The sequence below is a fragment of the Peromyscus leucopus genome, chromosome 13 (genome assembly GCF_004664715.2).
Source record: "Peromyscus leucopus breed LL Stock chromosome 13, UCI_PerLeu_2.1, whole genome shotgun sequence".
Taxonomy (NCBI): domain Eukaryota; kingdom Metazoa; phylum Chordata; class Mammalia; order Rodentia; family Cricetidae; genus Peromyscus; species Peromyscus leucopus.
The window spans coordinates 63,047,604-63,119,692 of NC_051074.1; the positions used below are offsets into that span (position 1 = coordinate 63,047,604).

Below are 72,089 nucleotides of genomic sequence, written 5' to 3' on the forward strand. Positions count from 1 at the left end.
CACTTATATTTGGCTCCAGAACAAACCATCGTTGTTTCCTCTATTGTGAGAGCTGTGTTTTGGGCTCAGCATCAGCAACGTCTCACCCTGTTGGAAATGCTGATCATCCACAAGGGCATAGGTGGTGATCTGCACCCCAAAGTGATATGTTGACGGAAGGGTTCCAAGGTAGCCAAGCAACAAAATCTAGCTACTGTGGCTTGTGGCACAAAGTGTGGGCTCCCTGTATGTAACAGCAGGACAGGCTGGGCTCCCAGCGTTAGTCCTGGCCTCTGGATCCCCAGGCTCTCTGTCGGGCTGCTGTCTCCTCGTCTAGGCGCCACTCGTCCCCTCTCTTCCCGGCAGTCAGTCAGAGTCACAGTCATATCCTCCTTTGTGTCCTTAGGACGTAAACTCTATGCTTGTTTCCTTCAAGGTCTTTCAACCTTACCATCCTTTAGTTCTCAAAAACCAAACAAGAACCAATCGACCAACCAACCAAAACCAGACAAAACCCACTGAGCTCAAACTTTGTTCCTAACAGCCAATGGCAAAGAGCCCGTTTTGTAAATCAAAACAAAAGACTGGGAGAAGCTTTGTTTTGGTCTTCGCATAAGGGCTGAAATGGATTGAATTTCCATTAGTCAATGTGGACTGCTCTCTGTGAGGAGGACGTGGAATACCACATACAAACAAACATGCACACACATAGTAACATACACAAATGATCACGGAAATACAAACAGTCACAAACATGCACACACAAACACAAATATATAAAAACATAAACACAAAACACAGAAACATACACAAAAAGACAAGCACACACAAATACCAACATGAATACACACAGAAATACTCAAACACACAAACACAATACAGAGAAACAAACATAAACACATTAACAAATATACAAAACCCACACAAACACATAAATGTACTAACACACATATAATAAGCACACACTTAAATATATAGATATCAGAAACATATAAATACAAACCTCAGTAATAACCTTCATACCCACATCAACACACACATACACATGCCAGCATACACAAGTACAGAGACACACACAAATACACATAAGCACAAGCACACATTTACACATACAAGGAGAAATACAAGCACACACAAGCAGACATGCATAAAACAGACACAACATTCACACATATAAACAGGCACAAAATCATACACTCCAACCACAAACATTAGCCTGCACACAAACACTATAAACATACACAAACACAATTATGCAAACACACACACACACTAATGTACAAACACAAGCACATAAACACACACTAACATACAAGAATGTATACAGACACAATTTTAGAGACACAATACACACAGAGGAGTACAACATACATGCCCTGTTCTCGTTGGCTTTCAGTAGGAAGGGGTTGATTTGATTACAGTCCACTGGGAACGGAAGCCAAGGCTGAACTCACAACAGCATGAACCCGAAAGGAGCATGGGTGTGTGTGGGGGGGGGCTGTCACTGGCTCCCAGGCTCATATTCTGCTGGCTTCCCTGCACATCGTAGGCTCACGTGCCCCAGGTTGGCACTGCCCACCGTCTCTGTATTCTAAATTTGAAATTTTCCTTAACTTGCTCAAGCCAGCTTCTATTTTTAGTAGCCAAGGCAGGGCTTATTAATAGTTTTATCGTCTCAAAGCCGCATTTCCCCAACTGTCTAAAAACCATAGAGATGAGCACTGTGGACACCCCACTGCCCAGTTGCTTTCATCATGAAAGTCTGAATTATTCACGGCCACCGCCATCATGTGTTCCCAGTCAGTGGTGGCAACGTCAGGTCTTCAGGGCTGGAGTCATCTGGGAAGGCAGGACCGAGGCATAGACTACCCTCCCGTGCTAAGTGCTCCAGAGGGGCATAGACTACCCTCCCGAGTGTGGTGCCCATGCAAGCCGGCCTCTGTGACTCCCGTGTGGTGATGTGCTTGTCTTGATTCCAGGTGTGCCCCTCAGTAGAGCTGTGTTCCTTCCTTATGATTTTCACTCTGACCGGAGACTGACCAGTGGGAAACCGGGTAAGGCCCTTTCTTGGAAATTTTGCTCCATATCTCTGTGTGTGCCAGCTTCTTGTAACTTGCGGGGTTGTGTTCATAGCTGTTGTGGAATATTATTTTCAGGTGTGTTACTTTTGTTTATGTTGCATTTGTTTAGCTCTGTGAAGCTGTGTTACGGTGCCTGTGTAAAACACCTGATGGTCTAATAATGAGCTGAACAGCCAATAGCAAGGCAGGAGAAAGGATAGGTGGGGCTGGCAGACAGAGAGGATGTATAGAAGGAGAAATCTGGGAGGTAAGAGAAGGAGCCAGCCATGGAGTAAGAGTAAGATTTACAGAAGTAAGAGAGACAAAAAAGCCCAAAGGCAAAAGGTAGATGGGATAATAAAAAGGTAAGAAAAGCTGGCAAGAAACTAAGCCAAGCTAAGGGCAGACATTTATAATTAAGAATAAGCCTCTGTGTGTGATTTATTTGGGAGCTGGATGGTGGACCCTGTAGCTAGAGTTTTCCTGCCTGGCCCACAGTCAGGACAAATCTCTGTCACCCGCCAGTCCCACAGCCGCTCAGACCCAACCAAGTAAACACAGAGACTTATATTGTTTAAACTGTTTGGCCTAATGGCTCAGGCTTCTAGCTATCCAGTTCTTACATCTTCAGTTAATCCATTTCTATAAATCTATACCTTGCCACATGGCTCGTGGCTTACTGGCGTCTTCACATGCTGTTTGTCATGGTAGCGGCTGGCACTGTCTCCCTCTGCCTTCCTGTTCCCTCAATTCTCCTCTCTGTTAGTCCTGCCTATACTTCCTGCCTGGCCACTGGCCAATCAGTGTTTTATTTATTGACCAATCAGAGCAATTTGACATACAGACCATCCCACAGCAGGAGCCCCTAAAAGAGCAAAAGCAGACAACACATGACCCTCGTGGTAGCAATCACTTTCTTCTATGGGAATTTGGAATCATTCTTAGAGACTTTGGTGAGTGTTGTTAGGGTCTGGACTGAGCAGGACATCCAGGTACCCCCTGACGCAGACACTCCTGCTCTGAGGTGAAGCAGCTGTGCAGAGGGAAGTGGGGAGGGGGGACCATGCACCCTCTCCGAGAGGGGGAGGCAAGAGTCGCGGCTTTGTGTCCCAGCTTCCTGGGTTCCAGATGCTCTTGAGGCTGGACTGCCTTCCTCTTCTGATTCCCTAGGCTCTCTGTGTATTCCTCCCCAAAATTTTCCTTTCTCGGATCTGAATGTACCATGGTGTATCCTATAGCTCTTTACAGGCAAGGTTTTAATTCATAGTGTGAGCTGGGTTGCCCCATCACCTGAGGCTCAAAATAAGTAAATCAAGAAAAATAGCACAACCCAAGATTTTGTCCTCCCTTCCCATGTATGGCACCAGGACAAGGAATAGCATTTCTGCTCCGTGGCATTACTATTTAGCATGTTCTGAGATTCCAGAATGTCCAAAGTAACATTGCATCTTTAGTTACAGGCCTAGATGTGACATCCAAAGAATGATCTAGCGTCCAAGACAGAGTGACAGTCTCAGTTCTTCTAAACTATCCCGAAGCCGTTCATCCATTTCCTCACAAATTCCGCTGCTTGTGGGTCGAACTCATGATTAGCTCAGCTCCCTACATCTGTAGGACTTCACTTGCACTTTTATGAATAAAAAAGCTAACTGAATACGTAATGCCACCCTTGTCCCAGTCAGAGGCAGCTCGGGTGTAGTATTTCTAGGTAAAGTGAGATGAGATCAACTAGGTCAGGGCTTACTAACCTGGAGCCCATGGTGTGAAGGCTAGAGGGTGATAAAGGGTATCTTTCTCCATCTCTTTCCACCTTATTGTTAGTGATAAGATCTCTCACAGAAGCTGAAGCTTGCTGGCTTGACTTGATTAGCTGGCCAGAGGGCTTCAGGACCCCTCCCCCATGTCTGCCTCAACCCCTAGTCACAGAAAGAAAATGAGATCTAGCAAAAATAATGATCTGGAGGCTGGGCATAGTGACTGGTGCCTGTAATCTCAGAGCTCAGAAGGGCAGAGGCCAGAAAATGTGAATTCGAGGCCAACCCGGGCTACATAGCACAATTTTGTCTCTAAAAAACCTAAATAAATAAGATGTGTTAAGTAACCCATGAAACAGTGGCAGGATCCAGGACTAGAATCCAGGTGATAGGAATTGCCCAGTTTTCTTCTACTGCACCATAGTCCTTCTGCATGTTTCCATGAAGCCCCTAAAGGGATGGTGCAACAGATAAGCAAATCCTGCTCTTGAATGGAAAGAGAAACATTGTAGACACCAAGAATTCCTTTTTCAGTACATGCTAGTGATTATAAACACTTAAGACAAACTTGGGGTGTGGGGAGATGGCAATGGCACAGTGCTTGCCATGCAAGCCTGAGGACCTGAATTTGACTCCCTAGCACTCAAGTAAAAAGCTTGGTATGGTAGGACACAGCTGTAACCACTCACAGGGGATTCCCGGAGCCCGCTGGCTGGCTAGTCTAGCTGAGTCAACAAGTTTCAGGTTCCATGAGAGATCTCGTCTCAAACCATAAGGTGGAGTGAGCTAGATAAACACACACACACACACACACACACACACACACACACACACACAAATTAATTAATTAATTAATTAAAAATAGGTGACTGTCATGGATTCTTGGTGCTATGCATGCACTCAGGTAGGGAAGTACATGCATATTGTAAAACGTGGCAGTCTTAGCGTGTCTCTGTCTTTGTACACCCTAGGACAGACAGTCTATTGGTTTGAAGAGCATTGCTTAATATTCACACATTACAAGTGAGAAAACCAAGCCAAAGACATTGGGAACCTGCAAAATGTGTATCTCCTGAAGATGAAGCCAGTCAGAAGGTGAAGGCATTATTTTCTCCCCAGTCTTTGGTCCATCATGCATGCATTTGAACTACCAAATGGTTTAAACACAGCTATGATTATGGAGATAAAATGGACTAGGTGACAAGGGTAGATGGATCAGGACTCAAACTCATGTTTTCTAACCATTTGTTGTAAAATGTCGTTGATATTTGTCATCCTCCCCTTTTATACCCACTGGGTCCAGTTTGTGTTAGCTGACTACCTCTAGTGTGAGTACTTGCCCTGCAGAGGGGTGTTGTGGAATAGTATAATTGTTAACAATGTAAAGATGTGTTGCATTTGTTTAACTATGTAAAGATGTGTTGCATTTGTTTCACCTTGCCTGTCTAAGGCACCTAATTGGTCTAAGAAAAAGCTGAATGGTTAATAACTAGGCAGAGGAGGGATAGGCAGGGCTGGTGAGCAGAGAGAAAGGGGGAACCTGACAGTCAGCCAGCCAGCCAGACATGGAGGAGGCAGGAAAGCAAGATGGACAGTACGTCAATGAGGTAAAGGAGCCTTGGGGCAGCACTTACATGAATAGAAATGGGTTAAGTTTAAAAAGCCAGCTAGAAACAAGCCAAAGCTAAAGCCAAGCATGTATAACTAATAATGTCTCTGTGTCATGATCTGGGGGCTGGTGTTCCAAGAAAGCCTGCTACAGTGGGGTCTATATACTAGGTGTCACACCATTGAAGAAAACCAACTTTTCCTCTCCCAACAGCAATTAAATATCAACAGTTCTCCAGTGAGGGGTAGGATTTCATGTCTGCCTTCCCTTTCCAACCTGTGGTTTGTCTGGCTTGAGTTTGGGCTGATCTGCACTTGCCGTCACAGTCCCTGTGGGTTTACACAGACATCTCCCTCATGTAGTTGGAAGTTTTCCTGTATCCTGTCTGGTCTGCAGTCATTCAGACCCAAGTAAGCACACAGAGGCTTATCTTAATTAAAACTGCTCGGCCATTAGCTCAGGCTTACCACGGACTAGCTCTTACACTTAAAATCAGCCCATTTCTGTTAATCTATATGTCGCCACATATTCTGTGGCTTTACCTGTGTGCCATTACATGCTGCTCCCTGGACGGCGGGCTGGCATCTCCTGACTCAGCCTTCCTCTTCTCAGAATTCCCCTCTTCTGCTGGCCCTGCCTATACTTCCTGTCTGGCTACTGGCCAACCAGCATTTTATTTATCAACCAATCAGAGCAACACATTCACAGCATACAGAGCAACATCATTCATCACCATTATTGTATTTGGAAAACACTGTTTTGAAGTAATTCACTGCCTCTGGCACTTGCATATGACACAGACATCCCATTTGGGGCTGGGCACTCCGAGCACTCTCATTTTCTGTGTGTTGTGGGACTCTGTGTGGTTTCCACCCTCTGCAGAAGCAGCTTGGCCAATGAGGGCTGAGTGATGTAGGCCTACAGGTACAGCAAGAAGCCAGGGGTTATTCTATTTCTGTATCCACTTATCAGAAACATAGTAGTAGATGCTCCCTAGTACTGTCAAACAGTGCTCCCCAAGGATCCATGACCTGTCAAACAGTGCTCCCCAAGGGTCCATGACCTGTCAAACAGTGCTCCCCAAGGGTCCATGACCTGTCGAACAGTGCTCCCAAGGGTCCATGACCTGTCGAACAGTAGGCAGAAAACAAGTACTGGGCAGGGGGAATCTCTCCAGCCTTTTACTTGGTGGCCATGAGGCCTTAGCTTGGGTTCCTTTATGGAATAGGCAAATGATCTCAGCATTTTATGCTCCTTCAAAAAGTTTCCTTGGGTTCTTTGGTCTGGGTATCAAGGCCCACATGATAACATTTGCCAGATTAGATTGCTGGTGCATTCCCTACTATAGAAATAAATCGATGTGTTGTAAGAGACTAGGAGAGAATGAAGAGAATTTTTTTGGTTTTAGTTTGTTTATGGTATGTGGTGATATTTCATTTGTGCTTTAATAAATAAAATTTGCCTGGAGATCTGAGGAAATAGCAAGCCATTTTAAATAAACAAAGAAGCCAGGCAGTGGTAGCACACGCCCTTAATCCTATCACTTGGCAGGCAGGGTCTCTGTGTGTTCAAGGCCACACTAGGGAACAGAGCCAAGTGTGGTGACACATGCCTTTAATCCCAGTACCAGCCATAGAGTTCTGGAGGCCTGTACAGACAGGAAGTGACAGAGCTGGCCAGGAAGAGGAAGTGATGTAGCTGGACAGAGAGCAAATCAGATGGCAGAACAGCAAGGCATATAAGCCTGGGTAGACAGGAAGTCACTCTCTGGAAGCTGTGGAGTTCATAAGGTAAGGTTGGCTAGTGGCTTTTCCTATTTCCCTGATCTCTAAGGCTTTCACCCCTTTGTTTGGCTCCATGTTTTTTACTTAAAAAGGCCATTTAGAAATCCGTCTGCAATGGTGTGTGTATATGATGCATGTGTGAATGTGAGCAAGCAAGGCAGACCAGATGATAACGTTTCAGAGTGAGTTCTTACCTCCCACCTTGCTTTGAGGCAGGGTCTTTTTTGTTGTAGCTTGTCCATGGGTGTCAGGTAGTTGATCCCTAAGCTTCTGGGAGATTCCCCTGTCCCTGCCTCCCATTCTCCTTGAGAGTGCTGGAATTACAGATGTACACTACTGCATCCAACCTTTTACAAGGGTTCCAGAGTCTGTGTGGGTACCAGGCTTATGTAGCTGGTGCTCTTATCCACTGGGGGCATCTCCCTGCCCCAAAGTGAATTTTAAAAGCCACTTTTGTTAAGTTAAAAATGCTTCTCTAATTCAGAATTACTTATAAAAGTTAATTATCTTATGTTTTGGCTCATGAATGAGTTGTAGGTTTGTACAATCTTGGAATGTTAGCGGTCTTATGATTCCAGGATCTCTTCTTCCCTAGCCTGTGGTTGGACACATTCCATCTAGGCTGATCATGTGAACAATGTGGTTGCATACACATTCCATCTCAGGTTGGTCATGTGCACACTTGTGGTTGGAACATTCCATCTAGTTTAGTCATGTGCACACTTGTGGTTGGATATACTGCATCTAGGCTGGTCATGTGCACACTGTGGTTGGACACACTCTCTAGGCTGGTCATGTGCACACTGTGGTTGGACACACTCTGTCTAGGCTGGTCATGTGCACACTGTGGTTGGACACACTCTGTCTAGGCTGGTCATGTGCACACTGTGGTTGGACACACTCTGTCTAGGCTGGTCATGAGCACACTGTGGTTGGACACACTCTGTCTAGGCTGGTCATGAGCACACTGTGGTTGGACACACACTGTCTAGGCTGGTCATGTTCACACTTGTGGTTGGACACTCTGTCTAGGCTGGTCATGTGCACACTTGTGGTTGGACACACACTGTCTAGGCTGGCCATGTGATGTGCACACTGTGGTTGAACACACTCTGTCTAGGCTGGTCATGTGCACACTTGTGGTTGGACACACACTGTCTAGGCTGGTCATGTGCACACTTGTGGTTGGACACACACTGTCTAAGCTGGCCATGTGCACACTGTGGTTGAACACACTCTGTCTAGGCTGGTCATGTGCACACCGTGGTTGGACACACACTGTCTAGGCTGGTCATGTGCACACTGTGGTTGGACACATTCTGTCTAGGCTGGCCATGTGCACACTGTGGTTGGACACACTCTGTCTAGGCTGGCCATGTGCACACTGTGGTTGGACACACTCTGTCTAGGCTGGCCATGTGCACACTGTGGTTGGACACACTGTCTAGGCTGGTCATGTGCACACTTACTCTTTAGTAGCAGAAGCTACAAGCAGAGGCAGCAAGTTTTTCTTTCATGGAATTAAATTCATCAAATTCATCATTGTTAGAGATTAGGATGAATATTTTGACTGGCTTTAAATTCACCATGTAGTAGAGGTTGGCTTTGAACTCTGATCCCCTTATCTCCACCTTCCAAGTGCTGGGATCACAAACACTGTGCTGGTCTACTCAGCCATGGCGTGGTTTTGAAACCATGACAGTTGCAGATACGAAGTAGTAGAAGTTTCAAGTAAAAGAAACAAGGTTCTTAGGAACATCCAGATGTCTACGAGGGTGGCCTGGGACTTGGGTTTTGCAGTTTAAAAGTCATTCTACTGAAGGAAAAAAAAAAGAACAAAAAACAAAACATGTTTTGTTTTACATGAATCTGCTCAGCTATGCAGTTTAGGAGTTGCCCAATCTGTCATTCTGTGGGTTTTCCTTCTACCCCTTGAGATACAGGTTGTGATAGGGACAGGGATGAGGGGGAATTAATGGTTCTAGGTGCCCTGAATTCTGGCATGCAGAGGATTTGTATATGCCAACTCATTCTAATATGACTTCAAGCCTGTGAATGGAGTCAAGATGAGGTGTATAATGGTTAGTTTTATTTTCATTTATTTAATTTTTATTTTATGTGTGTTTTGCCTGCATGTGTAAATTTGTGCCACATGCATGCCTGGTGCCCATGGAAGCTGGAAAAGGGTTGTCAGATTCTCTGTGTGGGATTGGAGTTACAGATGGTTGTGAGCCACTATGTGGGCGCTAAGAAGTGCACCTGAGTCTGCTGCAAGGGCAGATGAACCATCTCTCCACCTCCAACGGTTAGTTTTAAATTAGTATCAACTTGCACAGCTCAGAATCACCTGGGAAAAGAGTCTCAGCTGAGTAACTGTCTATCAGGTTGGCAGGTAGGCATGTTTGTGGAGGGGTTGTCTTGTCAATTCATATATGAACACCCAGTCCACTGTGGGTAGCACCATTCCCTGGGCAGGAGGTCCTGAATTAGAAAAGATAGGGGAGAGTGAGGTGAGAGCAGAGGGTAGCCAGCAGGCAGCAAGGGTGTCTTCGATTTTTCTTTGCTCTTGACTACATATGCGGTACGACCAACTGCTTGAGTTCTCACCCTGACTTACCCTCAAACATAAACTGCAACCCGGAATTGTGAGTCAAACAAATCTTTTCCTGCTTACATTGCTTCATGTTAGGGTGCTTTATTACACCAACAGATTTGAAACCAGGCAGGATATTTATCAGAGAATCAATAACTCTCAGACATGAGAAGATATTTTATATCAAGTCCATTACTAATGTTTATGCAGTTTACTTTTATCAGTTCTATTTTACCTGAGCATATTACACTAAACAATTCCAATATTTATTCTTCCCAATTATTCTGCTTGGTACCACTCTCCAAAATTTTACAAAGACCTCCTTAAGTCAACTCATCCTGACTCTTACTCCTGATGACCTTCATTCTGTGGCTTCTTCCCACCTGGCTTCCAGAATGCCCCTCTCCTGGGTGGTCGCCTCACCTTTCCGGCTGCTTAGTTCTTTGAAGACTCTTTTCATTCTACCCCCAAATGAGCTAGTTTTCCCAAGTTGTATCCATGGCCGCCTTCTTCATTGACCGTATTCTCATTAGATGCCCTGGCTTCAGCTGCTTTAATAAAACACTGATGGTTCACAAGGATAAGAGATTTTTGATCTGAGCTCCAGGCTTTTGTTTGTAAACAATCTTAAATAGCTCTAAGATAACTTGGTGATTCAATGTGTTCCAAACAGAGCTTATCTCCACTGCTCTGGAAGATGGCCAAGATGACTGCCAGTGTTTCTCATTTTCCAGGATCACATCCATGAACCAAAGCAAAGAATAGGCCTGTTGCATTGGGTATCGTTTGAAATTCTTGCTTATTCCCAGCATTTCCCACGATGCTCTCTGTATTCAATTATAAACGTTTCTGGTCCTAGAATCCCTCCTGCTCTTGTTCTCATTGGGTGTGTCGGGAAAAGCTTGGACAATGGTTTCTTGTCCTTAAGGAGCCTTTGAGGTTTTTACTTTTGTTGTTATTTTTCAAGACAGTCTCACTAGCTCTGGCTGTCCTGGAACTCACAACTCACTATGTAGACCAGACTGACCTTGATCTCACCAAGAATCTGCCTCCCTCTGCCTCCCACATACTGGGATTAAAGGTGTGGGCCACTATGTCTGGCATGCTTTTGAGTTTAAAATATATATAATTCATCTTAAAGGCCCTCAATGAGTGTAACCAGTAAGAAATGATATTTCTATTTGGGCTTGAAGTTATCTTAAGTTTTCTACACTGCTTCCTCTCAGCTCCTGAACAGCCAGGTCACAGGTGCCCTCACACTGGCCAGGGTGTGGGTGGGGGGGATTTTTTAAACAGTCTGTTTCCTTCCTTATTACACAATCAGGACAAAAGCAACACACAACATGAAAATTAATTCCATCTCTCGGTATCAATGGGTTCTGGGATTTCTTGGTAGATTTTCATTAGCATGAGGATGCCAGCACCAGATTCACTGGTTTGTAGACCAGATTATTTAGGTCACAACTGTAATGATAATGTTTTAACCTTGCAAGCTTTCAGTAAATGAGCTTCTAGAAATTTCTTACTGGGTGCAGGAAAGGAGAACAGAGTTCAGGACAGTAACATTAACTCCTCCCCACTGTAATTTACAGATGCAAATGAGGTTAAAATGAACCGCGGTCTGAAATACAGCTAATTGGCTGCCTCTTTGAACCTGTCTTCCCTCACATTCCATATAGAATACACACAAAACATACCTCAACCACTAACCACAGGGTTCTCTGAGGGTGTGTGTGTGGGGGGGGGGGCAGAACACACATCCTGTGTTGTTCCTTCCACACAGTCCCTTTGTTTTTTTTGGAGACAGGGTCTCTCACTGACCACCAAGTGGGCTATGACATGTGCCACCACACCTGGCTTTTTACACATGTTCTGGGGTCAAACTCAGATCTCCTTAACTCCAGCTGAGATCTTACTCTGTCTCTGGTCTTTCCTTTCCAATCTCCTACTGCCAGTGCTGGGAGTTAGATCTAGGGCCTCACCCATGCTAGGTGAACACTCCTAAGGCGCTGTATTCCCAGCTTACTCCGTTATTCCCTGATGTTTGCAGAGTAGCTCTTCCCACATACACTGACGACTCCAGAATTCTCCCAAATAAAATGTTGAGTACCAAACTCTCCTTCCTAAATTTCCCTTTGGAAAGCCTGTTTCCTAAGTTCATAACCATGGTTAATTTCTACCCAATGGTTACAAGCTAGACATTTAACCTATAAGATCACTTCTACTAGATGGAGGTGTCCCTGGAGGCAGGGACAGTTTGGGATCGTCTGTGTCTTACTTCCTAACCCTGTGTGTGCCTGGACATCTTTAGGGAAATGTCTTAACAAATGTCTGCTGAATGAATTATCAACTGACTGCGTATTCTTTACTCCTTACTCTGCACATTGTTTGAGCTGAGGTTGGACAATTCCAACAGAACCCTCACACCTCTTGCCACAGCCAGAGGCCTAGGCCAAACCCTGTGGAGCTTCTTGGAACACTCAAGCATCCAGTTTATATTACTTTGGGCTATTTCCAATTTTTTTTGCATGGTTTCACTTCTTTTCTTAAAATGCTTCTGATTGTTTCTGAAATAAACCTTGTCTGGAGTTTCTAGGGATTGGATTCAGCCGGTATTCTCCTTCTAAATCTTTACTCGGATTCTCTACCCCATCCCTAAAAGCATGTGCCGGGGCCTGTTTCACACCCCACCTTGGTGGTTTAGTCCCAAAGCAGTTGGTTCATTTTGCTCCTGGCACCAGCCTTGGCATTCAGTCTATTGGTTGCCTTCAGGGAGTCTCCGCTACCATCCTGCCTCTCTGTACCTGGTTCATACTGTTATCAACATCATCATGCCATGCACTTGTGGAGTTTCTTCATAAGCCAAATCTGTAGAACATGCTTACTGGGCAGTGTTCATGTTCCTGGGCTTAAGGGATGTCTGTTGACGGTGCGATGATCTAGCACAGGTGTGTAGTAACCATGGCTACATCTCAGGGGTGTGTCTTATCTGCAGAGTTGGGGTGACAACATTTACCTATAGAGATTGCAGATTAAATGTAAAGCTGCTGGCCGTGTGCCAGGAAACTGTGGATTTGCGACACCTCACTGTTGCAGTTATGACTAGTTTAGATTAACCTATTCTAGGCCATCTGCCTCACTGGGCAGAACTAGTCCTGTCTTTTAATATGGGACCAAAGAAAAAGTGACCTTTCCTGCTGTGGGATGGTCTGTATGTCAAATTGCTCTGATTGGTCAATAAATAAAACACTGATTGGCCAGTGGCCAGGCAGGAAGTATAGGCGGGACTAACAGAGAGGAGAAAAGAAAGAACAGGAAGGCGGGAGCCACCACCATGACAAGCAGCATGTGAAGACGCCAGTAAGCCATGAGCCACGTGGCAAGGTATAGATTTATGGAAATGGATTAATTTAAGCTATAAGAACAGTTAGCAAGAAGCCTGCCACGGCCATACAGTTTGTAAATAATATAAGCGTCTGTGTGTTTATATTATAAGTGGGCTGTCGGACTGCCGGGGCTTGGTGGGAGCTGGAGAGAAATTCTCCAGCCACACTTTCCCCTTGTAAACTATGTTACACAAGCTTTTTCACCATTGAAAACACTGCAGTATCAAGGATATTCTTGGAAAAATTAGGCGATCTCCATTTACTTGACCTTCAGTGTTAATTCTAAATGGAAAATGCCATTGACTACCCTGAGAACTGGAGTTAAGTACTTAGCTGTCGCTGTGACAGCATGATCTCATCCCATCACACAACCTGCCTTGTGCTTTATCAATCAAATCAAAGAACTTGAGTTAGCTGATGAACCTGTATACATACATACACACACACATACATATAAGATGAATCTATACAATGATTCAGGTTTTGACAACAGTTAGACTGACTGCAAGGGCAAGGATGGCCTTGTCAGCCTCAGATGTTGGTGGGAAATCACTCCATGTGAGTCAGGACCTGAGAGGAGCAGGCGTGCATGTAAGAGGGAAGTAAAACTAAAACGGTGAGATGCGGCCAACCTATGGGAAAGGACATCCTAACAAAGAAAGCCCTTTGTCTGGGAAGAACAAGAGCAGGTCCAGTGCTAGACCACAGATGACAGTTGACGTGAGTAGACAGCCTCAGAAAAATCACCAAATGCCTCTGCTGAGCCGGTTCCTGGCAGGACTCCACCTACACATGCACTACTTAGGCATCTTCCTACGTACTTAAGCCTAAGTGACCTGCCAAGATAGGGTGCTGAAGACAGTTAGAGGAGAATGGCCTAGCACTGTGTGTGGGTGCTAAACATAGCACTTCAGACAAATTTATGAGGTGAAAACTTTTAATACAAAGATGACTCATAATTCAGTTTCAGAATGTGTAAATACGAAGCGCAGGCTGATCTGTAATGCCACGGGCTCTCACCCACAGCGAGCCTCGTGGGCTGATGAGAAAACTGGACTGCTAGGAAACTTCAAAAGCTGACACTGACGCTGAGGGAGAAGACCTTGTTTAGCCTTTGCTGCAAACCTCCCATCTCGAGCTGATGGTACACACTTCCCTGCATTCTGAAGCACCAGGCCCCAATGGCAGCACCTAGTAAGAACATTTCTTTGGGCTTGTGAAGAAGTAAGCTGATTCTTTGGAGAATGCACCGTGAGAACTTAAATAGACAGTGGTTATAAGGATTAAAAAAAAACCAGGATGCTAAGAGCATAGCTTAGGGACAGTGTTGACCTTGGATTCAAGAGGCTCTGGGTTCAAATCTAGGACCATAAAAAAATGGATTAAGGTTCTGGAACCTAAAATTGTATTGATGTCTTTCTCAATTTTTATCAATGGAAAATTGTTCTGTGACGCCGTGTAGAATGAATAGTTCAGAAACACTCTACTGAAAGTTTAGCAAAGACAAGCAAACCGACCAAGAATGGAAATGCCAGTCACACCCAATCGGGGGCACCTTCCCACCGAGGTGTCTTAGTTGTGGTAATCAGTATGCGCTGTACACAGAAACTACACGAGCAGGCCACTGCGGTGGCTCGTGGTGAAGGTGTCACACAAGCCTAGCACGGGTGTTCAACCCCAGGCCAAGAGGAGAGCCAGCTCCACCAAGCTGCCCTCTGTCCCAGGTGTATGCCAGGGCACATGTGTCACTCACATACTGTGCACACACAATAGGCACATTTATAAAAAATCAGATGGTTGTTGTTTACCCTTGAATATATAGTTTTTATTTACCCATTTATGTTTTTCCTTTTGAGACAGTCTTCCTGTGTAGGCCGAACTCAAACTCACAGAGATCCCCCCCTCAACCTTCAAGGACCGACTAATGACTGGCATTGCATTGGCCCAACCAAGTATTTTCAAACAAGAAAAGGAAAAAACAATAGTAGCTAGAATTCACATGAGTGCTGAGAAAAACCCTAAGCTGAATGTTCTGTGATTTATTTCAAATGTTCTTTTTTGAAGGTCATATTGAATTACTATAGAAATATTAAACATTTTCTTTGGTTGAAGATGAACTGGCAGAAACCAGCCTTTAATGTCTTTATGGACACTATGGACTTTATGAGACTTGGACATAAGTGGAGCTCTCAGAAGAACAGTCATGGAAATTGTGACGAGAGACTCAGACTTCTGGGAGACTAGAATGCAAAGGACACTGTTGTAATGCCTAAGAATTATGTGCCCAACAGATGTGAGAATATGAAGGAAGGAGTTCTAACAAGCCAAATTTATAATGAAACCAGTTATTATTTATCATTCTTCTAAAAACCATGGTTAAAATGCGCTAAACAGACAAAGGACATGTGTAAAGCAAATTTAAAACTTGAAAAAATTAAGAACTTAAATCTCTGATTCATATTTTCTGCATAAGAAGCAGTGATTCTTTTTCTTCATTCTCATAAGTCAGTGGAACTAGAAGCCATGGAGGCTCTGAAGCTTTAACCATCGCACATTCAGAAATAAAAACGCTGCCCCCGGCGTGAGTTGGATCACCGAGGCGTCACCCTAGCCTGTAGCAGGCCACTACAGAAACAGCCATCATCACCGTTTCTGAAGTTAATCTGTGTTTTCAACAGCACTGTCAGGACACTTTGTCATGGTGGAGCCCGCTGCAGGATCTCATTTGTGAGGATGCCCGGAGTTCACAGCAAGTGAACAGGCTTGAGGTCCCTGAAACAATGCTTGCACACAGATGGATCAGAAGTGGCTTTTAATGAAATACTTGCTACCGTATTTCCTCACATCCTACAAGAGACAGAGATGGGCTCCTGCTCTTGGCGGTGACAACCTGCTTGGCTTTCTTTTGAAGATTCAGAGAAGTATCAGAGTCACACACAAAATGGTGCTGTGCCAATATTTAGCCATTTCAAGTGTGAAACGTGTGGACCACATACTAGGAAAGGCCTCCCAAGGTGACCATGACCTATCTGGTCTACAGTGTGAATTCAAGACCAGTTCGCGCCAAGTTAATAACCCTGTCTCAGGATAAAAAACATAAAATGAGTGCTGGGATTATCACTCAGCGGTGGAGCCCTGGTCCATGTGTGAGGCCTCTGTGTCCAGCCCTCGGTGTCACAGAAAGAAAAAGGATAATGTCACCCTGCCCCTGACATGCTGCTGTAAGGGAGGCGAGTGGACAAGCGTCACGGCTGTGGAAGGCTCTCAGCATCGGTCCATGAGGCACAGAAATTCTTTATTGCCACAGGAAGCAAGTGCACTCATCATCTTAAACAGAATTCACACAATGAAGGATAGATAACACACACTTGGGGAGACATGGTCCCTTGGATTATATTGGCTGTAATACTGAGGTAACCAATTGACCCTTTTCAGTGAAAATATCTTAAACAAAATGAAAAAAATTCACTAGTTATAACATCTAATTTATATACACCATTCAAATAAAAATATATATTATTTGCTTTAATGTATAGCAAGTTTAATACATTAGTGTTTACAAAATAAAAACTGTATTCTACTGAAATTTTTTTGTGCTTCTTTATCTCTAAGCTTGGAAGTCAGAAAAGTAGGTTACTTAAGGAAACTAACTTCTAGATTTAAAGATGCAGGTTCTAGGTCCAGGAAAGACAAACAAACACCAGTTGGAAGATCACTGCATCTTTTAAAACTTGCATGTTAAAATCTACAAACTTGAACTGTAAGACACCATTTTTTAAAAAAGGACCACAAAAATTTCTCAAAATAGATTACAGAATACAGGAAATGGTTCATGAAAGTACCGGGACACTGACCAGTGCTGTGGCTAATATTAAAAATGGAATGTTCTATTCAAATGGTATCACGCTAGCTCTACTTCACAGCACACTGTGAAACCACAATAGTCAACACCAAGGTAGCAACAGGGGTCAAGGTCCCTAAGATACTTCTTAACAGGCAAAAATGCCGTGTTCCAACAGAAACGTGTAGGAAGGGAAGAAAGCCTTTTGATGGTGTAAAAGTTGTCTACTGGTGTTTCTACTTTAACACTCCTCTACAAGTCGGAACGAGAGGTGACCATGTGACTGTGATTAGAGACTCTGGCGTGGACATCTCATCTAACCTTTGGTCAACAGAGTTCAGCAGAACAGATTAGGAACTAATATTTATTACAGCCGTGGTCTAAAGCAAAACTAAAAACAACACACACTCCATGTCAATTCACCCACAGCATCATCATCTTTATCACATTTAGGGTTAACTTACTGTGCCTTAATTTACTTAACATACTCTGAAACATCAATGCTTAAGTCAAGGCTTTTACACATTAGCCCATTTATTCCAAGGCTTCTGTCCCACTTTCTTACATCTTGAGCAGCTGTCAGGAATGTAGCCTACCTCATCTTGGAAATATTACTCCAATTTTTAATTTGTGCATTGATTAACCCAATGAAAGTGGCATTATTTAGTGAAGGCTACACATTTCCTAGTAACCAAAATCAATTTTAATCAAGTAATAAGTACATCGTCTTTTCCTTGGTGTGAACTGCGTATCTGTCCTCCATCTTTCTCCAGTCGCGGCCACCATGCCAATAACTACATCGCTTAATCTTTCTTCTTATGACTGCAAAAGTCCTAAATGTTGATGAGTAACATTTACCGTAAATACACTTAAAGTAGACAACAAAATTTCAAGTAAAAAGAATGGTATCCACATATATTAGACCAGAAGGTCTCAACACCTAGATTTGCTTCTATAAATTACACAGACACATTGAACATTCTTAAATAGTGAATGCCTACAATATTGAGCCTTTCCACACGAACAACGTACACAGGAAGGTAATGGTCAGTGTTTGTTACATTGCAACGCTCTCTTGATTCCCTCCTCTGGGGCTGCGGCTTTGTCCCGGTTTCCACAGACGGCTGTGTGAGTTCTTACGCTTTGGCTATGATCTGTTTGAGCTGAATGAGGCAACACTGGTTATTAAGGCTTATTCTATGATGGAGCATTATCCTCGAATCTGGTGCCATTTCCAGAGAATGGTGGGAGAATCTCAGCTATCTTGAGTCTTCAGGCTCTGTTTTAATAACTTTCTTTTCCAAGGTAAAAGCTGAGTGAGGGTAGTCTTTTAAGATCCCAAGGCTCTCTGCATAAAACAAAGCCAGAAGGAGTCAAGTTATTAACCCCCGCCTTCACAGCAAATATTATTAACTATGCATAACTGTGAAATTCCATATGGAATTGTATTTACAGACTCATAGTTAAAAACATGGGTTCTGGCTGAACACAGTAGTGATGTATTCCCAGGACTCAGGATGCTGAGACAGGGGGATTGCTTCAAGTTCCATGTCTGTCTGAGCTATGTGGAGAGTACCCAGCCAGTCAGAACCACACAGCAAGACCCTGCCTCATGAAAAACAAGACAAAACCAAAAACAAACCAGTTACATTTAATCCCAACTACATCAACCGCTAGCTCTAAGTTAATGTGAGTGAGCTGAACCTTTATGCCCTTACCTCTAAAATGAGGAAAATCTGTACACAGAGTTGGACAAGGGGTAAACATGAAATGTACATGAATAAACAGATCTTTTAAAATGCTTAGTGCACTGTGGTAAGTATAGAATCAAACAGATCATTCACATACAAATGTTAATAGATAAAATATTTACCACAAAACTGTGATTGAAATACATCCTCACTGTTAAAGATGAAACTATGTCTAAAAGTTCCATGGCACTGTAAACTGGGGTAAAGTGGGAATAAAGGATGAAAAGTTTATGTTCCTAAGTAAAGGTGCCATGGAGTTTTGAAAGTTATTTGAACAATGTGAAATGTAATCTTTACATAATGAACTAATACTTGGAGATATATACACATAAATACATTATATACATGAAAACATGTGGGCTAATACACATACATGAAACACACACACACAGGTGCGTGCGCGCACACACACAAACACACACACACACACACACACACACACCCTTTGAAAGGGCTATAGAAAGCGAACGAACATGTCTACCCTCTCTGAACACAGGTAGGTAGCCCGATGTATGTAGGCAGCCTCTCTATACAGAAAGAGATTTAAATTGCACTCCGGAGTAAGAAAAGCAGCCACAATGCTTTAATTTTTGCCAGCTACGCAGCTCACACTCTCTTGTTCACGGCTCACAATGACCTGTGAAGTATCCACTTTACAGAGGAATCCATGAGAAGCACGGAGAACGAATTCGAGGTCACTTGGTCTTACCACATGGAATCTGTGTCATTTCTACTCATGTTTTTTAAAAAGAAAACATTTTTCAATGGACTGACACTGGGCATATATCAACCACACTCCAGACAGGCCCCATGCTCAGGAGTCACTGGCCACCATGAATCAAACTCCATGGGGTTTTGTGCTGTGAGTGTGGGGTGGGGGTGGCTTTTGTTTTCTTCTTCTTTTTTTTTAAGAGAACGAACATCAAGTTGTGTGAGTAATGAAGAAGGGAAGATCTGGGAAAAACTGAGAAGGGAAGGGCATGATCAAAATATAGCGTATGAAACTCTCAAAAAATAAAAAGTTTAAAAACTAAAATTAAGTCTTAAAAAGAAAAGCAAAAACTCTTTTTTAGGTATTCCTTTGTTCTGTTCTATGTAAAATCCCAGCTTAACTATCTCCATGTAGCAGAGATACCCAGTGTGTCCCCACGGTGACACAAAATATAACCAATGCAACTGTAGTATTTCTTTTATGTAGGGTCTTTGAAGCAACATGAGTTTGTGGAAAGCATGTTAGTTTGTCAAGAACTTGAAAGAAGAGCTTGCTTTTTCATATTGGTGAAAATAGGAGACCAATTTGCTATCACTTGAGGACAGTTTCATTGGTCAACTTCTTTGACAGTCAGTGTGAAACAGTGGATTAAGGGTCACAAGGTAGAGGACAGTTTAGCACAGCAGCCTTTTCTGTCCCTGGAAACATGAATAGAAAGATGCAGGCTGTCTGGACAACTTCTTAGTTAATCCTCAATCCACCATCAGCGTAAAGTCCCGTTCCTACGACTTAACGTCCAAATCCAGCAAACTGCCCACCCTGGTCTCAGCTGCCCCATCTCTAAAACCAAAGACTGTGATCAAGTGATTCCTACAGCTACTTTTACTCAAAGGCTGAATGACACCAGACTCTCCTAAGTGGTGCTGACATCTACTAGCCAATGCTGTGCGATTCATTTTACGTGGGTAAATACCATAAAACTGCACCCTAAAAATGCACCTATATGCCTGCATAGTCAGGTTCTGGTACACAAGGCTTTCTCAGCAAGAGACCAGATGTGGAGCCCACCTGCGTCCTATCACAGCATTGTCAGAAAAGGAGAGCCAGTCCAAGTCATCATAACCATTTATTACTCAGCTTAAACTAGCTACAGGCTGCCATCCATACGATGGCTTGTCCAGTAGTCTGAACTCTATGACTCTTCCTTGTCATTCCTTACAATACTATAACTCTCAAAGAGGCTGGCTAATATTCTGGTAATCTATGATTTTCACTGTTCAGCAGAGCTAAGGGAACGTCACCCAGGTTTTTTCCGATCGCAGACACTGCATCCTCACCTGAGGAGTGGGACTTGGCCTCACTGGAGTAAAGTCTGCTCAGCTCCCCATCGACCACAAAATGATGGGGCTGTCTGTTCTGTACATCAGGCATTCGGAGATTCAGAGGTCGTTCTCCTAATGGGAAGGAGAGAAGGAAGGAAGGGAGGAGAGGAGAGAAAAAACAAAGTAACATTTAAAACATCCCCAGTGCTCTTTGTTGTTTATTTTGTTTGATTTCGTTAATAAATGTTCACAGATTGCCGGACACACCTTATGAAGAAGGAGACGTGTCAGGAGGCAACGAGGCACTATGCTAACTGGGGAAAGACATGTGAAACAGCTTGGGAGGGAAACGGCAAGTCTTTAATGCTGAAGGCTACAGAGCTAGGATGAACCAAACAAGAGACGGGCGTTCTAGAAGCTCTCCAGCACTATATTAACACGGCTCCTCTGTAAGACATTTTCCTTAACACCATACCCATGGACTAAGGCACGCTGTTACCTAACCACACATTTAAAAGGGAAGACAGAGCCAGGCAGTGGTAGTGCACGCCTTTAATCCCAGCACTCAGGAGGCAGAGGCAGGCGGATCTCTGTGAGTTCAAGGCCAGCCTGGGCTACAAAGCAAATTCCAGGACAGCCAGGGCTACACAGAGAAACCCTGTCTCAGGGGAAAAGGAAAAAAAAAAGAAGAGAGGCAGAGATGGCTTCAGGCCAATTACAGTTTTGTTTTTGTTTTTAAGCACAACCATGAAAAATTTACTAGTGCAGATACAGTAAAATGCTTTATACATTACTATATTATATTATCCACCACAGCAAGTTATAGTAGTGTCATAAATCAAGCTCCATCAAATCTTTCATAACTGTGATTGCCTGACTGTTAATTCCTAGAACAGAGAAATTAAGACCTCAACTAAGATGTTTTTGTCATGTTTCAGAGAGAAAGTCTTTCTTTCACTCTCATGTCGGGATCCAGGGCTTGCTAACATGCTATTCTTATTTGGATGGGAAAAAAACAAACCTCTGGCAATACACATCACACAAGGGATTACCATCCAGAGCAAATAAAGGAGTATAAGAATTAGTCACCCAAACCTCTAACGTTCCAAGTAGTAACTGTACTAATGAAATGATTAGATAATTCTGAAAAAAAAAAAAAGAAAAATACATACTCCCCATATGTTTAAAGATTGGCTCAACATTCTCAGCTATCATGTAAAAGCAAATGAAAATTAAAATTGCCTTGAGAGTCTGCCTCACCCCGGTTAGAATGGCTAATATTGAGAAAACAAATGCCAACCAATGCCAGAGAGGATGCAGGGCAGAAAGATCCCACTCACTGCTGGCGAGAGTGGGCACTGGTGTTTCCAAACTACTGGGAACCAAACCCAGAACCACCATCTAACCCAGCTCTACCGCTCCTGTGTGTATGTCTGCAGGGAGCCAGACCTCCTACCCAGAGACACACACACACTGGACTAGTGCTGCCCTGCTCACAAGGGCTGAGACATCAGCCGGGCCCCAGTGTCCACCGGCAGATGAACGGGAAGGAACACAAGGCACAGATGCATAGGCGAGTTTTATTCAGCCGCAAAGGAAAGTGAAATGATAACACTTGCAGGAAAGCAGATGGAATGGGAATCATTATATACTATGTTAAGTGAGATAAGCTAAATTCAGAGACAAACACCACATTTTCTTTTGTCTATTGGACCTAGGGGTGTGTATGTGTGTGATCAAACGAGAAAGGAGGCAATGAGCTGGGAAGAAGGGATTTTAGGCAAGGGTGGGGGCAAGAAGAAGGTAATCTGACATTGACATGAAAGGGGCCCTGGGAGAGAGGAAGGTCCTGGGCAGGAGGGTAAACAGAGGACAGTCTCCATGGAATGCAGGGGGGTAAACAGAGCCAAGTCTGCATGGAGTGCAGGAGGGTAAACAGAGGACAGTCTGCATGGAATGCAGGGGGGTAAACAGAGGACAGTCTGCATGGAGTGCAGGGGGGTAAACAGAGGACAGTCTGCATGGAATGCACCATCAAAGCATTACTTTGTGTGAACTTGAGGCATTTTTTAAAAGATGGATTCTTACTTGGAATGAGGAGATACCAAGAGTGGTAACTCCCACCTGCTAGAAAGTGAACAATACATAAAATAAAACAATATGAAATACTGTCACCCTTTGGCTGTTCAGCAGTATTTGGGACCGCAGGACCCATTTCCAGGTTTACACGGCATGCCTCTGAAGCTGAAGGTAGCACATGAGCAGGGATGTCTTCTGAACTGCTACGCCTTCTGGGCTTAGAGGCATGCCTGGCATATAGAAAATAATTCAAAAAAAATCCTCTGAACGAGTGGATAACAATGACTTGGGATTTTCTTCATGCTGAAGACATGAGAAAAGAAAAAAACTTTTCATAGTAAAAACACTCATGAAGGAGCTCTCTAGCATGGACTGTGTTCTGTGGTTTAGAGATAACTACCACGTCCTCTTAGGAAACAAACGTTACACCATTTAAAGAAAGATGCTATGGTCGCTTTGAAAAGGTGGGGGTGTGCCTCAGTGGAGGGTCCTAGGTTCAATGCCCGGCAAAACAAGGAAACAGATTCCATCTAAGAACTGTCTTTGATGAACCTGTTAATTTGGGAAATGGCCCAGATGCTCACATCCCCATCCTGACCAACCTCAGCAAGACCCATGTGCAAACCTAGTACAGGAATGATAAAATTTAAGGATTTCAGAAACGAAAATGTGCAGGATGAATACTTCCCTTTGAAAAGGAACTAGTTAAAAAAAAAATGGATTTTCGCAGGGATAAAATAACCCCTCCAAAACACTGACTTAAATCTAACCCGTTCTTCCCACTTCTCCGTGAAAGGCGCACGGTGCTGGCTCTGAAGGCCAGGTCGCTGCAGGGGCGCACCTTGTCCGTCGGAGCCGTCGGAGGGCAGGCCGTCCGGGCTGTGCTCTCCGGAGCTCTGTCTGTAGAGCCCGGCTGTCAGCCTCCTCTCCTGCTGCAGCCTCTCGTAGCTGGCCTGGGCACACAGCAGCTCCATCTGCTTCGCCATCCCCTTCTCGGCCTGCTAGAAAGTAAAGCCAAAAATAAAACCACCAACCACAGCATCTTAGATGTCTTAATAGCTTAAAGTTGCCAATTTCAGACTCCGGCAAATGTATTTAGTATTTATTAAAATGAGCTCACGCTTCCTGTGGTATGCTTGCCTCCATAAATATGAATAAATGTCTGCGTCACGTGAGATACTGAGTTTGTTCAAAAGGTGTCTTTTCAGTCCCATAAAGAGAATCCCGTGTGAGCTCAAAAACAACATGACCTTCACTTTGTTTTCCAAGGTCGTGGGTCTTTTAAAGGATTTCCCTTCTTTCTTAAAAAAAGAAAGAAAAAAGAACTCTTGAGAGCACCGGCAACATCTGCTGTCAACTACACTGAACACGGGGTGAAATCCTGGCATTTTATTTTAGGATTTGGCACTATCCAGACTCTGCTGATGACAGCCTGCTTGGAGGAGAAAAGGTGTAAAACGGCTGTCTAGAGGAACAAGACAAACACACCTCCCACCAAAATTAAACAATGCAAATTATGCAGAGAAGCATCCATGCCAGCAAGGATCTCTGCCTCCGCCCCAGAGAGAAGCGGCATTTCCCCACCAGGCATAAACGGACATGTTTAAAATACAAGGCTGGTGTGTGACATATAAAGTCATCTCCGCATGTATTCCAGAAGCTCCTTTCGTATGCACTGTTCTAAATTACTTGCCTGTGGTATTCAAAGTAGCGTATCTATGACATTTGCCAAGGAAGTAATAGTCAAAATGCAGATATGATTCATTAACATGTTATGTAAAAGTACTATAAGGATCCTGCTATATAAAATTGGTTACAAAAGATATGATTCACAATTTTAAAAATCAATAGATGGAACACAGAATGAATTAAATAACTACAAAGAATGCCCATCCTCCTTTTCTAAATGTGCACAAACCAAATCAAAGGTAACAATAACTGCATTTCACTTGAAATTTCAACCCATTCACCAATGGCATTTCAGCGGGAAGTTCCGAGAGGGAGACAGCCTTTACTCTCTTCTCCCCGGTGAGCAGGACTGGCGATCGATACTCCCTGTGAATGCAAACAGCTCTGTGGTGCTCTAGAAGGGGCGTCACCCACGGACTTGGGAAATGTCCACTTCTGAGCACAGACGTAGTTAAAAATTTACTATCATTTGGGGGTGGGGGGGTGGCTGATGCAGCACAGCACGGGCTGTACAAGCCTGAGAAGCCACGTTCAAACCCCAGCACCCACATGAAGAGCTGAGCAGGGTGGATGCACTGTGACCCCAGCACTGGGGAGGCAGAGCTGGGCGGATCCCGGGGATCCTGGGATCCAGCAGCATAAACATGATGGAGCCCAACAACAAACCCCAGGTGCATGGCTCCTGAGGGATGACACCCACGGCTTTCCTCCCGCCTCTGCAGACAGGTGCACACGCGTACACACACCTGCACCCTGGTGCACCCACACAAACATGCCCCCTCACATATATACAGAAACTAATAAAGTTATCCAAAGCCACACACTAATGTAACAATTCCTCAGCTAGGCCTTAAATGAGGTGAGCGTTACAATGTCGACAATATGCTACTGAGATCTTGTGCGACTTTACCTCAGAATTGTGCTGTACACAGCCATGCTGAGAAAAAAAAAGAGAATGTCCCATTTCCTACAAGCAAGTAATGTTTTATCAGATTCTGTTCATGAACCAAATGAAACCAAGTCGTTCCTGCCACCGGACAGACACCGCTGTGGAGAAGACATTTTAACAATAACCGGAGGCGGACCCAGTCCTCAGAACCCTCAATCTGAAGCAGCCCCTGTCTTCAAGCCTACAGCTGTCTGCACGAGGCGGCTGTCTGCACGAGGCGGGCTGCTTACCTGGGAACCGAGTGCTGCAAGCTCCTCGCCCTTGGCCCTGGCCTGCTGGAAGAGCGTGTGCACGGACTCCTGGAAGTCTGGGAAGCCGTCCTGTGGGCAGATCACAGGGCCTCCTCAGTATTTGGACTCTGTTACCACATAAAGCAGAGACAACACTTCATCTTCGGCAGTGGTCGGCTGAGGCCGCGGAGCACGTCAGTCTCAGGCCACCATGCCCTGTGTTCTGCAGCCAACCACAATGAGGATGGGGAAATGCAGTCGTCACCGCCACCAGCAGCTCTGGGACCACGGGGACGACAACCAACATCTCAGCCAGCATCCGACTCCCCATCTGCTCACACTGGACACTTCAGAGTGTCCTAACTTTTCCTAATTTCTGGTTTTGTGAGAAGCGCTGTGAAACATTTCCATGGAAACAGCATTTTCCTACAGTTTCAGCAATCCAGTAGAAAAAAACATGAAGCGGCAGAACCCTCCACCAGGACATGACCTCTACCTCTGTCTGCAGTGGGTCTCAGCCTTCCTGATACTGCAAACCTAATACAGTTTCCTCACGTTGTGGTGACCCCCAACCATAAGATTATTTCACTGCTACTTCATAACTGAAGTTTATTACTGTTATGACTCATAATGTAAGTATCTGTTTTCTTCTGGTCTGAGGAGACCTCTGTGAAGAGGGGCTGTGACCCCCAGGTTGAGAACTACCCGTTAAAGCCCTCCCTCCCTCGGTTCATCTGACCTGGCTAGCACTGGGGACTGCTGGGCTTTTAAGAATATTTCAGCCGGGCGGTGGTGGCGCACGCCTTTAATCCCAGCACTCGGGAGGCAGAGCCAGGCGGGTCTCTGTGAGTTCGAGGCCAGCCTGGGCTACCAAGTGAGTTCCAGGAAAGGCGCAAAGCTACACAGAGAAACCCTGTCTCGAAAAACCAAAAAAAAAAAAAAAAATATTTTTGTTTTGACATCCCAAAAATAAACTGTATACATTACAGCTGCACAGGCTTCTGTGTTACCGGGACTCCTACTGCAGTACAGTTCAAGGGGCGGCTTTAGAAATTCAGTAAATAGTCCCACCGCCAGGTGTGCCCAAGTGTTTTTTGGTTGCTTGTCTGTAATCCATCTAGAACTACCTTTGCTACGTATCACGTGGTAAAGACCTAAAGTAAAAGAAACGACTATTAAATCGCCCACTTGAATTTCCTGGTACTGTCCAGTGACGGGCCGGCCGTGGGGACCGGCCAGACCTCCAGTCCCTGCCCTCCCGTCGGTCTCCGTGCGGGGAAGACAAGAGACTATCAGAGAAGGTGAGAGGACCATGCGGGAAGGGGCGATGCCTTTAGCGCGTGACAGCTGTAAGCAAAGACAGCAGCAGATTCCACGCTTCCTGGACTGGGGTCTTTTTGGAGGGCATTCTATGCCCGAGGAACCCTTCAGCTGCGTAGATCCAGGTCGTGTGTATCTGGGTGAACCCTACCCACCGTTCCCCTCCAGTTCCTTTGAGCTGCGGTTTGCTGCTCCGCATGAATGCAAGAGCTACGGGCGCAACCGCGATGACTTTGGTGACGCTGAGGAAGGCCGCCGAGGCTCTCCAGGGCAGCTTCCCCTGTGCTGGACAAGCTACAGACTTCTAACATGGGGTTAACAATTAAAAACCGAATCTGTTACGACAGCCGGGGAGAAAAAGATGCTGCAATATAAAACAATTTTTTACTTTGAGATATAAGGTATTGGCTCAGAACGTTCCCCCATATGGTCTTTATGTGCCATGCTTTCAAATGTTTAATCTACCCAATTAATTTACTAAATAACACCTAATTACCTATTTTTAATTTTAAAATGATTTTTTTTAATTTAATTTTATTTATTTATTTTTTGATTTTTCAAGACTGGGTTTCTCTGTGTGGTTTTGGTGCCTATCCTGGATCTCACTTGGTAGCCCAGGTTGGCCTCAAACTCACAGAGATCCGCCTGTCTCTGCCTCCCGAGGGCTGGGATTAAAGGCGTGCACCACCACTGCCCAGCTGATTTTATTGTTTTGAGACGGTCTCATCCTACTGCCCAGGCTGGCCCCAGCGCACAATGCTCACGATGTAGCACAGGCTGACCTTGAACTTACAACCTTTCTGCCTTGGCTCCTGAGGGCTGGGATCAAAGGCACCACCACCACAATGAGCGAATTATCTGTTTGAAGTCAGACATGAAATAATTGATTGGTGGTAAAGAGTGAGTAACTTTGACACTGAGATGGCCTTGCGAACCTTCCCATCCAACAGTACTTCTTGAGTACTGAAGACGCTGCCTCTCTAGCTCCCAGCCTGATGTGGAGGAATGTATAGACGACGATCAGAGGAATGTACAGACTACAGCCAACTTTATAGAAGAGCGTGAACATATACTGTTTTCTTAGTTATTCCATTTTTCTTCTAAGAATTTTTTTTACTCCTAAAACTCCAGCCTCGACTTGAACGAACCTTCCCTTAAGCTCAAGGTAGTGGACTTGGAACAACATCAAGGAAGAGTCTCCAGGAAGAGCTCTGCTGGCTTGCAGGAGCCGGACTGTACTGGTGCCCACTGCACGGGCATTTTCTACTCGGCCCTCACAAACGATGCTCGGTTTCCTGGAGTCCATGGCGACAGACACTAGGCTCAACCCATGCATCCCTAACATGAGGCTCGACGTGAACAAGCATCTGTCACAGCTGTTGCTCATGAGAACTGACTTCAGCTCTAGGATCCGTGCTGGGTTTGAGATCTAATCCCGTTGTTGTTTCTGGTCTGCAGAGCAGACTGTTTTGCCACTGGGCACATCATCCCATTTGTAGGAGGGACACTGTAGCAGCCGTGAGGCTGATTTATACAGTCGTTTTTAGAGGAACAAACAAAGCATAGAACATACTTAGCTTGGTGCTCGGCACATGGGAATTACACTCATGAAGAGTGTTTCTGCCATTGAGACAGTTCAGCCAGAGGGCCTCCAGGCTCAAACTACAACAGCCCCATGCAGCTGCCTTACCATTCCTGCTATATAGAGGGGCAACGATGTGTCTTAGGGATACTCACACAGTACAGTTATCTGAGGATGAGCAGGGACTACATACTTAACACTACAGCCAGCAAGCACAGCCTGGGGATATTGGTAGAGGGTTATACTGGTGAAAAAACGGTGGAACGGAAATCCAGAGCACCCGTCGGACAGGGACCTGGAACACGGAGGAGGCTCCCCAGACGGCATGGAAGCTTCGAGGGTGAGAATTTGTCAGGAAGAGACAGCAGCTTATAGAGAGGCTGCACAGCACCATTTTTTATAGTTACTGTAAGAGACGCTCCAAGGAAGAGAGTGGCAGCAAAGCCAGAGATGCACGGCCAGATTCTGTGGCCCCGCACACCACCACAATACCTGGATCTTAAAGAGACGACACAAACATTCTCCTCAGTATAGAGAGGCCACTGACACTCTCAGAAGACCCGATTTTAGCAAGGCCACACTAAACGGAGCCAAGACTAGTAAATGCCTGTGGTGAAGACGGAACAGAGGTCTGGGGGTGTGGAGGGATGCTCACTTCAATAAAGGCTGCAAAGCCAGGCATAGGTTGGTAGGGGAACTAGAAAATGGATGGATTCGGCCAGAGGTACAACTTCCCTGCACTGAAACCAGATACATAGGTGTAGTGAGCCGGGACAAAGGGATGAGGTCAGGGCTGGAGACTCAAGTGCAGTCACCCGCTCAGCTCAGCGCTCAGCAGCAGGCTGTGGGTGGAGCTGCTGATGCCCCAGATGCCCCAACACCTCAAACACTGTTTGAAGAGGCTCGGGAAGGAGGAAGAGGCTCGCCAGTCTTCTCCGGTTAGGACCAGATGTGCGGTCTCAGCAAGTCAACCTCATTATTCACAGCGTTCCCAATTTTTCCACAGAGATTACATCACCTGCTTTGTGGGCCCCGTGGGGGAGGGGAGATCTGTGGGCATTAAATGAACTCATGCAGATGGCACATCTTGTCACAGAGTGCCTTCATGGTCAGGGCTATATTCCGCCATGAGAATAGTTCCAAGCTGGGAAGGGACCTCCAAACTCTGCACGAGAAAAGCTTTCTGGGAAGTGGGTGGTGCTCCATTGTTAAGGATGAGAGAAACAAGCTCTCTGGAATGGATGACGGAGAAACCAAAGAGGGAACATCCCCAAGACACTGGTAGAGGAACAGCTTGGTCTCCCTCACTGTGTTTGGTACGGGACTTATCCTGGGTCTCCGTGGCTTTCTTTATAGGCACCAGCTGTACCAAGCGATGAGCAATTTATCTCCATGTCACACTGATGGCCGCTGCCATTAATCACGGCGTTCCCTTGGTGATGAGATTCTGGGTCTCAGCACTGAGAAAATAAGATGTGTGTTTGGAGGCTGTTCATGACCTAATTAGTCTCACCCCTTTGGTCTCCACCCTCGCTGCTCTCTCTCTCTCTCCCCCGCCAGGCACCGGCGAGCTGTTTTAAACACCGCCCAGCTGTCTCGGAGTGATGGGTCGCGGCAGATGTTCTTAACCCCGCAAGTGCATTTCCCCTTCTCTCTGTTCACGCTCTCCGTATGAACAGCAGATTGTGCTGCTTCCGCCTTTCGGATCCAGGGAGGAGAGCCCACTGCAGGCTCACCCGCTTTCGTTTCACAAGCTTAGTCACCGTGTAGGTGGATACGCTGACCCCGCCCCGCCCCGCTCCCCTGGAGCGGCCGGCAGATGTTTCCTCTCTTGTTCAAACCCAGCTCTCGGGGCTCCCTGGGCTCCACGAACAAATTTACTTCCTCCTCTCAGTTGTTTCTGTACTCCGCAGGGACGGGAGAGCCGTCGCCCCCCACTCCTGTCCTGCCTCTGGCAATTCCGGTGAAGGAAAATTAGGGAGGAAACGATACAGAGCAGACAGTCCATCCACGCAGAGTTCCACCTCCCTCCCTGAGAAGCTCTTGTGACACTGTCATTACGAGAGATAATGACAGTCTGTTCAAAGAACCTCGTGTGTTCCTAAATCAAAAAGAAACGTCACCCACTGACTCTACTTTTAACCAGTATTTTAGATTTTTAAGCAAAGACCAGATAACCAGGGATTCTGGCTCCTAACTCGTCATGTTCTATGATTAGTTGCAACGCCATCTTGCCCTGGCGTAGGCAGAGTATGAATAAATCAGACTCACTTTTACAGGTACACTCTATCTTCCCCACACACCTTCTACACCCATTCTAACCAGCAAGTGTATCACACAGTACTCTCTTTCATATAAATATATTTTGTAGTTACCACTGTTACAACTTCTTTACTAAGAACTTACAGTAGTTTACCAGGCCGCCGGCCTTGGATTAGAAAATAGCAATTACCATTCCTCTTCTTCAGAGACCACCGGTCCCACACACCCATTTCCCTTTGCAACCACAGAGCGGAATGTTCTGAGCCCGACAGTGCTGTTCTGTGCTGGCGGGGTGTCTTGTGGACGCTCATTAGCACCCAGAAAGGTACTGTTTGGAGCTCACGTGTAAGACATAGGCTGGAAACCCTGACTCTGGCACGCATCAGCAACATGGCAGCTCTGGGTCTGCCCTGGCTGTCAACTGGACATCGTAAAGCACACACAGGAGGTTTGTGATAAATGTCCGGCAGGGACTGGCATGTAAATAGCCTGAACTGGAAAACCATCATTGTTATGTCTGTCCCACAGCTGGACGCTCTGGGGTCCCCAGTGACAAATAAGAATGAGAGCACGCAGTTCATTCTCGGTTAGGCTGAAGGTGGGTTCACTACAGTTGTTCTCTGCTGCCGAGTGCTACCAAGCCTGACTTTCTAACAGTCGGGGCTTGGAGAGGGGTTCTCCCTGGAGGTCCACTTCACTGGGGCCTCCCCCAAGGCTCGCCCAAGCGGGAAGGGTTTCTCTCTGTGACTATCTCATTTAATCTCAAAACTGAAGAAACAATGCTCAAAATCTCCACATATTTTAAAGTCTAACACACCTTGTAAGGTGGTACACCATTTAAGGGCAAATGATAGATACTTCTATACTGTGTATGTTGACACTTGAGAAAATCTAATTATAGCTATTGCTATGGGAGAAAAGTCAGGGGAGTACTTAAGATTTATTCCCTCCAACCCTTCAAGTGCAGCAGAGGACACAGCATTCGGGGACCAGAAAAGCTCTGACCACTCCCGGACACAGCATCCCTCACGTACAGCCTAAGACGCTGGTAACAGCAGGCAAAACTGTTTCATTCCTTAACACGTCCAAGTGTTCTGATGTCACCTCGATCTACTGGACATCACACTTTGTTGCTGTTTATTGCAGAAATATTCTATTAAACGTGGAAACAAGTGAACAACTTGTTTGTGTGCTTCCTGGCGGCTGAAAGAGATTTTGGAACAAAGGGAGAAAAGTAGTCGTCGCATTAATTTTGGCCTTAAGCAACTGGGAATCTGTCCCACATCTATTTTTATGTTACTATCTTCAAATATGGAATAAATCAAGAAGCACAAAAAAGTTTACTAAAGAGAGAGTAAAAGCAGGCTCAAAGAGTTCTGAAATCTTTCTGGTTTCGGGTTTCATTATGAGGTCCTTCATATCAGTCTCATCTCCAGACAATCTTTCTACCTATTGTTTTTCTCAATGATTAGTATTTTGTTGTCTTCTCTCTTCCCCTCATACCAGCGGACCTTTACGGTGCCACCCTGAATGCCCACTGGCATCCCTACCTTCTTTAAGACCCAGCTCAAACACCTCCTCAGTGGAGTCCCCACTCACACCTCCTGCTGGTCTCCCTCTCAGAGCTGCCTCATGGAAGACAGGATTACAGGAAACAGATCCCACGACAGCCAATACTACCACCCCAGGGTCAGCTTCCAGAAGCACATGAGCAGTTCCAACACCCAAACCTGACTCAGAACAGAGCCAGGCTAGGCCTATGCCAGATCACAGACTGCGAAACGTTTCATGACACACATTTTATGCACAGGACACACTCTGAAAAGACTGAGGGCAATTCCTCGGTGCCTTTACAAAACTAAGCAAAACAACCAACCAAACAACCACAGCAACAAAAACACCAGTAAGTGAATCATTGTCCTAAACTCAAGCTAAGGTTTCCAGTTGTTTCTAGGAACAAAGCAGGAGTCTAGTGTGCATGAGAGCTCTGAGAGACTTGGGCTAACTAGTCACTGGCCTTGTTAGGAAGGATGAGAACTTTTATAGGAAAAGGCAACACTGATCCTTTTAATTCTGAATCGAAAACTATTCAAGTGGCTTTGAGACCCTAATAAAATGATGAGCCAACCACACAGAACCATTTGAATTATCTCCAGGGAGATGTATCTCAAGGAATTGAAAATTCACAGATAACGTAATAACCCAACACTTGAGTTTCCAAATACTGCAGAAAGAAGTGGCTTACGTTTCAGCTCAGAGCCACTGAGAGGGTCAAGAAACAGTATCAGCCACGACCACACATTTCAGTGTGGAACAGTCGGGCTTCAGGAAGAGCAGACCGAGTTATGACCACATGGAGGTCCAGGGCTGAAAAGAGACCTGGGTAGGCATCTCTGCTAGCAGCAGCCATCGATCCAGGGCTGAGTGCTCCAACAGCACAGGCTGGACAGGGTCTGCTTTCCCCTGTTTTCTCCAGCAGCAGCAGCAGCAAACCAAATCTACAAGGATCTTCTCCTTGCCATTATCTTGGGGTGCAGTATGGTTAAATTGTCTCACCATCTTCCAACACAGCCAAACCTCCTGAGTGATACCTGGGCTAACCCAGCTCCAGCAGGACGCTAAAGCAAACATCAGGACAGGCTGACAAACAGGAGCACAACTTCAAAGAGAACTGTCCCTTGGGAACAAAACGCTGATCTGAGAACTTTTACTCGAGGATGACGTTTTTAGAAAGCACAGACTTATTCACAACCAATCACTGTTTTACCCCAGAGCCGTTACTCACGCCTGTTCAGAGCGAGCCAACGGTGTGAACTCGACGTGGGTCGATGGCACACGGGCAAGAGCCCCATCCTTCTCTAGCAGACCGACCCTACATTAAACACAAGCACTGGAGAATCCCAAGTAATCCTAAGTGCCATGAAACAATCTGACAGCAGCCAGAGGTGACCTGGGGTACACAAGCCCCATCCCCCAAGTTGGAGGCGAGGAAGTCTGAAGGCTCAGGCATAACCCAGGGATGGACGGTAAATGCTGCGCACACGGCTCGGCCAGTCTCTGCAGGCAGAGCCGTGGGAACAGCAATGTGAGGCAGCAAGCTGGAGCCCAACTCTGAGGTTTCCTCACAGGGACAGAAAGCCACTGGGAGGGTGTAGGCAAGAAAGACTTATGTCTTCACAAGATACTTCTGGCTTGACACCGATACAGGACTCTGCCACACAGACACGGGGCGAGGATAACCTGGTGATGGAAGTCAGCATTGTGAGCCACGGCTTACCTGCTAGAACTTGAATTTAAATTATGGAGTAGACCATATCCCCACCCAAAAGGGGAGGAGGAGAGGGCTGCCCAGTTACAGCCTCCATCCTGCTGTGGACTAGCCTCAGAAGGGGTGTGTAACCCAAACTGGGGAACAGCCGTTCTGAAACCAGTCTCTGCGTTCAAGAACCCTGAGAGAAGCAAGTTCTTCTTACTCAGTTTTCACCTTACCACCTACAAGTTAAAATTACAGTAACAGTCTCAACCAGGGTCCCCTGAGAAACTATTTAAGTACAGTGGTGTTTCCACAACTGCCAGTTCCCTTGGGGAACTCCTGAGTGGCTAGTGACGTAAGAGGGTGAAGAAGGACCATTGACCAGTGAAGGCGTTCACGTCCGTAAGACACTGACCTGTAAGTCAACCTTTGATACACTATCAATCTAATCCATACAGTTTCCTTTTGAGAATCTCCTGGGGGAGAGGGGAGAGACGGGACAGACAGCTCAGTGGTTAAGCACACAGGCTGCTCTTCCAAAGGACCCGGGCTCAGTTTCCAGCTGCCACATAGTAGCTCACAATTGGACGTATCTCCAGCTCTAGGGGATCCAAAGCCCTTTTTCAGCTTGCATGGGCGCTGCACACACGTGATGCACAGACATACATGTAGACAAAACACCCACACACATAAAATAAAAATAATAAAATCTAAAGAACTTTTTTTTTTAAAACAATCTCCTTGGTTTGCTCACTGAGACTATTATAGGTACTTCAGAGTAACAAAATGCTGTATTGCTTTTAAGATTGTGTAATTTTTTTTTTTAAACTAAACTGGGGGAGCCATTCTTTTTTGTCTGAACTAAGATTTTAGATTAGTTTTGGTGATCTTATAAATGAAGCAAAACTTATGAGCATACAGATATATTACAGGCATCCATACCTCCACTTTAATTCTCTTTGGAGACAATTCATCTCTTTCACCACATTTTAACCTAAAAGGAAGGGAGGAAGAAAAAGCTTGAGAAGATAACAAATTTCATTACTGAATGATCTCAGTCTGAGATGTTTCCTTGGAATACATAATTCTGAAACCACAACATGAGAAATGACATGCAGTAGCCATTTACATAATGGAAGAGATTGTCTCATCATTTCTAAGTTAATATTAGGGGACACGTAGACAACATTACACACTTTAAAAAGCTTCTCACTTAAGAACTCTACCAGAGAAAGCAGTATTTCATGACAATGTAACAAAAAAAAAAAATCAAGGAATGTGTCTCTTTACGGGTTCAGCAGGAACCGTTTAAGATAAAATGATAAAAATGGTCATTTGAAATGAATGCGTAAGGCTGTATGGAATAAGATGTGTTGTGCCTGTCTCCCCACACTCCAGACATTCTTACCTGACCGAGTCTCCCTTCTGGGGCTATCCCAGAGTCACACTAACATATCTACTACATGGCACCCATCAGTACTAGGACACCCCATTCTTTAAGCCACCACCTTGACACAGTCTTGCTAACCAGATTATGAGAAGTCAATCTAAATTATACGTCACTGTAAAAAGACACTAAGGTGTAAAAAGTGCATCCTGGAATAGGCAAGACACAATTTCACTTACTGTGGCATTATTTCCAAAAACAAAAGACACCCAAAAAGGCACAGTGCCAGTGAAGTCACGTCTTCTTACACAACCAGCAAAGGAAGCAGCTTCCTCACAGCCACCACCAAGTCCGGCTGTGAGTGAGTGTGTGCATGTGTCTGAGAAGCTACAGGGACCACAGCATCACACTCAGAGCCGAGGTCTATGTGAGAGAATGTCTGCATCTTTCAACAGTGGGGGCATAGTAGGACCACTCAAAACCAAAAACTGCTGTGAGGGTCAGGAGTCCCAGTGGTCACCATGTAGTGGGCTGCATGGACAGACTGCATACAGCTTATTTATTTCAAATCCCAGAGAAAGGCTTTGGGATGTCTCCACCAAGAACACATGATAAATGTTTGAACAGGTAGGTTTAACAACAGATTTCAGTATCATACAACGCATACATGATACATGTATTCAAATACCAAATGGTACTCATCGATACAAACATTTTTATGTGTTTAAGAGCCAGTTAAAAATAATTTTAAAAAAATCTCTGAACAATGTTTTGAAAAGTGACTACACTGTTTAATTCTGTATTGCTCATATCCTGCCTTCCCCGACACACTCACATTCTATCCGTGAGCGATGCTGCAGACTCTGGCCCTCCTACCCAGCGCACAGAGGCACCATTCTCCACTTACCTGGTGGTCCTGTAAGTGTACTTGTAGGTGACTTCTCGAGAGACCTGCCTGGCCAGGGCAAACAGTTCATCTCTCCTCGTCAGCAGGGCATTGTCCTTCACACAGAGCTGGGCGGCCGCTTCGTTAACGGTCAGCTAAGCATCCAAAAAAAAAAAAAAATTTCACAAGAATAAGCATTTCTACTCCATTAGATAATAGAATGTTTCACTTAATGTGAGAAGCTCACGTCGTTATAGGAAGAAGAAACCCCCATCCTCCCCATGTAAGTCAGCACAAAGGATAGGTGACTTACTGTTTTCTGGAGCAAAGACAATTCCAAACAGCTATCTTGCTTTTACCTACTTGTATTCATTTATTCTGTATTTTTGACTAGGCAAGGGAGTTTATGAATGACAAAGAATGATTCTGCATCTCATTTGTCTTATGGAAAAAAAAAACAACCCAAAATTTGATTTTTGAAATGGTGACAATCTTCGTTAAACATGATTATATACAGCTGGTGGCATTTCTTGCCCGAACTGACATGAAAATCTCCGATGGCAACACTAATCAGATCACTTACACAGCAAAGTAGTGACAAGTCAGGGTGGCACTGGAAGGTGACATCTCCGAGACTCACTTTTTATATTTACTTGATTCAATAATTCTTAAAATACTGTCAGTAACATTGCTGGCTGATCAGACACCTGTACTAAAACTTAAAATAGCAAATAGCACAGTAACTCTTAATAAATCCGCATGTTCCCCACAGTTCTGTCAGGTAGACGCGGGGAACTGCTGGTGGATAAACCAGACTTCTTCTAGAAAGCAAGAAATGTCCTTCTTCACAGTGCGGACTGTGGCGGGAAGAAGAGCTTGGTGCTGGCCAGACCTGGGGTTAATTCTGTTCCATTGCTCACTGATGTGTGAGTCTGGACAAAGGCTGTCTGCAAGCTTCATTCTGTCAGTGGGAAGACAGACCCCTCACAGGTTCTCACAGGAGGGAAGTGAGGAGCCACACTGGGCGTGAAGTTGCTGCTGCTATCTAGGTCTTGTTTTGCTTTAATCAGAAAGTTCAGGATTTACCTTTTTCCCTCTACCCAGGCATCTCACCTTTACGGCCAATAACTTCTCTATTCCTCTACACTGAGACCTTTCAAGTCCTTTTTCATTTATATAATCCTGCACCTTTTATTTTTTTTTACATTGGTTTATGGCAGAAACTTGGCATATTTACATCAGCACCTGATATGGGGCTCAATGCACAGTGAATATTGTTGACTGACTAGTGAATTTTTTTTTTTGACTAGTGAATTTTAAAATCCTTTATAACATCGTTTTTGCTATACATATAAAATGCCATTCCAGGAAAGAGCAATGCATTATTTAACCCAATCTCACCCCAGCCCTTCGAACATTACAAGCAGAAAAGGACATTTATAAATACGCACCTTTGCATGCATATCTAATTATTGATTTGGCATAAGCTCCAACAAATGGACTTGTGAGACATAGAACACACTAAGATTTAATAAGATTTTTTTAAAAGACTGATTTTTATTCATGTGTGTCTGTCTTGAGTGTATGTCACATGTGTGCAGAGGCCTGAGGAGGCCAGAAGAGGGTGTAAGGTCCCCTGAAGTTGTACACACAGGCTGCAGAGAGCCACCTGACCGGTGTGGGGAACTGAACTCAGGGTTCTAAGAGCCGCAAGCCTCTCTCAGACACTGAGCCACACAGCCAGCCCTTACTTTTTCATGTCCTACCACAATTTCCTCTAGACAAACTTCTCCAGATCACACCACGTGGGGACACTCACGGGAGACTCTTCTAGAATCCCGCCCCTTGAGGCTTCCCATCTTTTAAAAACTTTACCTACTTCATATATGTAAATGGCACTTGGTTTGGGTTTTCATTTACTTGACTAGAAATCAATCCCTTCCTATGTCTGAGTTATTTCTAAAATCTGTTGCTCGTGGCATGCCGGCTTCTTCTGTTGTGGTGTTATGGACTCTAGGAATTACATTAACTTTGTGTCATATGTGGTGTGGGTCTCTTTTCTGACATTTCTCATTAGCCTTACAGCTTTTCCTTTGGATGCTGTCTTAGTTACTGTTCTGGTGCTGTGAGGAAACACCATGCTCCAGGCAACTCTTAGAAAAGAAAGCATTTAACAGCTTACAGTTTCAGGGGTGTCTTAGTCAGGGTTATTACTGCTGTGCCGAAACACCATGACCAAAGCAACTTAGGGCGGAAAGGGTCGATTTCACTTACATTTCCAGGGAACAGTTCATCACTGATGGGAGTCAGGACAGGAACTCACACAGGGCAGAAACCCTGCGGCAGGGGCTGATGCAGAGGCCATGGAGGGGTGCGGCCATGGAGGGGTGCGGCTTACTGGCTTGCTCCCCATGGCTTGCTCAGCCTGATTTCTTATAGAACACAAGACCAGCAACCCAAGGATGGCCCCACACACGGTAGGCTGAGCCCTCACACATCAATCACTAAGAAAAGGCTCTACAATCTTGCCTACAGCCCCATCTTATGGAGGTATTTTCTCAATGGGGGTTCCCTCCTCTCAGATGACTCTAGGCAGTGTCAAGTTGACATAAAATTGGCCAGCACAGAGGTTTAGTCCATTATCCTCATGGCGGGGAGCATATGGTATTCATGGCACTGGAGCAGTAGCTGAGAGCTATATCCTGACCAAAGGGCAGACAGAGAGAGAGAGAGAGAGAGAGAGAGAGAGAGAGAGAGAGAGAGAGAGAGAGAGAGAGAGAGGCACAAGCACCTGGGCCTGGCTTGGGCTTCTGAAACCTGAAAGCCCACCCCCAGTGACACACTTCCCCCAACAAGGCCACACCTGTCTGAGCCTACCGGAGCCATTCTTATTCAAACCACCACAGATGCCATGCATGGAAACTCGTCCTTCTCTAGAAACACTTACAGGCTCCTCTATTCAAGCCTTCCTTACCTTCCCCATGTTAGTATTTAATGCACCCAGGATGTGTCATGGAATGTAGTAGGACACAAGTGTCTGACATCATGTGTTTTGGTATGTAGTATGACACAAACATCTCACATCATGTGTCATGGAATGTAGTATGACACAAACATCTCCCATCATGTGTTTTGGTAGGTCTACCATTGTCCTCCCTGATGTAGTACATGCCCTAAGGGTTGGTTTTAGTACGGACACAAGGCCGTCAGCGTGGGCTTCCACGGTAAGCTCACGGCTGAGCTAGGTGCCGCGGCAGGAAGGTGAGCAGCCTTCTTCTTCTCCCCTAAAGCATCAGCAAGGGCCAGATGCTTCCTCCGGGGTTTTCTTTTTCTTTGTCATTGTCTTGGTTTTGAGGCAGGGTTTCATGTAGCCCAGGCTGGCCTCAAACTCTCTCTGTAGCAGAGGACGGCCTTGAACTCCCGATCCCCCTCCTCCACTTCCCAGCACTGGGATTACAGGCATATGCCACCACATCTGGTCCCTACTTTCTAAGGGCTCCATGTGACTGAAGTTAAAAGGGAAACACACTTTACAAAATGATACCAAGTGACCCGCAGGCTCAGCGTGTCCACTACAGACAGTGACCAGGAGGACCCGTCCCAAACGGCTTTCTAAGTGGCCATTTTTATACTTGCAAATCTAAATTGCTGTGGAAAGCCCTTGATTACCAGTGAGATACCTGGATTACCCACACTTCAGAACTACCAGTTTAGGTACTGCCACAGAAAATCATTTTAACATAAATTGAAAACTGTTTTCTATGTCTTCTTAAAACTCACTGACGAGCAGAAAAAAAAAGCAACACAACACACCCTCTGTCATGGAATTTCAACTCCAATAGCCTGGAAAAGTAGGCAGAAGTTTCCCTGCTCCAGAGGACCCTCCTGGCCGAAAACAAGGTGGAGCGGGAACCCTGGCTCACTCCCAAGAGTAGTAAGAAGCTAAATCACAGTGTCTCCTCCCTTCAGTCCATCTGCCAGCGTTCCCCAGGTTCCATGGCCTCTACCCGGCAATCATTAGCAAATCGGTGACTAAGACACTTGAAGAGAAACAGAGCTGCTGTCTCTGACACGGCTGGCTTCTGCTGAATGCGACCACTGCAAATTTGTCAAAGTAGAGTAAGACGCTGTCCTCTAACTGCCTTAGGTACTGCTCCCATGCCCTGTTTCCACAGCCCCAAATACTAAGATTCCATCCTTATCTTCATGTTGAAGATTAGCTTTCAGTCATTTATGCCTGAACTTAAAACTTAACTCAGTTGTCTTGTCTTCAGAAACAGGTGGTTAACCGATTCTGTGACCGTTTCTTTCCCTGTAACATGCTCATCTTTAGTGACCTAATTAATGCAACTGTCCAGGAAGTATTGTTGACACGAAAACACTTTGGCAAATGCTGGATGACAGAGAGGTTCAAAAGGCAACCGGACTTTGTCTTTGGACATTCAAGAGGGCAAAGGCCATGGCTGCCCCTCCCCCCAGACAAAACAAAACAAACTGTGATGGTTAATTTCAATCGCCACCGTGATGAGACCTGGTAAATGGGCTCGGGGTGTGCCTATCGGGGATTCTTCCACTAGGCCAGTTGGGGTAGGAAAGCACGTTCACTGTGGCGGCACCATGCCCTGGGCTGAGATCCTAGATCAGGAGTTCTCAACCCTCTGCCAAACCTCATCTCCAAAAATATTTACACTACGATTCATAACAGCAGCAAAATTACAGTTCTGAAGTGGCAATGAAATAATTTTATGGTTGGGGGTCGCTGCCACATGAGGGGATGTATTAAGGGATTTGGCATTAGGGAGGTTGAGAACCACTGTCCCAGACCGTAGGAAAGGAGAAAGAGAGCTGGTCGTGAGCGTTCACTGCTCTGTTCTTCCTGATTGTAAATGCAACCTGAGCAGCTGCTTGGGCATCTGCTGCCTTGACTTCCCACCACGATGGACCATGAGCCAAATTCAGCTCTTCCCTGAGTTGCTTCTGTCAGAGTGTTTTAAAAGAGAGAACAACTGAGATACAAGCCAAACCCCCAAAAACAAACAAACAAAAACCCCAAAATTAGGAGTAAGACAAGCAGAGAGGGGAGGCGGGATGGCAGAGACAGTACCTGAAATGCCTGATGGGCCAGAGAGAGAGCAAGGCATGTGAGCATGAAACAAAGGTGTTAGTACCTCCAAGAGCAAGTGCGTTAAGGATGCAGTGTCCAACTGGATGAAAAGTTTCCACCTTCACAAGGATGGGAAGTGTGGGAAAGGACCAAGGGGTGAGGCGAATGCTGTGGGATGTCGTTCTGTACGCTGTGAATGTGTAGGTCTGATTGGCTGATAAATAAAGCTGTTTGGCCAATGGTGAGGCAGAATAAGGTTAGGTGGGACATTCCAACTAGAGAGAGAGGAAGGAGAGAGGCAGGGCAGAGGAGACGCTGCCAGCCGCCACCAGGAGAAGCAAGACGTAAAGTACTGGTAAGCCACGAGCCATGTGGCAGAGTATAGATTTATAGAAACGGGTTAATTTAAGATGTAAGAGCTAGCTAGCGAGAAGCCTGAGCCATTAGGCCAGATAGTTTAAAAATAATGTAAGCCTCTGTGTGTTTATTTGGGTCTGAGCAGCTGTGGACTGGGCGGGACATGGGAAAACTTCCAACTACAGGCAAAGCTTAGTGCTCCCCAGAGTGAAGAGTCCTAAGATGTGCTCTTCCATAAAGCTCCAAGCATTAGCGTTAGAAAATCAGCTGTCACCCAGGGACATGCAGGGAAAATGACCTGCCTTGAAGATCAGAGCTCTGTGGGAGACAGCGGACAACAAGCCTCACACACAGGTCCTCACACAGGCCTTCACCCATAATTCACTCACACTAAACGGGCTGGGAACTCGTCCCCAGGTTCTTATATTCCCTGTTAACTCATAGAAGCAAAACCGAATGACTGCTACAGAAAGCCACTTCCTCCCAGGGGCTTCCAGACATTCCTAAAAGCATGGGTTCAGTCAAAGAAATTAGATATCAAAACCAGGGCCAGTGAGATGGCCAGTGAGTAAAGGAGTTTGCCAGCAAGCTGTTTGCCTAACTCAATCTCCAGGACTTTCATGGTGGAGAGAACCAACCACCATGGAATTCAGACAGAAATAATCAGAAAAAAAAAAAAAAAATGACTGTCGTGGGGGGAACAACAAAAAATTCAAATAACTCATGAGTCAGAAATCACAAAAAGAAAGTGATAAAAAAAAAAAGTCATAACTTTAAGAACAATAACGAATCCATGCACAGTGAAGACTCAGAACTACAGCGGCTTAAATCCGAAATGTAAGAATAAGGAACATTAACGAACCCAAGCCCCAGTTTAATTTAAAGAGACCGTAGACACAACATACCCAAAACCCTCAATTATGACAACAAGTTCTTCCTCAAACACAACAAGCTCTTTCTGTAAAACACAGAGGGACGTTTTAGGAATCACAGTGTCCAGATGCTCAACTCTGCCACTGCAGCTTAAAGGCAACCACTGACATTACATAAAAAAGCAGGGGCTGTTGCAATAGTTTATGCACAAAAATAGGAGGCAGGCCAGCCTGGGTCCACTGACCCTTGTTTGTGCAGTTCTCAGAGAAAAACTGTTGAATTTTTGGGCAAGGGTAATGGGTGAGGGAGAGACCATATAGACTAGGTTAGGTAGTAACTATACATAACTTAATGCCAGTGTTTGAAGACCAATTGAATCGACATGTCTAGAAAATTATAAACATACCAAGTGATTCAAGATGTAACGGACTACCTTAATAGTCCTACAATTTATCTCTTAAAGCCATCCAAAGAAAACCCAACACACCTCTTTTCAAGTGTGTTCAGGGGCGATGCACAGAGTGAAGGAGCATCATCACTATGCACAGCGTGTTCTTGTCTGTGAGGGTCCCAGATCGAGTGGCTCTTCTCTCAAAACCGAAGCTGCTGGAATTTTCAGAAACACCTCAGCTCTGGCTTCTCACGCTGTGCCGGCAGCTGACTGAGGTCGGCGTCACTGTTTCGCGGGTCTGGGGCTTTATCTCCTTAGCAGCCTCGTCCCCACAGTTCTGGTAGAACTATAACTTACCTGCTTCTCCACCTGGCAGCTCTAGAGTCCTCTGACCAGCTGACAACCCCTTGACGTGCTTACGTTTCTGCACTCTGAGTCCCAAACGCTCTGCTTCCTCGCCATTTCCAACTGTCAGTTAATTTCTCATCATCCATCAACTCGAGATCCAAAGCATACCGCCTGCCTTCTTTACGGTCTCTTATCTCCTACTGTACTTCTGGATAGAGGAAATCTTCTGCCTGCTGAAATTCCTCGTACCACGCCTAGGGTTGTGCCTTGTCCTTCAGTACTTGCTCCAAACCAAGAATGGGAGTGGTTCTATGTTTTATCATCTCCTGGCACTATGTGTGTGTAGTGTATGTGCACATCAGTGACCTATTCTCTAACTTTAAAAGTACAGAACAATGTTCTATTGTATAATTCTTTACTGTATAGGATACAATGCTTTGGGAAACAAATACAAAAAATGTTTACAAAAAAAAAATTCTACAGACTTGTTGGAGTTGACTTTTCCCCCTGGTGTTGGAGATGCTGGTTTTAACCGCTACTAACTACAGACAATACTTGGCTTTCAAAGATTTAAACAAAAGCATCAAAGGTTTTTTTTATAAAGAAAACTCTCAGAATGGTTAGGCGGCCACATATTTCCTTATTTGGAAACTAAAGATAAATTGGTAACATTCTTTCATCTCAGATACTTATAAATATTAAAAAGTCTTTCTCTAGAGCCGGGCGGTGGTAGCGCACGCCTTTAATCCCAGCACTCGGGAGGCAGAGCCAGGCGCTGTGAGTTCGAGGCCAGCCTGGGCTACAGAGCGAGATCCAGGACAGGCACCAAAACTACATGGGGAACCCTGTCTTGAAAAACCAAACAACAACAACAACAACAAATACTTTTACTTTGATAAAAATATGGGTTTTCTACCCAACTTTGTGTTTCATCCGTAAACCTTTAATATACACGATTGGTTAAAGCCGCCAAACACATTTCGTCCTTTTTCTACTAGCTAGGGCTCTCTAGCTGGATGCCTTTATCCATTTACAGATGACAGAGCAGCACCGAGATCATCGGAACCCCCTGTGGCATGGGTCCCTGTGAAGCGGGACACAGGCTGACACCCCACAACTGCGGATGGCAATTCCAAAAGGGACCAGGCCCTGAGGGTCGGCCATTCTTGTTAACCAATTCCGCAATCATAAACTTCAGCCGTCACATCCAACACCATTTATTTTAAAAGACCAGAAATTCCTGCAGACAAGGTTGACATACAAAAACCAACCAGTGGTAGCCATTAACAGGGTGCCGAGGAGGAAAAACTCTCATATCCTTCTACCTCTGCTTGCACCTTTAGCAGAGAAAAAATTAAGTATACGTAATCTAGACATTCAACATACATAGAATCTGACCAACTAAGAAATGTACAAAATATATGTGAAGAAAGAATTACAGAATTAATTACTGGGGAATGTAAAAGATCTAAATAGAGAAAATCACATCCGGTACTCGCATAGCGGTCCCATTACTAAACGTGCCAACTGTTACCGAGTTAACCTACAAGGTACAACATTTCTAATCAAAATAACACTTTTTTTTTTTTTTTAGAAACTTGATAAATGTATGTAGGATTTTATTTGGAAGGAAAAATGTGTAAGATTACCAACACCTTAAAAACAAAACCCCTGAAAAGCTGTAACGCAAGGGTACTAGGGAACCACTTGTTCTTCCACGGGGCGGACTGCTGCATGAGGTTACTCAGGTTATACAGCTTTGCCGCTGAGGGGCACAAAACTCGGCTCAGGCAAACAGGATCAGATCAACAGATACGACTAAGCAAAAAGTGAAATGCCAAAGGAAGAGCGGTCACGGGTACAGTGTTATAAAGGACAAGGGTTTATGTCCAGAAAATGTAAGGAGCTCTTACCAACCTTGGTTTGGTTTTGGTCGTTCTTTGTTTTTTTTTTTTTTTTTTTTTTTTTTTTTGAGACAGGGTCTCACTATACAGCCCTGGCTGTCCTGGAACTCGCTCTGTAGCCCAGGCTGGCCTCGAACTCACAGAGATCTGCCTGCCTCTGCCTCCCAAGTGCTGGGATTAAAGGCGTGCGCCACTCTGCCCAGAACCAATCAGTTTTTAAAAAGACAACTGCACTACTAGAATAGTTTTATGGACCTGCAACTGATCATGTGTTGTAGGGAAAGAAACCCACCATCCTCACTAGGAATGCAAATCTGAGCAGTAAATTTTCATCCATTAACACCGGCAAAGATTAAAATGTAGGATTCATTACTAGTGAGTTGTGGGTAAACAGACACTTGCATAGTAATGATGGAAGCCTCGTGTTTCCAGCTTTTTAGAATGTGATTTAGCAGCAATTAGCAACAGACTGAAAGATCACATCTACATACTCCCTGACCCCACAATTTATTGTGTTGGATCCACTCCACAGAAGAATACGTACAAGACTGTAATTGTGTGACTGGGGCTGGAGACGGCTCAGTGGTTAGGGATGCACACTGTTCTTGCGGAGGACCCTGGTTCAATCCCCAGCACCCACGTCAGGTGGCCCACAGCGGTCTGTAACTGCAGCTCCAGGAGATCTGACCCCTGTGCCCTCTGTGGGCACCAACATACATATCTACCCAATAGACCCATGGATGCAATTAAAAATAACAAATATCCTTAAGTGTGTGTCAGAATGCTCACATACCAGTATATGTAAACATTTTAAACTGGCAACAGCCTAACTGACGTTGCGAGGTGGAGAGCTAAGGGGAATGATGACCCATACGGCAGCCCACAGACGAATGGGGCAGCTCCCTGTGGACGCCCAGTGTTTCACCACCAACAGAGGACTCTGGGAAACAGTTTGTGAGGCATGACCTCACATTTGTACATGTAAAGGTAAGTCTTTGGAAGTTTACAAGTCAGGAATTTACATCCTTTTATATCAGAATACCTTCACAGAGAATATATGTTCCTTTTCATAATAAAGGGTAAGACTGGGGGAAAGAATGTGATACTGAATGAAATATTACAGTCAACCTAAAACTTTTTCTCAGGGTTTATTCCTTTCTTCTAAAGGGCACGTGGTTATTTAAAAAAATCTCACCAACAGATGTCTTTTTCACTTCTGAAACGCATGATTTTCTGAGCACTCACTGGATACATTACTCTAGGGAAGAGACTTCAGCCGGCACGGGACAGACCAGGGTACAGCACTACAACCAAGTGTTCTGGAGGTCCCTGACAAAGGGGCCCAGGAAGGAAAGGAAATGGACAGGCCATTCTGCTTGCAAGGAAAGACCACCGCAAAGACAAGCTTCCATGGGCACTGAGTTTTCAAGACAGACGTAGCCAGATAACGAGACAGCAAGCAAGTGCAGATATACGCACGTACACAACACAACATATGTGCGTGTATATGTGCACATATGCATGCTTACGCAGAACGCTTCTGGATAAAGTGCTGTGGAGACAAAACAATGAGACCTTTGCATGCTGGCACCCAACCAAAACAAGATGCAAAGCTATAACCTCGCTTCCGACATCCACCTAACACAACTGTTCTCTACACTAGCTGGAAGGTGCTTTACTTTCTGGTCATGTTTACTGTCTGGTTGGTTTTTGTTGTTGTTTTGTTTTGCTTTGTTTTCTTTTCTTACAAAGATTTACAAAAAAAAAAAAAGATTTTAAAATGAAGGTCCACTTTTAAAATATCCTATTTTATTTCTTAACTAAAAAAAAAACAAAAAACACCTTGCCAATGCAAAGTTTATGCTTCACTGCTTGAATTCTGACAGTTTAAAAAAAAAAAAAAAAAAAAAAAACCTACCTTACCCTGTAGTTTTAAACCTCAAATGTGTTTGAGTTCAACACAAGACAGCCCTGGGGCAACAAACAGCCTCTGCTCATAACAGAGCTGTCATACTTCGGCATTTTCAGGGCTGTTCCTCCCCAGCAAACCATGAGCAAATTCCCTGCAGGGAACAGCAATGAGTGCGCGCGCGCGCGCGCACACACACACTCACACACACACACACACACATACAGATACAGACACACACACAGACAGACACACACACACACAGACACAGACACAGATACATACACAGACACACACATGGACACACACACAGACACACACACAGACACACATGGACAGACACACACGGACAGACACAGACAGACACACAGATACACACAGACACACACACAGATACACACACACAGAAATAGACACACAGACACACACACAGACAGGCATACAGACACACACATAAACACAGACACACACACAGACAGACACATACGGACACACACAGACACACACAGATACAGACACACACACAGACAGACACACACACAGAAACAGACACACACACACAGAGATACACACACAGATATACATACACACAGAGATACACACAGACACACACACAGAGAGAGATACACACAGACAGACAGATACACACACACACACACAGATACAGACACACACAGAGATACAGACACACACAAAGAGAAATACACACACCCCCTCCTTACCTCATGCAATGTGAGGTGTTTACCATCCTTTCTCTTGGAGTCAAACCGGCCATAGATGGCGCTGTACTTCCGAATCTCCTCCTCTTTGTGTGGATCGTCGTCACTCATCTCGAAGATGTGACCAATCATTTTGGCCAACTTCTTATTGTTCTTGAGCAGCTCCTTCACCTCGTTCAAGTCACTTTTGGGCAGCGTGGCGGCCATCCGCTCCACACACTCAGCCACAGAGAGGGCGGCGGCAGCATCCAGGGCCTCACTGCTGTCCTTCGGGGAGGCTGGGGAGCCCAGGTCCGCTGGGGACAGGCTGTGCTCACTCTCAGTGGCGTGGTGTCCTTGCCAGAGTCGGGACTCGCTGACGCTCTGCAGCGCTAACCCTCCCACCTCGGACTTGCTCTGACCCAAGCTCTGCACACACGTGGTGGCGGCACACTTGGGGATTTTTAAGTGTGGTTCCCTCACACCGCTATTCCTCTCGTAACTGTTGCAGGATATCCCCAGCCACGTTGGGGATCCCTCTGGTAATTTATAGATGGGTATGCTGCTGACGGGAAGGGAAGTGAGTGGCTGGTTGAAAAGGCCCGGGTTTGTCACCCAGTCTCTCAAAGCCTTCTGCAGCCGTCTAACGTGAAGGGGCTTGCTCGCCATGCCCACGAGTGCCATGATTTCCAAAAATTCCTCCTCTCCAGCTTCACAAAGTTGCTGGACATCATCGCCACCTTGTTGGATAAAGGCATCAAAATAAGAAAGCAGGTTGGCTTTCTGCAATATTCTATACAGCTGCAGCTCCCCCAGGGTCCTGGGTAAGGCTGTGGCCATTACTGTGGATGGGCTTAACCTACAAGAAGAAGAGAGAGAAGACTCACCACACTTGCTTCAAGCTGTGAATGGGTTGACACGTGGCAAGACTGAGATAGGCCACACAAGACACAACACCTCTACAGAGCAGTTGACAGTTAAGGGCGCTCTCTCCCGACACACCTACTTTATCCAACTCTGTACTCCCAAGCCAGTTGCTAAACTGACCTCTGTGCTCAAAGGAAAACAGCCATTAAACATGGACTGGGAACTCAGATCAATGCTCACAGGGTTTATCCCACATTTTCAGCTTTCCAATTTTTTTCCCCTTCGTGATGTGGACACCGCGTTCGTGAAGATGAACGAAAATTAGCAGGAAATAAGAAGCCATTACAGTACCATTCACCAAACTCTTTTTTTGTGTCTCGCAACATGATAGATGCTATCATATCATGTCTAATCTTCACGTAAACCCCGAGACATTCTATCCATCTCAGTCTATAATCTAGCCAGTGAAAGAGACAGATTTCAGTATGAATTGAAGGTAAGAGAATAGGCAGCATATTTAGAGATGGGTGGGGTGAGGGAAGGAGCTGTGAAATGTGTGATCACTCAGACATACGGGATATGAAAGAAGACAGAGTTATCATTTATCAACACTTTCCATGAGTTCAGGAAGGAGAGGTAGCAAGAACTTCTATGAGGCAAAGCAGCCTTTGTAAGCAAGGCACCCACGGATTAAAAGGGGGCAATCACTGAAGGCCGACACCCTCACACCATAGGGGAAAATGGAAGACCATCTCTCCTGTAGATGGTAGCTGACTAGAGGCAACAGAAACAGAGATATGAGGAGCACACTGGAAAACAGAGTCACCGTGCCCAGGACCTGTTTTCAAAAGCCAACTAGAATGCTACAGAAATTAGAATCTCGGCCACTCCAATGCAGAAGGAATCTATTACTCTAAGAACTACCTACTCAGCCTGGGACTTCTGAAATCCACATTTTGATCAACTACCAACCTCCTTCAACTCCATGGCTCGCTATTTACATGGACTAGTATAGACATGGCCTCATAAACTTGCCACACATTAAAAAATATATTAAGAACTGTTCAGTGGCTTCTGCTAACACCTAGAAAGAAAAAACATCTAGTGTGCTTCTGAAAAACACTTCCTCAGTCCCTCGGCTCCAGTGTGTGAGACTCTGGATTTGGCAAATGACACAAGCTTCCAAGATTCTCAGTCTATACATCTAGGCAACAAAAACTACATGTTCTGGGACTGCCTCAGGGCTTCAGGCCTCCCATCACAGTCATACCATCTCTGTCCTCCCAGTAAAATATTCTGTCTTTTAAATCACCGCAGTGAGGATCCGTCTAGGGAGGGTCGGCCATCTAATTGGACACTAGTCCCCAAAACACACCCTTGAGAGACAGACCAAGTTTAATTGTGCATGAAAGTATGCTGTCACAAACAGAAGGGCTTCTGTGGAGTATGTCTGCAGCAGAAGCGAAGAAACTCACTTTTGCATCATTTACCTCGTGCAGCTTCGCTACATACCTTCACACCAGCACCAGAAGGAAAAAGATCCGCACACATAAAAGCATGGATATGCAGTCTTCTCCATGCGAGGACTGAGCCTGACAGTCTACTGAGTGCTACACTAACTCACTGTATTTGTTTCCCAGAACACGGGATATAGGAAGCAGTTCATGGTAACATTTAGATTAACAGAATTTTTCAGTCATTTTATAACAATGGGGGGGGGAGTATTTATTGGGCAAATATAAATACAGAAGGATCTTAGGAACCAAAAGACTCAACTTAGATTGCAGTCTTCTGAGGCAACAGTTTTACAAAATAGCAGTTTTCAAGTCTTACCCTTCCTCCTGTACTTGACCCGACCTCCTAGCTCTGGAGAGAGTCTTTGTGGACCAGGGGAAAGCAGTAACAATGTAAAGAACGATGGGAACAAATGTACATTTCCAAAGCCGAAATAACAGATGAAAGATGGACATACTGCTCAGAACCCCAGGAGGCTTTCTAAAGACCTACACCCACAGAGGGGAGCGGAGGTTTCTCCCTAAGCTTTCCTGCTGGAAGATTGCGTCAGTCTCCTTCAAAGCCCACTGAGATCATTTAAACACCCACCACTTTATACATTCACTTGCTTCAATTTAAAACTCCTATGAGATTTTCTGTTTCCACAAAATCCGTAACCATTCATGCTTCCACATAGGTCAAATGGGCTGAAAGCAAACTCCGCCTGTGTCTCTCTGAGCTGGGTACCAGGGGGTCCCAACACACCAATACATACGAGCAGTTGATACAATAAAGTCACTCAGCTGAAAGCTCCTGTACCTGGCTGTTCCTCGACACCATGGAGCACCAAGTCAAGCCTGGCCTTTTCCTAAAATCTGTGGTTTAAAGAAACTAATTGGCTCATTCTCGCTGTTTCCAAAAGGTTACCCAGGCTCCACTGCCCTGCAAAGCACGCAATCCCGACACCTTGGTCAGCGAGAAGAACCACAGCACTAGAAAGCAGCATTTAAAGCCAGAGGGGGGGGGGGAATCAGAATTAGTTCTAGACTGCTTACTGCCTGCACTAAAAGCTGACCTCACAAGATGTTCCTAACCCTCACACAATATTCCTCACAGTAGCATGGATCACCTGCCTCGTTCAGGCGATGCTAAGAGAAACGAACAGCTGTCTGGTCACAGCTCATCTCTTACTTTGCTAGGGGAACACAATTTTCCAGGCCTGGGGCTAAAGATCCAGGGTAAGTCAGAGAGGGGGCTTTCATGGTCAATAAGCCTGCTGTGTCAGGACCCCCTGGGCTATCCAAAACCTCAGGGGACGGCTGAGTTCTCACCAGGGCTTCTGGGCCATCTCCTTGCCATCTGCCATGTGCTGAGACTTTGTCACCTGACTCTGGTAATGGCACACTGATTTCCTTTTCCATCTCCTCCCACTATATTCTAAGTTGGGTCCACTCTTTGAAGACGTTGTTGGTGTGGAGGGGAATTTACTATGATGGATGGACTAGTCTCGGGTGGCCCTCTGCCTCAGCCTCCTTAGTTAGTGCTGAGATTTCAGCACAGGTGTGGGACACGCTGAACGTCTCTGAGAGTTCTAAACTTCATCTCTTTTCTAGCCTGCCGCGTTATTCCTGGACGACTTCTCCTGCACCCAAGGGTCAACTGTTACTGCGGGGAGTCACCAAATCTGTGTCTGCGGCTTTGGCCAGGGTTTCCCCAACCTGATCTCCTTGCCACCCCTTTCTGAGAAATTGTTAAAGAGACACTAGTGTACAGATACATAAGACTATACAAACCGAACATTTACTGACAATAAATCACAAGGAAGCCTTTTTAAAAAACAATTCTTTAGTAAACATGCGATTTTGCATTTATTAAAGATGAAAGCAAATTTGCATGCTAAGGAGGCAGATGTGCTTGTCTTTACATAAAGAGTGAAACCTTGTTTGAGTGTGTGAAATGCAGGACATCTGCATGATTTTACAGAGCTGATCAATATTTTTATTTTAAAATCGTCCCTGCTGAGGATGATGCTTCACATGAATATATAAAACAAAATGGCAGCAGCATGTTTGGGGCCATTTCAGAAACTATTAGAAATCCAGTTCCAATCTTAAACAAAACATTTATTTAATAAATTTGTGTGCTTATAAAGCTTGTCAGCAACTCAAAACAACAATTTTTAAACTCAAACATCCTAACATAATCAGTCCACAGTCATGCTAATTAGATGCTAGCTCACTACAGAACGATGACAGAAAAACAGTCTTTGCTTTCTGCAACTGAACTATTAGTTTCTGTAAAGGCAGACAATGTTATATGTACAGTGAAAACAATGAAATTCATAGCTTATAACAGTCTTGAATGTGAGTCAACAGGTTTCCAGTTGCATCTGTATGTCTGTGGAGTGAAGGCTACTCCGTGTGAAGTGTGCATGTTGTGTGTTCAGAACCTAAGGCCTCAGTAAAGAAGGAGCAGGCGATGCAGGCCGCCCCGCCAGAAACACCTCAGTTTCATTACACCTTTAATTCTAAATCTTTTGTTTACTTATTTGATTCTTGTGGAGCTCAGAAACCACTTACTATTGCCAAAAGCCTTCACCACTCCACACACGGAACTGCAGGACTCCACGTGGGGTCATGGCCCATACTTTAAGAACCTGTGGGGTAACTCATGGGCAGAGTATGGATGGAGCCACTACAAAGAGATCTCAAAGTAAAAATGCAGCTTTTTGTTACAAATGAAAATAAAAGAACACTTTTCTGACTTCATAGGATACAAACTGACTTAAAATGTAACTAAATTTGTTACTTTGAGAACGGTCCTTGTATTCTCAATGAATAATGCTAAAAGTAAAATAACCCTGAGTTTTTGCAGGATTTTATTTTTGAAACGATTCTCATACCTGAAATACTTGAGAATAATGAGCCTGAATCGTTGCTCTGGACTGTAATTTGGCATCACCCAAGGACTGCCAAACCTTGCTTGGTATGCCCCCAAACCAGGGTCTGGTCTCATCTCCCCGTCTTCGGGATTCCCAGATCCGGTCCTTCCAATCCCTTCGGTCTTTTTTATTGCACTAGTTTTCCTGTTTCTCTAATGAATAAAAATGTTTCCTCTTTGTTTTCTCCAATCCTTTTTTCAAATCTGCAGGTACTTAGGCCATATCATCAGCATCAGCCTTCTCGTTCTTTTCCCAAAGCACCCAGCTCTGGTTTTCATTGCTCCTTGGCCCCGCTTCAATCAGGCATGATGTCTCTCTCTTCTCCGTAAGTTCCTGCTTAACACAAGCCATCTCATCTACTCATGCAGGGACCCCATTAAAGTTAAAACCCTCCGTTTTGAAAAAAGGAAAAGGGGAAGTGCTGTGTGATGTTCTGTGTGCTGTGAACATGTGTTGCTCTGATTGGTTGATAGATAAAGCGCTGACTGGCCAGTAGCCAGGCAGGAAGTATAGTACAGGTGGGATAAGCAGACAAGGAGGATTCTGGGAACAGGAAGGCTGAGTCAGGAGTTGCCAGCCAGACACAGGAAGCAAGATGTGAAGGCAGAACTGAGAAAAGGTACCAAGCCACATGGCTAAACATAAGTAAGAATTATGGGTTAATTTAAGTGTAAGAGCTAGTCAATAGTTAGCCTGAGCTAAGGGCCAAGCAGTTTTAATTAACATAAGCCTCTGTGTGTTTACTTGGGTCTGAGCGGCTGCAGACCGTGTGGGACACAGGAAAACTTTCAGCTACAGACCCCCACGCAAACCTGCCTTTCAAACCTTCTCTCAAGGCCCTGTCTTGGGCGTTCCACCATGGCCTTTCCCATAAAACTTCTCTCACACAGTCTGCCTATAGATTTTCTCTTGACTTTCAGAACGTCGACAGTCATGGCTTCCTTCCTTTCTGTCCAACACCCTCCCCAGTTACTTTTTACTTATTCTGATATGTGAAGCTCTGAGCTAGCTGAGGATGCTGAGGAAAGGCTCCTTCATGAAGACCCAGTTCAGCAGAAGGTGTTATTAGGTACTGTAATAAATACGATGCAATGCACTACACAAAAGGAGATGTGGAACAAAGGACTTAACCTAGCTCTGAAAACAAGGGACTGCTTGGTTATAGGCACCCTAATGGTAGGAATTAGCTCTCATTAGTCTTTGCCTTACCTTTAGTCTCAGCAAAGTGTTCTATGTGGAATACTCTTTCTATAAAGACAGTGAAGCCCAATGTTTGAGTCAGACTCTGGTCAGCAGCCTCCTTTCATATTTCAAAAGGGATCCTCTCAGTCACCTCCTGTCCCAGGAAACTTCCAACCCAGCAGCAGCACATTCTTCTGCACCCCGCTCCTCCAGGATCCTCACACACTCATCCTCAACACTTCACTTTTATAGAGGGCCAGGCTGCAGACTCTCATTACAGGGTATTTACCCAAGGGGTCAAAGGATGAATGCCAAGTACGGAACCACATATGGTCAGAACTGTAATAGACACTGTGTATGAAGTCAGCATTTTTTTTTTTAAGAATTTAGTTCGATCATGAGAGATCTTGGGTCATTTTTGCCTATGTGCCTAAAAATCCAATTCAGTATGTTTCAAATCAACAGCAAGCATCTCATAAATCATCATTACCCTTTACCAGATTCGTGTCTATTCTTAAGTATTTTCCCTCAATGCTATAAGAATGATTGCCACATACACATTTAGCACCTGTGAATATATATTCTATATGATTTCAGGAAGTCTATGGCAGTCCAGAAGACTCTTCAAGGATTAGTGAGGAACCAAGAAAAATCTTGGTAAGGCCTGACTTATTCATGCACAAAGTCTGAATTTTCACTTCAAGGTTTTGGAGTTAATAACATCCTCTTAGCAAACATTATGTAAAACCTTAATGAAGACCTCATGAGTCATGTCACTTACAGATAAAGGGAAATTAATTCCACTTGACTGTTTATCTCTTAACATCTAAGTGAAGTCTAGTCTGCCGCCCCTGACAAATGAAATTTTAAATGTGAAGAGGGCATTGGCCTTAAAGCCTCTGAAGTACCAGCAAATTTCAAAGTGTAGCCTGGAAGCAGACAGGCTTGGGAGAAGGCAGCAGTCACCACAGCAAACGATGAGACTCGGCCTGGAAAAGGAGGGGCCTGTAGGAGATGGCGTTTTCTCATTTCCAATACTAGAATCCAGAACTGACATGTGGTTCAGCTGCTGTTCATGAAGACTGCAGAGTTCTTCTGGATACTTAACAGTTCCTGTGTGTTTCAAATTCCAAAGGATGCTCCTAGACACAGTCACCAGGAAGCATAGGGCGATGTGCATCTTGTCTGGACTTTGTTGATGCCGGAAGCTTAAGAGCCAGCCAGAAGCATGCTATGCACACTCTACCATGAGCTACACACTCAAGCCCACAATGATAAATCCTAAGACAATTTCAGGTCTTATTGCTCACATAGTTATGAATTATACCCTTGGGTTCTAATGAATTCATGCTAATTTGGGAAAATTAAAGTGCTCTTCCCTATGGGTTCTTACCTCAATTCTGAATAAGACTGGGAGCAGTTTTTTTGAGAGATTCTTCTTAATTCAGTCCAAATAATCAAAGGGTAAGTTAAAACACATTTATTAGAATTAGAAAAAGATAAATCAGACTTACTTGGCTTTAAACAACTACACATTAATATCAACAGATAAACACTAGCATCTCATAGGATGGATAGGAATTATTTAGCCAATAGAAAAGGCATCTGACAGACATTAAGAGCATCTAGGTAGACTGCAGGAAATGCATACATATATAAAATCTGATGGTCTTCGGAAGTTCCTCTGTGAGAAGTAGTAACATACCATGTAAATTAATATACAGCCCCTAAATACAGTGTGTTGAAAAATGACATATTATTTGAAAACTTAATGATATGTTTTAGCTGTGAGAATTCTCAAGATGAGGATTAATGCTTTTTTCCCCAGCATCAACTTCTGAAATTTCCCTCCTGTTCCATTATTAAGATGAGAGAGTATATTCTACTACTGTATGAGTTATTGAACATGTCAGATCAGAAAGGAAATTCGCACTTACTGTAATAACCACATTATTCGTCTTTCTACCACTCAAGGAATCAAAAGAAGCTGGTGAGACAAGAGTGAGTCCAAGCAAAGCACCTAGCAATCTTACATTATACTCAAGCGGCTGTTTTTATTCTGTAATATATTTGATAAAATCCACAATGAAATATGCACACACAAGGGAGTTGCACATTAGCATGATCTTAAACTGTCCGTAAAATGGTCACTTTCATGAAAGTAACTAAATATATGAGGGCCCTGTGGGTATCCAGAATGCAGCTTCACACTATGCCAACAAAAACAGGTTTATTACAATGAAAGCTAAGGCCTAACTCAGTCACCAGACACAAACGTCTAACACACTTGCTTCCATCCAACCATTTCGTACTCTAAAATTTGTCCGTGAAATAAATCCTTCAAAGGTCTGCCTCACTTCTCAATTTCTTCTTTCAGAGCATCCTCAGCCCAAATTTTAATAAACCATTACGTCCTTAAAGTTGAAGTAGAAGAAAATATGAAATGCTTTAGCTGACTGTCTAAATAACAAAGAGGAAACAAGGCTAGGCTTTCTGTAGGGCAGTGGATGCCACTAACCAGCAACACAAAAGGAAAACTTCTAGTCTAGTTGGGATTACGCAATTATATCCATTTTCTTACTTGATGCAATTTATTAGACATAGTAACTCACTAAAATTCCCTGTATCCGATGTATCAACCCTAAGAACTGGCCATCTGAAATACATTTACATCCAAGGTACAGAATGGAATAAAAACATCCTGTGCCTCAGTGTTTTTCTTCACAGTTGTTACTGGTACAGTCCCACCTAACAGGGGACAGCATCAGGAGATACAAAGTACGCTCAGTAGTGGAAGGGCAGGTGAAGCACAGATACTCACATCATAAAAGTAAAAACAAACAAAAAATTCTCCCTAACATTCCTTGAAATTACTGTCTTTCAAGATGTAACGTTCCAATATCTAAACTGGAAACCGGGATGAAGAAAGCCGACCTAGATGCCCATCCACAAATTCTCCACAGCATCCTTATTAATCGGCTTACGCTTAGTGAAAGAACAGAATTTAATGTCTGGAATGATGCAAGGTGGAGGAAGAATCCTTCCATCAAAGTCACTTGGACTGGCTCATAAGCAGGGCACGAGGCAGCGCTTTCAACCTCAGGCAGATAATAGCCTCCACCCAAAACATCCTATGTACATCCTCCCTCCAACAGCTCTTCTTAAACCGGAACATGAATTATAAATATCGTAACATGTACTCTACAAAGAAAGAAATTTCAAAAAGCGAATATTTAAAAAGGGTAATTCGCTCCGTGTACAAAACAGCGAGGCATCTCGCATGTGACTAATCTATTTCATATCCGGCTCCTCTGCAATCTAATATTACCTATTAAAAAACTGCCAAAATATTTTTAACCGAGACCCCAGAATCTCCCTCAGGAGATTCTGATCTTTGCACTCCGTAAAGTTGGCAGGCACGTCACTGGCAAACCAATCAGTTGTGACAAGTTACTCCAAACCAGCTCTCTGGGATCAAACTGTAAATTAACAGGCACTCCAAATTTCCCAAGCCTCCCGGAGCCAGGGCATGGTTCCTCCCGGTCGGTCGCCCGCTGCTGCAAAACTTGGTCTGCACCACCTACAAACGCACATTCCAGCTCCTACCCCGGGAGCCTCTCTGCAGATATCCGGTTGGACCGCACTTGGGTGTTTCGTCCCTCTAAGGTCACACACACCTGCATCCAAAGCTCCTATGTCCTACACGTGTCTGCACACTCCCCCACTCAAGAGAGGCTCGGCGGCGAGCCTCGCTTCCCTGCACCTGGGTGCCAAGTTTCTGGAGAGACCCACTTCCAAAGCAAAAACTCTCCTTCCGCTTTGCAAACAGAACTACAGTAGGAAGGGGCGGATAACAGGAAGAAAACCGGAGACGGAGCGGGGCACTTTTAGGAAGTCTGCCGATCGCCGCCGCGGCGCTGGCTCCCCACGCGGGCGGGCGAGCGCCCGACCCCCGACCCCCCGACCCCCAGCCCGCCGCCCGGGAGGACGCGCCCGCGCCCCTCCGCTCCAGCCCCCGAGGCCCGCCCGGTACCTCCGCGGCCCGCGGCTGCGGCGCGCTCGGCGACGACGGCGGCGGCTCAGCCCGGCTCCTGCGGCGGCTGCAGCGGCCGGGACGCCCCCGCGCCCATCGAGGGGGGCAGGGACGCGGTGGGCGCGCGCTCCGTCCCCCGCCCGCCCCGACGGCGCTCGCTCGCTCGCTCGGTGGCTCGGCCGCGCGGGCGGAGGCTCCCGGGCGGAGGCGGGCAGCGGCGGCGGCGGCCCCGGGGCGCCCTCCCTCGGCCTCTCCCGCCGCCCCTCCCTCCCCCTCTCCCTCCCTCCCCGCCACCTCCGCCCCCGCCGCCGCCGCCGCCGCCGCCCCCGCCCCCGCGCGGCGCGCGCTGTCACATCGGGAGATTCCGCTCTTGCTCCATTCGCCGCTCCGGCTCCCGCCCACGCGCGGCCGAGTGACGCAGATCCCGGCGTGGGCGGCCCCGGGGCGGGGGTGCGGGGGGCCCGGCGGGGCCGAGGCTCGGCGCGGTCCCCGGGGGTGGGGGTAGGGGGTGGGGGGGCCCCCATTCCCACGGCAGCTGGGAGCGCGCGGGTGGGCGCGCGCGCGCGCACGGGGGGACGCGGGGCCTCCTCCTCGCTTCCCCGGGGAGGGCGCGACCGCGGACGGCGCTGCCCGCCAAGCCCCGCGCAGCCCCGCCGGCCCCGGGTGTGTGTGTGTGTCGGGGAAACCGAGCAAGCTGGCCCGCGCACCCACAGGCCCACAGGTGCCTCGCCCACCCCGCCCTGTGCCCACCCTGGCGTGGGTCTGGGTGGAGGAGGGAGGAAAGGGACCCCTCTGGCCTGGTAACTTTAATGCCACCCTTTTCCACCATCAAAAAAAAAAAACAAAAAAAAAACCTATAGCTGGTCGCTGTGGGCTTCCTGTAGGCAAATGACACCCCCGGGACTGTCTTGGAGGGTGCCAAAATAGAGTTCTTAAGGCAAGCACGCTGTAGAAATTTTTGAGCTCGGTTTGCATAAACTTTTCTAGCCAAAGAAAGCGTTAAAGCGCCTTCAAAATTGAAGCTATTGCCAGAAATTGGGGTGGGGGGAGTATTAAATCTGTTTTTGCCTTCCTTTGGGGGAAAAAGAAGTATTCAAGTTTTAATGGTGTGCTCTTACAGCGATACAGGTAGAATCCTGTTTTAATGTACATATAAAAAATCCAGTTTTACATAGGAGGCTGTTCCCACTTCCTGGCTGGCCTCCCAGTGTGTGCCTACTTGGTCGAAGGGGATACAAGGCATTCTTTGAGAAGAGAAATTCTTCAACCACATCTTTATGTTGCAACAATGGATGGGATGATAATATTGAAAGAAAAAGGCCTTATTAAATAAACCTTTTTTTCTTTTTGTAAAAACATGTTCTACAAATGAGTGATGTCAGTGGAATAAATATGTACTTAAATACATAAACGTATAAATACATAGTTAAATGCACAAATATATATATTTAAACTGAAATATCTTCCCTGTTAGTGACAAGGTCTATCTGGAATAGCTGGTATTTAAGATAAATATGCTTAGTTCCTCAAATTCTTCAGGAAAAAAAAATGCTGGAAGTTTCTCTCCACCACTCTAATTGTCAGGATTTATGTAGCTGTGGCTCCGGCTCTCCAAAGAGAAAGCTAATTTGGGTGGTAGTACAGTCAAGGCTACTGAGACAGTTTCTTGGCTGGTGTGGAAAGGTAGAGGTTAATGGGTAGTTGGGCAATGAAATCCACAAAATTCTTCTAATTCTTTACTGGAACCCTAATGGTTTGCAAACATGCTTGGCTCTGAAAAGCTGGGGTGGGGGTGGGGGGTGCTTTGTGCGATGTAGTTAGTGATTCATGAACTTGACTTCACCTGCACTGCGCAGCCTTCCCTGGAAATAACTGCAGGCCATGCTCTTCCGGAGAGCGTGTGTCCACCCTGCTGAAGGTGACCCAGATGAGGAAATGTGCCCAGAGACTCTGGTAGCTGGTTATTTCTACAGCTAAACACTCAAGCCCTTCCTTGTTTGTTTTCTGGGCACATTAGATAGTGTGTTCTTCCCACAGCAAGAATGGCATTCTGGGCCCACTTTGATTTGCTTAAATGCCCTATGGTGCTGGGGGAGGCGGTGGGAGGGAAGAAAATGAAAGAGAAAATCTTAAGCTTTTGGGCATCCAGTTCTGTGTGATGATACTGGAGTCCACGTGACTGCTGGGAAAGAAGTGAGGTATTCACCTGTGTGTAGAGAACTTGGAGGAGCCAGCACTGATTCCTGTCGGGTGCCTCCTCCACCCCCATCACTTCCCTGGGCTCCCGGCAGGGTCTTCTACCACCCCCTGGTGCCCTAGTGGTTGGTGCATGGTAGGAGGAGGAGAATGCTCTGTAAGGTAGCAATTATGGAGTTGGGTTGTTCTCGGAAGGTCCTCTGGGAAAGATTAAACAGTTTTAGAATTTCTTGGAGGCAGTCCCAGGCAGTCCTAAGAGAACATGGCAACACACACGGTTCTTCTGGAGACCATTTGGATATCTTTTGTTAAAAAGATCCCCACAGTGGCTTTGTTTCTTCTGTTTTGATTTTTACCATAAATACCTGGATGCTTAAGTTACTCATGCTCTCTAGTACATCTTGTTAAGTGCTAATTAAGTAACAAGTTTAAGGTTAAGTTCTTGGGACGCAAATAACCAGTTTAAATCATGGTTCTACTCCCAGAACTTTTCTATAAAACAGCAAAAATAAGGAGATCAAAGGAAAGCCAAAAAACTAAGGAACATGGTATGTTTCTTGTTAGTGTTTATTTCCCGTATACTCTCACAGATGCACGGACTGGCATTAAGACCATCCTCGTGGGCACTCCTTTAAATTCAGGTCACAGCGAAATACAACTAAAGTTCTTTAAAATGGGAGGATCCTGTCTCATCCCATATTCCAGAAAGAGCCTAAAGGTTACTGGATGTCATCTCTAATTGTTTCTGTCTCTCGGTCTTTTGTTTACAGCTCTCTCTCTCTCTCTCTCTCTCTCTCTCTCTCTCTCTCTCTCTCTCTATCTATCTATCTGTGTGTGTGTGTTGCTAAACAATGGCTGACAAATACTAGTGAGATAGAACATAGAAACTTACTAGCAAGTGACTTCTTGTATGTTTTGTAGATGTTCTTAGTTTGAATATCATTTCCTAATAGGAGAATCTAAAATGTATGCTATCTGCTTCTGAGCAAATGTGTAACTCGTTCAACAAAATACTGAGGGCAAGAATACATTTACAATAAATTGCAATATAATAAGTTCCCAAGTAATGTCTGACTGTTGGAATAATTCATATCGTATTTTCAGACACAAACTTCTTTTTTTCTTCTTCTTCTTCTTTTTTTTTTTTTTTTTTTTTTTTTAACAAATTGCAAAGGTTGTTAAATACACCAAGTTCTGAGCGCAGTTTTAGTAGTTTGGAAAGTAGCCTGGGAAGTATTGTCCCTCATCCCTGATTAACTTGTGCTTATTTTTGGGAACACCATCTGCAGACATCCTAGGGTTAGTCCTTGTCTCTACAGGCAGGGGTAGACAGAGCTATTTCTCATGACTTAAACCTAGATCGTTCTAAGTTTTAGAAACACTTTTTTTTAAGAAATCTGAAAGCTCACTTGTAGACTACAGTCTTAGCTTTTATCATTTCCTGATAAGGTGGATTCGAGCCCTGCTCGAATACTGCTAATTTTAACCAATGTGAAATCTGTCATATCATAGTCAAATCTAATATTTATCCTGAAAGAAAATCAAATTTTCTCATCAGAGTTTAGAAATTATAATTTTTCAAAGAGTTTTTGGATGGGGATTCAAAATGATAAAATAATACAATGTATGCCACCAATAAGTCACAGTGAATGCACACGGCACACCTTTAAAAACAGGCTGGTTTGTAGCAAATGAATACTTCCCTGTCTTCTAATGGCTTCCGGAGCATGGGAAACTGGCCCAGAAGAACCAAGACTGCAGTGGATGGTGGCATCAGATAGCAGCAAATTACATGCTGAGAAAATGATTCCCTTTGCACATCTCCTTCTGTCCTCTGAAGGGAGAAATCCAAGTTGGTGCCAGCCTGCCTCTAATCCTCTTACACTTACTAAATTCTGCCTTTAAAAAAAAAGAGAGAGAGAGCGTGAGAGAGAGATACCAGGTTTCCTTCAGAGCCTCTGGCAGGCCTTAGTCTGGAGCTAGAATTCGGAAACATTGTTTCCCTTTTAAGGTTGTCCTCTAGTGAGGCAAGTGAAATTCCCTGAATATCAAAATGTCTTTTAAATAGATGTACTTAACTAAAGTAAACCCAAATGTATAAAGAAAACTGTTAAGGAATGTAAATTGTGAAATTTGTCATTAAGAAAGGTAAATTATGAAAAGCCATATAGTTTCCTTAAAAATTAAAAAGTAGAATTGCCAAATCCTATGTCAACAATCAATATATTTTACTGAGAGTGTACTAAAGGTCATGAAATCAGTGCCGGAGAGATGCCTTTGACAGCCGAGGTGTGGAATCAACAAGTTTCTTATCAGTGGATGAACTAAGAAGATGTTAAAAATGCACAATAAAATACTGTTCGGTCTTCACAGGGCACCAAATCCTGTCATTTGCAACAGTGTTTGTGAACCTGGAACACATTATGTTAAACAAAATAAGCCAGGCCCAGAAAGACAAATACCTCATGGTCTCATTCATGCACAGTCTAGGAAAACCGATCCCATAGGAGAAGCACAGTGATGAGTAACAGGAACTGGGGTGGGGGGTGTTGGGGGAGATGGGAGGGTGGGCATGGGGGGTGAGCGGAGAGAGGTTGGTAAGGATATACCAGGCTTCGGTTAGGAAAGAGGAGCAAATCTGGGGGATTTGTGTACAACTTGGTGACAGAATTAGCAATATGATATGAACGTGTGTTCACCACAAAGGCGGCAACTGCTAAGTAACTAGATTTGACCATCCCATAGTGTGTGTGTAGCAAAACATTGTGGGGGCTGAAGAGGTGGCTTAATGGAATTGGCTGTGTGTACACACTGCCTTTCCAGTCTCTGTGACAAAGCATACTAACAAAAGCAACAGGCAGGAGAAAGGGTTTGTGGTGATTTGAAAGAAAATGGCCCCCCTAGGGAGTGGCACTGTTAAGAGGTGTGGCCTTGTTGGAGGATGTGTGTCACTTCGGGGTGGCCTCTGAGGTCTCCTATTCTCAAGTTATGCCCAGTATGGAACCCAGCTCACTCCCTGTTGATTGCAGATCCAGATGTAGAACCCTCAGCTCCTTCTCCAGCACCGTGTCTCCTGCACACTGCCATGTCCTCCCATGACGACAATGGACTGAACCTCTGAAGCTGTAGGACACCTCCATTAAATGTTTTCCTTTGTAAGAGTTGCTGTGGTCTTGGTGTCTCTTTACAGCAATAGAAATCCTAACTAACACAAGTTGGTACAAGAAGTGGGATATTGCTGTGATAGGCCAGACCATGCTTTTTGTTCAGAGGAATCTGGACTTTGGGACTATGGATTAGAAAGGAATTTGAATGCTTTAATTGGGGCTTAATGGGCCACCCTGGTAGGAACATGGAAGAGAGTGGTGCTGAGAGCAATTTGAACTGTGGGGGCCTGGCTCCGGGGGTTTCAGAGGAGAATTTAGTATGTTGCCTAGAGATCATTCTTGTGATATTTTAGTGAAGAATGTGGGTGCTTTTTGCCCTTCTCCAAAGAGTCTGCCCGAGACTAAAGTGAAGAGAGTTTTGGATTAACTTCGTTGGCAGAGGAAATCTCAAAACAAAATATTCTGTCATGTGATTTATTAGTGTTGACTCTAATGAAGATTTATAATGAAAAGGAACAAGCTGGGCAAAGAAAAACACAAAATGTACAATTTGAGGAGAAAAGGAGCCTCAGGAAGTGGAATGTAATTAAGCCCTGTGTTCAAGGAGACAAACAGATTAAGAAATGGAATAAAGGCAGTGGTGAACTCGGGGAAAGATACCACCCAGGTAAGTTTCCAACTTGTGAAAAGGAATTAAAGAAAATCTTAGAGCCAGGTGTGATATCACACGCCTTTAATCCCTGCACTCCAGAGGCAGAGGCAGGCAGATCTCTGAGATTGAGGCCAGCCTGTTCTACAGATCGTTTCAGGACAGCCAAGAATAGGCAGTGAAGGAAACCATTGAGAACAGAAAGCTGGTGAAGATGTATTTGAATGAGGGTGTCATGTTCCAGCCCAGCAAGTGGCAGAACTTGGCAGATCCAGCCATGTGGTTCTGGTTTTAGAGGCAAAGATAGGGAGCTATAGAATATTCCTCCACCACTAAGGAAAGCCGCTGAGGCCAGACATGTGTTAGGGGTGTCCCTGAATGGAGGCCCAGAGAGGCCATTGTGTGACGCTGTGAAGGAGAAGCCTGGATCGCCTTGGAGACTCCAAGATGTGGGAAATGCCAGAGTCGTGAGATACCTGCTGAGGAAAACTGCTGACAGAGAGTGGAACCAGCCCAAGAAAAAGAAGCGTATTGCAATCAACAAAGCTGAATGGAGCTTGGACATCAGACATGGAGATGTGGAATTTGGAGTTTGCCCAGCTGGCTTTTGGTCTTGCTTTGGTCCAGTATTTCTTCATTAGCCTCCCTTTCCTACATTTTGGAATGGTAATGTATATCCTGTGCTGATATATGTTGGAAGTATGTGATCTGCTTTTTGACTTTGATTTTGCAGGGGATTAAGAGATTGCATGAATCTCAGAAGAGACTTGGAACTTTAGACTTTTAAATAAGTTTGAGACTATTTTAGACTATGGGGATTTTTGAAGTTGTACTAAATGTATTTTTTTTTCCATTATGATATGACTACCAGCCTAGAGGGGGCAGGGGATGGAATGTGGTGGTTTGAAAGAAAATGCCCCCAAAAGGAACGGCACTATTGGGAAGTACGGCCTTGTTGGAGGAGGTGTGTTACTGTGAGGTGGCTCTGGGGTCTCCTAGTCTCAATCTCTGCCCAGTATGGAACACAGTTCACTTCCTGCTGCCTGAGAACCAAGATGTAGACCCCTCAGCACCATGGCTGCCTACATGCCACCAGCTCCCACCATGATGATACTGGACTATAAGCTGGCAACCCCAATTAAATGTTTCCTTTATAGGAGTGGCTGTGGTCATGGTGTCTCATCACAGCAATAGAAACCCTAGCTAACTCAGGGTCTCTGGCTCACAGTTCAAAGATTGAGTCCATTGTAGCTGGGAAGTCAAAGTAGCTGGAGCTTGAAGTAGCTGCTCACATCATATCCACAGCCAGGAAGCCGAAAAGAATGAACATGCTCACCCCACTTTCTCCATTTTATACAGTTCAGGGCCCAAGCCTAGGAAATGGTGCTTTTAGTATACCCCACCTGTCTTTTGTTGTTTGTTTGTTTGTTTGTTTGTTTGTTTTTCAAGACAGGGTTTCTCTGTATAGTCCTGGCTGTTCTAGAACTCACTCTGTAGACCAGGCTAGTCTCAAACTCAGAGATCCTCCTGCCTCTGCCTTCTGAGCCCTGGGATTAAAGGTGTGTGCCACCACCACCTGGCTGAGGCTAGCCCTTCTTTTCACCTAATCAAGAAAATCCTTCCAGGTAAGCCCAGAGGCTTAACCAGAAAATCCCCCACAGGTGTGGCTAGATTCTGTTAACTTGAATGTGTACAGTACCCAGAGAGGGTCTTGGATGCCAACTATTACACTGGGCAACTATGAGAGCCTGAGTTTGAACCCCAAGATCCCACATAAAAGCTAGGCACTGTAGCACTCATTTGTAAATTCTGTGTTCCTACAGCAAGGGGGGGGGTGGGCAGAGACCTGAGGCTCTGGAATTTGGGGGCCCACTAAGATGCTTATGCAAGCAGAGATCCTTCCTCAAACAAGGTAGAAGGGGAGGACACCGGAAGGTGCCTAGGACATCCACAAGCACACTGTGGCATGTGTTGCCTGACCCTCCCCCCAATGCATGTACAACATACACATGCATACGCACATTCATGCACAACATGCACGCACACAAAGCAAATATGCTTCTGCTTGACACATTATGTATCAGTTTAAAAGTAAAGTTAGTAAATACTATTTTAGTGTTGCATGAAAATAAATATTTGTCAGCCACTGTAACACTTGATAACCATGGATTCTGTTGATCTTTGCTTGCACTAGGAACCATATACTGCTATTCACATCGTCATCTGTTTCTGTCAAGAGGAAATTGGGGGCTGCAATGGCTTAGTTGATAGTGTGTTTGCTTGAGAACCTGAGTTTGATTCCCAAGATCCTCATCTTAAAAAGCAAGGCACAGAACACACACCTGGGATCCCGTTGCTTGCTAGGTAGAAACAGGAAGATTTCTGGCATTTGCTGGTCAGCCAGAGGAGTCAAATCCTAGAGCTCCAGTTTTATAGCAAGAGACTATCTCAAAAATAAGGTAGAGAGTATCTAAGAAAGAAAGCCAACTATAAACTCTAATCTCTAGACACACACACACACACACACACACACACATGCATGTGAATGTACTCATGCACACACATGAACACATGTACACAGAGAGGAAATCAAAATGCAGAGTACTGAAATATTAAATCCCATAGGAAGGCTAGACTACAAAGCCAAGAATCAGATCCCAAAGCCCACGTCTCTACCTTTACACCGTGGGGCCCTGAAATGTTAAGCCATTGCCAGAGATTTCAGAAATGCCAGCTTACATGTTTCTGTTCTCCTTGAAGGCCAAGATGCATTGTCCATGGCCAGCTGAGTTCAAGACAGCTTCTGCACCCCTGCACTCCTGCTGCACTCAGCCCTGCACCCCTGCGCTCCCCCTGCACTCAGCCCTGCACCCCTGTACTCCTGCTGCACTCAGCCCTGCACCCCTGCACTCAGCCCTGCACCCCTGCGCTCCGGCTGCACTCAGCTCTGCAAGAGCCCCCCCCCCCAGCTCCCCTGCACTGAGCTCTGGGCCACAGGCAAGGATCACAGGCTTCTGTTGCTGCAGTGGTGCTCCGCTTCCTAAAAGATAGCGTCTGGGAAGAGGACCTGTGCTGTGCCCTGTCGAGTGGGACAGGCCCTGGGAAGAGAACCCGCCACTTTTAATTATTAAAATATTTTGGTGACTAGTGCATTTTCAAAACCAAGGGGCTCAGCAGTGAAGAGCACTGGCAGCTCTTCTAGAGAACCCAGGTTTGATTCCAGCCCCCACACAGTAGTGCACAACTGTCTGTAACTCCAGTTCCAGGGGTGCCAACAGCCTCCCACAGGCCTGCAGGCAAAACACCAATGCACATGAAATGAAATATAAACCTTTTGAAAATCTATACTCTTTAAATCTGAAATCATTTTTAATGAAAAACACACGGAAGGGAGTGGCTGTGACAGCTGAGTGAAAGTTGCACCGAAGGAGCACTGATTTATTACTTTAGAAAGATCTCTGTAAAGTGCCTCAGTGACTCAGAGCAAAAGAAAGCATAGCACATCCTGAGGGAGAGAAAGTAACATCAGTGCCCATGACCCCAAAGATCTAAGTCAGTATAATTCTATTATCCTCCATTACGGCCTCATAACCGCTCTGTACATAAATTTTCCACTCAGTGTGGTGGTGATCCTGCAGTTAACTGAGTCATTGTCAACATTCATATGACCAGAAATACAATTCAAGTTCCCTTTACTTTGCAATATAAAATTTAAAACCTTGAAAGTACATTGAGGATTAAATAGATTTTTTGAAAACTTGAATCTCTTAAAGTATATGGAGGATATAAAAAGTTAAATTAAGAGATTTATTATCTTTTCAAACTAAAGATAAATACAATAATTGATGAATTTAAGAGTCATGAATTAAGAAAGAGTTTCTTTACTAAACAAAGCCAAACAAATTAGCATGCATTGAATTTTTATTAAAGGTGCTATAGAATTTTAAGGGGTAAAGGATTATAAAGTTTCCCTGCTTCAACCTCCTTTGAATATTTAAAGTGTATTTAAATACCTTGCAGAAAGTACGTATTAATGTAATTTTGGCTTCCAGTAGTTTCTTTGTAAATCAGTAATATTGAGCTCTCAATGTAATGCCAGGTGAAATGCAAACAAATGGAATGCTTAGATTCTAAAGACAGACTACAAAGGCTTAGAACATGCATGGGAAGTTATTCTGTGACAGTGTTTTGGAGAACTAGACCGGATCTTAGAAGCCGTCTAATCCCCATAACTAAGGAAATGTACAGCATACACTGCTAATCTAAAGGGCTAAACACATACATTAGGTGGTAATTACAGCAAATGGTTACCTGAACAAATTAGTCTCTGAGATTTATTCAAACATCTTTTTTTTTGCCCTTTAGACCTCTTGCACCTCACTGCTCCAGGTCGCTCCTCTTTGCTGGAGTTGCTGAGATTAGCATCCTCTGCCCACTTTCCCAGATGGGTCTCTGAGCCATCTCCACCAGCAGGCTGACACTCAGCAGGAAAGGGCTCAGCTTCGTGCAAGGGTGGGGAGAAAATCCTGTTTCTTTCCTTGACAAAAGGTGTGTGTGACTCAGCAGTCAAAATAAGGCCCTTTTCTGCCTCATAAAAGGAACAAAGGAACCAGAGGAGAGGAGAGAAAGAAAGAGCAGCTTTTATGAGGCAAGTGGGCAAGAGCTGGAGGAAGGTGTTGGGGGGGCAGGACAGACAAAGGTACCCGAGTGCTTAGAAGAAGCTGCCTGGATGGTACATGGCTATCACGGAAGAGTGAAAAATCAAAGAAAAGGTACCGAGTGTGCGGCACTCCCGTGGCAGAGACTGCAGAAAAGACTGAGACTAAATCCTGCTAGCATCACTTCCCTCTGAGAGAGCTACAGAACTGTGGAGACAAGACAGTGAATAACCAAGGGTGACTAGGATAATGGGAAACCCTCGGAGAGAGGGATCTCTGTGCTTTGCTGGACTGTATCTGTAAGTGTGTAAGGAACAAAGACTTGAGAGGCAGCTCAGTCTGTAAGGTCCTGCTGGGAGAGCATGAGGCCTGAGTTCAGAGCCCCAGCACCACACACATGGAGCACCACACTGGGGAAGCAGAAGCAGGGCAGACCCCTGGAATGGCCAGCCAGCCTGGTGAATGAACTGACGAGCTCCCCATTCAAGGAGAGACCTTATCTCCAAGACTGAGGTGGAGAGTGATGTTGACCTCTGATCTCTAACCTCGGGGAGGTGCACACCCACACATACATATAGATACACACACACACACACACACACACACACACACACACACACACGGGGGTTCAAGCCCTAGCCAGACGCACTGAGTTCTTAGTTGGCATCTGTGTTGCCTGAACATCTAACCAGCTACCAAAGTCGAGTGTTCACACTGATGAGTCACGTTAACTGTCACAACAAATTAGGAGGCGACACTTTCAAAGGACGCTGCGCAGTGCATACATTCTACATAGACCTGAAACTACTAAAAACGGGAGCAGAGGGAGGCTCCAGTCACATATCATTGAAGTTACACTCTTAGAGTTTCTATTTACCCAAGCTTACCTAATAATAATGACACATGCCAAGAATATGTGAGAGTCAACGCACGCATGTTGTGTGTGTGTCTGTGTGTGTGTGTGTGTCTGTGTCTGTGTGTCTGTGTGTGTGTGTGTGTGTGTGTGTGTCTGTGTGTGTGTCTGTGTGTTGAGAAAGTGTCTCAATGTAGCCCTAGCTGACCTGGAACTCATCGCGTAGGTCTAGCTGATCTCCCAATTGTGCTGACCCTCCTGCCCTCGTCTCCTGGTGCTGGGACTGTAGTGGGCACCACCACGCCTGGACCATTAGTAAAAAATGTTAAAGATTCTGATTTTGTCATTTTCTGGGTATTGTTATATTTTTCTTTCTGCCGTAGTAAAATCTCCAGTAGTGGCAAATACGTTCCTTAAGTAAGACATCACAAGTTCCTTGGACAGCTTGGGGACTTTCAATGACTGATAAAAGGTAGGCACTCTTTAGAAGGGCAATTTGGCAAGTAGAACCACTGTTTCAACGTGTACACAAGATTTGGTCCAACATGTTAACTTCTAGAATATTATCCCAAGTTTATAAATATTTAAGAATAGGATATTTATCACCACATTATAAAACGGGAAAACAAAAGCATCCAAAACATTGAGTTGGTTCAATCACTATATATTATTCAGGATAATTATTCAATTAACGTGTACTATTATTCTATTAAATGCTCAGAATGTATCGCTCAAGGTGAAAGTGGGACAGCAAAACAACAAATGATCTTCCTATGCCAAAGACAAAGGGGTGGGGATGTGCTGGCTGGTTTGTATCAACTTGGCACAAGCTAGAGTCATCTGAGAGGAGGGAGCCTCAGCTGAGAAAATGCCTCCATAAGACTGGGCTGTAGGCAAGCCTGTAGGACATTTTCTTTTTCAAATTAGTGATAGACCCCTGGGTATGGTGATATTTCATTTGTACTGAAATGTGATTTTATTTGTATGTTAATAAATAAAGTTGCCTGGGGGTCAGAGCTAATAGCAAGCCATTTAGCAGAAGCCGTGCTTTGGTGGTGGTGTACACCTTTAATCCTGATCACATGACAAGCAGATCTCTGTGTGTTCAAGGACACCACCAGCATGGAGACACACGCCTTTAATCTCAATACCAACCATAGAAGACCTAGAGGTCTGTATAGACAGGCAGTAATGAGGAGGTCACGTGGTTGGGTTTACAACCAATAAGAAGGCAGAACAGAAAGTCAATAAAAAGACAGACACACAGGAAGTAGGTCTCTTTCTCAGGGAAGGACGGCAGCAGCAGCGAAGGGTAAGAAAGGGTTTTTAGTATCAGCTCTTAGTTACTGCTCTGACCTCTTGGGCTTTTAACTCTGCATTTGCCTCTGTGTTTCTTATTTAATAAGACTGTTACATCTACACCTGGGCTGGTGGTCCTGGGTTCTATAAATAAAGCAGGCTATGTAAGCCATGAGGAGCAAGCCAGTAAGCAGCACCCCTCCATGGCCTCTGCATCAGCTCCTGCCTCCAGGATCCTGTTCATTTCAAGTTCCCACATTGACTTCCTTCCCTCCGTAGACCTTGGCTGAGGCTGTGTAAGCCAAGCAGACCTTCCTTCCCCAGCTTGCTTTTCACCATGGTGTTCCTTCACAGCAACCGTGACCCCAACTACAGCAGTAGGAATTCACCAAATATTAGAAAATGTAGTCTGGGTGATGGCGTTATAGACCATTTTGTTTTCTTCTTAGGATTCTTTCAATTTTCCAATGTCTTAACAATAAACATAAATTAATTTGAAAAACAAGGAAATGTTTAAACTACCACCCAGCTTCAAAAGCAGTTTACAGTGAAAAATGAAAATTGTATATATTCATGAGCTGTTTGAGAGAACAACAAAAGTCAGGAGTTTCTCCAACAAATATGTATTGAGCACTTAGTAGGTACAAATGTATACTGAGCACTAGGTAATCAGTCCCACAGAACTACTGTCTTGAAAGTCTACCTCCCTATAAACACCCACACAGAGACACACACAGTCAACACAGAGACACACACACTCACACAGAGACATACACACTCACACAGAGAGACTCACAC

The 72,089-nt window shown here is 45.0% G+C and overlaps 1 protein-coding gene and 1 long non-coding RNA gene across 3 annotated transcripts; one reads left to right on the forward strand and one right to left on the reverse strand.

Annotated features, from left to right (window-relative positions):
- The first annotated feature begins 1,665 nt into the window (after window positions 1-1,665).
- Window positions 1,666-16,751, forward strand: LOC119088926. The gene is made up of 2 exons (XR_005092687.1): window positions 1,666-2,033; window positions 15,026-16,751. It is a non-coding gene; the product is annotated as an uncharacterized LOC119088926 (long non-coding RNA).
- Window positions 16,752-17,356: 605 nt separating this feature from the next.
- On the reverse strand, window positions 17,357-58,662 carry Nab1 (NGFI-A binding protein 1). Of its 2 annotated transcripts, none has more exons than XM_028886719.2 (8): window positions 58,530-58,662; window positions 48,037-48,871; window positions 36,450-36,583; window positions 35,098-35,149; window positions 25,739-25,828; window positions 23,712-23,868; window positions 20,807-20,923; window positions 17,357-18,354 (listed from the first exon to the last, which is right to left on the reverse strand). In XM_028886719.2, exons 2-8 carry the CDS (start codon window positions 48,850-48,852, stop codon window positions 18,266-18,268), a joined length of 1,455 nt encoding a protein of 484 aa, XP_028742552.1. In that variant the 5' UTR covers window positions 48,853-48,871; window positions 58,530-58,662; the 3' UTR covers window positions 17,357-18,265. The 2 variants fall into 2 exon arrangements, with proteins under 2 accessions (XP_028742552.1, XP_028742542.1); XM_028886709.2 differs by having other exon boundaries at window positions 23,712-23,871; window positions 58,530-58,659.
- Window positions 58,663-72,089: the final 13,427 nt, after the last annotated feature.

Coding starts and splice junctions, on each gene's coding strand:
- Nab1 (XM_028886709.2), bottom strand. CDS start 48,852: ATGGCCACAGCCTTACCCAGGACCCTGGGGGAGCTGCAGCTGTATAGA. Junction 36,584..48,036: donor AACACCTCACATTGCATGAG/GTAAGGAGGGGG, acceptor TTGGATGCTTAG/CTGACCGTTAACGAAGCGGC. Junction 35,150..36,449: donor TACACTTACAGGACCACCAG/GTAAGTGGAGAA, acceptor CCTTCCTTTTAG/GTTAAAATGTGGTGAAAGAG.